Here is a 72,089-nt window from a genome sequence, read left to right on the forward strand (position 1 = left end):
GAGACCATGCTGGTCAACATGGTGAAACCCCGTCTCTACTAAAAATACAAAACATTAGCTGGGCATGGTGGCACGTGCCTGTAATCCCAGCTACTCAGGAGGCTGAGGCAGGAGAACTGCCTGAACCCAGGAGACGGAGGTTGCGGTGAGCTGAGATCACGCCATTGCACTCCAGCCTGGGTAACAGAGCAAAACTCTGCCTCAAAGAAAAAAAAAAAAAAAAAAAAGAGTAAAGCAACAACTTCACAGTAGTAAAAACATTTAACAAATTAAACTTAGCAGTTTATTTGAGCAAAGGAGAGATTTATGAATTGGGCACCACCTATAACCAGTAAATGTTCAGCGAGATCCACCAAGCAACCTGGGCAGGCAGTATTTATAGACAGAAAGTGGAAGTGACACACAAAAATAGCCTGGGTGGTTACACCTTGGTGTTTTCCTTTTGCAGTGTGTGATTGGCTGAAAGCTCAGCTGCTATATTTGGCCAAGATTTTCTTACTTTTATAAAAATATACTCTCAAGTTAGCTTACAGTTTGCTACATGAGGAGTGAATTTTGATCAAATTTAGTTTAATTTACAAATGGAATGCTGACAAATCTTAACTGTAAAGCTATCAGTCAGTGAAATATGCCTAATGTAGTTGAATTTTTTTTTCAAAAGCTTTTTCACATGTACTCTGAATGACAGATAACCTTATGCATAACATACTTAATCTTTAAAGTTATTTAATCTGTCACAAGCTTTCTAAAATGTTGCAAATATAAGAGCACATCAAATCAGAGCGAATAATTGAAGGAATGCTTAACTACATGAACTTTACAGGCACATTTCCACTATTGCATACTTGATTAGATTCTATCCACAATTTTTTCTTAAATAAAAAGAAATGTGAACTTCTTTTCCCTCTGAAATTTGAAAATACAGAGATCTGTATCTATATTTATAGAAATCTATTCACAAAATCTTACCCTCTATGAAAATGGTAAGAAAGTAAATACTTTAAAAAATTATTTGATTTATTAGAAAGTAAATTTAGATTACATTTACAGCAAAATAAGTATAAAATTTTAGTTATGTAAAAACATACATTTATTTTGTAATAAATTTTGTTCTGGTCACCCTAAATACCCATGATAATAATTCCCACAAATATACTTTTCTTCATTTAATTTTGGACTACAATCTGTCATCTGAACCTGATTTTTTTAAATTTAAAAAGTATCTGGGAATCTACTTAAAATAATCTAGAAATTATTTTCAGACATACAAAACTATTTTAAATAGTTTATATATATTAATTTATTTTCCCTAATTTAGTGGATCTAAGCATACCTCTTTGTCTTATGTACTAAATATATTTCTACTTTATCATGTGTTTATTATAAATCTCATTTTTTAAATTTTCTCTTTAAAAAGCCACATCATTTTACATTTTATTTATATCGCTCTCATTGCTGTGTACAAACGTATAGATATAATGTGGTTGAAAGCATAAAAAATGTTAAAACAGAATATCATATGCTTATCAACTTATTAGGGAATTCAAGAACATGCTAAGTCCTATCATTACCGAATTGCTCTAGGTCTTTTCTAGTACCAAATTTCAGAAAACAATAAACTACATTTCTTCTTCAGTTTCAAGGTTCCCAAAAAGAACCAAAGTATATCTATTTTTCATCTCTCAACTATCACTCTCCATCTCTTTAAGGAAGAGAGGCAGAGGTGTCATAAGATTGCACAGAAAAGTATGATCAACATATAATGACCTTTCTTCTTGTCAGACTGTCTCACATGTGGTGGGTTACCTTTGATAACTTGCTATCTTTCACTCAGCAATAGGAAGCCAGTCTTGACAATTTTTCTAATTCACTCTGATTTTTATCATGACTTTGCTAATTCTACTGTTAAGAGTGTGGCCTTTAATTTCAAGGTTTAGAATTTTATGTTTATACACTCTTTTACATTAAAAAACATAACAAATAATACTATACAACTGTATGTCAAACTTAAAGGGTCTTGCATGGGTGAAGAGGCATCAAATTCAGAGGGATTGTCTATTAACACATTCCAGCTGAAAAGTCCTAGCCATATACATACCTCTCCTTAAGAAAGGTTACAGTGAAAAGGAAAGAAAACTACATTTCCCGTCATATTAATGGGTCCCAACTGAGAAGATTTATTTGAAGAGTTTGCTCATGGAGAAAGCTTAAAGACATTGGCTTTGTGGAGTTTATGGATGAAATTTAAAAACAGAATATGCTAAGGCCGATATGATTTTGTCTTCTAAGTCTTTCAGCTCAGAAGATTCTTTAATGGTTCATTTTAATGAGATTGAATACAGGAACAATTCTGGAGGACTATACTGCCCCTTCTGATTCAGAATCTTAATAGCATGAAAGAGTTAACACTTGCACTAAGTTTTACAAAATAAAACATTTACCTAATAATAGATACAATTAAGGTAATTTGCAAAAAGATAATTGGCCCAAAAACAGACTCTAACAATTTACAATAGACTATTTCAAGAAGAGATATAATCAACATGAAAGTAAAAGGCAGCAATATTAGAAGTAAAATTACTCTTCTCATATTTATAAATATTCAAAGGAAACATGACCTTTCCAGTAGATTTTAAAAGAGGTTATACTCAGTAGGTATATATTATTGCAAAGATGCAGGTATTCTGTATGTAGTTAGCTGTACGTCATTGAGATTCACAAAATAAAAAAAGTCCTCTCCTCTGAGTTCATACTTACCAATAACTTACTGATTAAAATTTAACCTTCTAAATTTCTTAGAGTGACAATAAAAATGCTTGTAATTAAACATGCATGTATCATGACATTTGCATTGATATTTACAAGGTAAAATTTAAATTATGGCATTTTAATCAGTCTTAGTGAGTGTGGGTAATATGAACTACTTCCTATAAGAATAACCCTCTGTGACTGAGGGTGGAGGCTCACACCTGTAATCCCAACACTTTGGGAGGCCAAGGAGGGCAGATCACTTGAGGTCAAAAGTTCGAGACCAACCTGGCCAACATGGTGAAACCCCATCTCTACTAAAAATTCAAAAGTTAGCCAGGCATGACACGCCTGTAAGCCCAGCTACTCAGGAGGCTGAGGCAGGAAAAATCACTCGAACCCAGAAGGCGGAGGTTTCAGTGAGTCGAGATCCTGCCACTGCCTGGCAACAGAGGGAGATTCTCTGTCTCAAACAAAAAGAATAATCTAGCCTGGAAACTGACAATTTAACTGGTGGACTGTAGTGGCTTCATTTAAAAAATGTCTCTGTAGTTTTCTTAGATCATTTAGCCAGCCTTCTTCACGTAAAAACAATCCTAATCACAACCCCATTAATCTTTAATACCTACATCTTATAGGAAATGAACTATCTGAAAATGGTCCTAAAACCTAGAATACTTTATTGAAACGTAAGTGAAATATCTTCCAAATACTTTGTTTTTACAGAAGATTGTTACAAACTGACTTATTTGCCTTATTTCCACATGATTGAAATAAATTTTATTACACCATGTACACATACATACATGTGTGCATGTGTATAAACAGACATACAAAATATATTGCAAGTGGCAGGAAAAGTTGACACTAAAGCATTGACATGAGTTAAGCCTCAGTCAAAGGATATAAGGTTATATGAGCTATTTTAAAGAGAGTTTTAATAGTGATGGAAGGCACTTCAATTTGAATGTAGTAGTGGTGGGAAGGGAACCCACTGTATGCGAAAGGCAAAAGAACGTGAGTATTGTATAGATTTCCTCCTTGACTCATCAGACCTTAGTTGTTAGTAACTAATTGCTTTTCTCTTAATTTGTATTAACAATTCAGTATGTGAAAGAACACATGATTCCTACATTGGATGTAATTTAAGGCCCATTCATATTGTAGCCTAGGTTGATTTGGGGCTTTCATTTGTTTTCTGTTCCATCACATTATTCAGGGAGATTATCTGTTGAGAGAATAGCTTGGATACTCATCAAAGAAAAATCTACTGAAATTTTAATTAAAATACTTATCACTGACCAATGATGATCAAAGAACAATTCCAGATAAGTCTTGGGAGTTCTTCCAACCTCATTCTCACATAAAAATAGTTATAAAATTGAACTTCTTCACAGGATATAACCTGATATCAGATCATGGCTGTGACTTGCATACCTTGCTTCATTCTGACCTGGATTCATAATCTTTTCTTACTATTTTTAAATTGTTTTTATTACCTAGCAAATAAGGGCAGACTTCCAGGGTTAGGTAATTTTTGGATTCACAGCTCTGGTTTTAACTCAGCTTTATCTCTCCTAGAGCTAAAACATCTGGGTTTATTTTTTTTTTTCTGTTTTTTTTCCTCAATATTATTTCCTTTCCCTCATCCATTTTTTAAAATTTCTATTTTATAAGTACCAACATTTTACAATCAACTTTAACACTGGCTAGTTTAAAATCCTAGCTCTTAAATGTCAGGGCTTGTAAAACTTGCTTGGAGAAGACCTAGCTCAATAAAATTATATCAGTGTTTAATAAGTCCCACATGCCAATGATAAAAATTCAAAGGGCAAGTTTTTCCCCACATTAACGTCAGTGCTTTGTTAGCAAGCAAGCAGAGAAGATTCCATTTTACCATTAATTTTCATGTACACATGGCCCTTGTTTGTTCTGGCAAAATATCATTACAGCTTAAATTATTGTCCCTTCAATTTTAGTAAGAACAGCAGAACAGACTTACCAATGTTTAATTATTCACCTTTGCAATGAGGGATTTTTGTTATGCCTGTAGATGGCAGGAGGTTTTCCGGATACGCGCTTCTTGGTAGATGTTAGCAAGGGGAAGGGCAGAGAGGAATACACACAGAAGTAATAAGTGTGGTTGTCAAAACATCTACTATGTATGAAGCAATGTCAATAAGAAAAGTGTTTTATAGTAATTTCAATGCATAACACACACCATTTTATTCATGTATTATTTTTAGAAATTTTTTTGAGAGCAGAAATGAATTTCTCAAAACAGCTCATCAAATTGGGAGAGTGCAATGCATTCTTATAATCTGATGGAAACTAATATCTTCCCATTATTTTACTTGAAAAATTATAGCACGTTAATAGTGGTAATATACTTTAGAAATCATACTAGCCTGGGGACATTTTGTAATAGAAAGGAAAATAACAACATCAGAAGCTTTGGCATTCTCTTCCGTTCATTGCTTCTCATTTTCCATGTTTCTGCTCTCAGTTCCTTTGACTGTGCTCTTTGGTAGCATGCAATCCCCAGCAATATATATTAATTTATTTAAAATAAATTAAAACAATCAAGTGCATACACTTGGCCATCAACTTCTTATTGCTCATTATAGTACAGAACTATATTGAGTGTCTTCTATTATTGGTTGTCTTTATTTTATTTTCCTACTTTCTGGTGCCTTTTCCTGCCCGTTAATCACTTTTCTTTCTCTTTTCCCTTTAGATGGTTTCTAATGTCCTATCTTTGAGGCTTTTCTTTTTCCCTTCCTTCCATTAGTGATACAATCTACTTCGCAACTTAACCAATTATCTCTAAGCTGATGAAGTACAAATCTGCCTGTGTCATTTCTCATCCAAGAAGAATATCACACTCAGATGTTTCTAGGAGGCTGAGGCTGATTTCGTGAAGGTGTCTTATCAGGGTTTGGGTTTGTCTTCCGAATGGAATGAAAATTTATTTTTAAGTGTTTCTTGTGAGCAATTTGTTGATAGACCAAGAGCATTTAACAATTTTCAGGCAGAGCATTTATCAGTAACAGCAGACATCATTTTTAGTGGTTATGGCCTATGTATGCAGAATTATGGCATTTTTAGAGTAGGAAGATAACGAAGAAATCACATAATGTGAATATCTCATTTAAAAAATATTTTATCTAAAACTAGTTAAATTTTTTTATCTTTATATGTGACATGTTTTATTTTGTTTTTCCAGTATTTCAAAATATTATCATTTTTTAAGTCAAATAACTTTCCAAGAATATGCAATATGTTCTTGTCAACAAGAATATGTTGGTATAATGATATTTTCCTGGCCATTTTGATCTTTATACCAATTCTCATTTTTCTTATTTTTTATTTCAGAATATTTTCCTGAAACAGTTTAAATACATATGTTTTCTCTAACATTACTGTGTTTGTTTTCTTATTCTGCAATACATGCATGTTGAATCTCCTTCTTGTGTCTCTCATCGTTAGTATTTTGTTTTTAATCTTTGTCTGGCATAATCAACTAGATTATACTACAGTAACTAACCTGAAAATTTCAGTATTTTAAGGAACTTGATTTCCTTATTAAGTTTTAGAATCTTCTATTTAATTTCTCTAGTGACTTGCCACTATCTTTCCTGAATGCTTCAATTCAGGATTTAACTTATTTAATATACAGGATGCCAAATTTCTAATGACTCTTGTTTTGTCCTTATTTTTTTTTACAATATCTTTGTATTCAATAGAGGATATATTCTTTCATTATTATTCATAAGAAATTGGGCTAGAATTTTCTGTACTAGCTAATCAAAGGAAGTTAACAAAAGTGTAAAGATGAGTCATGAGAGTCTACCAGACTTCACAACAGAAGCCACCCTTGGACTAATATTCTGGATAATTGAATGTAATGTTAAAGCATAGTATTTTTTGTGTTGCTAAACACCATCTACATGGATAAACTCATAAAATTCTCACAAAAAGATGCTATTAAGTAACTAGAGTCTAAATACTGTCACTAAGTAGAGTGTGCTTTTGGATGAAATACATAACTCTATATGTCTCTATTTCATCATTTAAATTAAGGGTATCAGTGGAACATAATTTCGAGGTTTGTTGTTGAGCCATGATAACAAATGTGAAGACACTAAAATGGCATGCTTGGTTAGCACTTAACAACGAATTGCTATTTTTCTTATGAGTCTGTATAAAACTTACTTTGTTTATTTAATTTTAATGAGTTGCTTAATATCAAGAAAAGGTATTGGTATACTACTTTTACTCTTATAATTTGAAAAACACCATTTTTCAGATTTCTAGGTAAGATACTATACTACCTCAAAGGGATGAACCTGAGCATGAGTTACTGACTGGCTTGTGAGTGACCCAGGGTGTTCTTGCCAAACTGTAGGACAATAAGCTAGCTAGGCTGTTGGCTTTTCTTTACCCTAAGGGATGTTCAGTAACTAGCCCTTTAGCAAGTAAAAGGGGCTTCACACGAATTTAATCAACATCTCCAGATAGTTCTCTGGCATTTCCCAATTCTTGTCCTAGTAGCTCTGTTTGCTGCCTGTGATTTTTTCCCTCCAATTAAAGTTTATTCTTATGTTTATGTCATAAAAAATAAATAATTATGCAGGGATCTTCCCCTCTGTTTTGAAATCAGACCCGTACTGGGTTCAGCTATATCCAGGTCTAAAATTTTGATGACTAGCAAGTGGTTGTAGGTAGAAATGCTCAACATTCAACTGGTAAGCACCAACTGCATCAAGTCATGTGTATGAGCTTCCCTTGAGCCCAATAAGCAACAATCATCCGAACATGTTTGTCCTTGACTGTAGAAAATTTCAATGTGTTCTTTATTCAGTATTACGTTGTCTTATTTCATTACTAGTATTTTCAGAAAATGTTAAATTATAAAGTTAGTTTGAAAGCAAGCTCAGAGTTAATTCACACACAGCCACACACACACAGCCCTTTTTAAAAGGTAGCATCTGATTCTGTTAACTACATGTTTAGGAAATTACGCCACTATTTGAAATTTTAGTGTTTGAATGAAGGAAGACTTGGAAATTGTACTTTCCATTAAGAAACTAGTACATTCTGTGTTCACAATGCAATATACAGAAAATCCTGCTTTCCAGAAGAAAATAAAAGCTGTAATATGATCCACTGCCTGTCTATAATTTAAAACAAAGGAAGTAAAAGTAGGTGTAAAACAAAACACTTTAGAACAATGTGTAAATAAAAATTACAAGATTTTCTTTATTTACACTTTATATTAAAATAAAATATCTATAGTGTCAGATAATGTTTATCTGAATATTAAATTTAATGTTTAAAATAATGTGTTAAAGCAAATAATACACTAAAAATGAATAAATTTATTTTAGCTTTAAATATGTTTATAGTCTTAAATCCTGTTCTCTGTGCAATTGCTTCCATTATTACTATGATTTTCACCTTGGGTGAACTATTTCAGAAAATATGCCATTGGCTTGGTTATGATATGAAGATGTGAACCAGTTTATGAAGTACAGAGATATGGACCCATTTATGGAGCACCAAAATGTGCTTTTATTTATTTCATGGTATAAATACATCATAGTGCATAAAAGTTTAGACGTGGTGATAGTCCAGAAATCCTTTATTCCTCACTTTCCTGATCTAGAGTTCCTTCATAATAATCTTATACCAGCAACCTCTTTATTGATCCTATTTTCAAAAGAATGACGGATATGTTAAGGAAATAAATAAAATATTAACCTCTACTTAAATAATGTATCCAACTATTTCTAATCATTTTTGAAAATTCCGATCATATATCTTTTGCTTAAAAATGCTTTAGGGACTCAACATTTCATGACAGATTAAGAAAGCATTCTCCTGGCATTCAAGTTACCATATAAAAATAGAGCATTTCTAATCTGAAGATAGGAAATTCAAGATGCTCCCGAATCCAAAGCTTTCTGAGTACCAACATGACATCCCAAGTTGAAAATTCCACACAGAACCTGATGTGACAGGTTGTAGTCAAAACACAGTCAAAATTTTATTTCATACACAAAATTATTAAACTGTTTTTAAAATCATCTTCAGGTTATATGTCTAATGAGATAGGAAACACAAATGAATTTTGTGTTTACAGTTTGGTCATATATATATATGTGTGTGTGTATGTGTGTATATAGTTTTTTTGTATATATATATATATATATATATATATATATATACACACACACACAAATATTACAAAATCTGAAAGAAGTCAAAATCTGAAACACTTCTGTTTTTAATCATTTCAGATAAGTATCCTTAACTTGTAGTATGTGCTTTTATTCTACTTTTACTTCTCATCCATAGATATTTTAGTCAGACCAAACTATATACTCATTCTAAACTCACCCTGTAATCTCAACCATCAAAGATTTGTCTGCATGGTTAAGCATCTCTAGAGACTATTTCACTCCCGTGTATGGTTTGCTGAATGCTGCCCATTGTTCATATCACTGTTGGAGCTAAAGTTTCTACATAAAGTTATTCTGAGCATCCTCAAACAGATATACTTTTCTTGGTCTGAACATAGTATTTTGCTTCTCTATCATGTTATATGTACACTATAAAAATTATAGAAGAAGTTAAATGCCTTGAAAACAAAGCTAGATTTTGCTTACTTTTAAAAATTACAAAATTTATAAAAATTAGAGCATTATAAAATATTGCAAAACATATTCAATAAATATATATTAATTAAATTGAATTTAATTTAACTTTAAGCAAAATAAAATATTAATAACTACTGAACTAATTATATATGTCATTATTGCTTTGAAAGGAAAATAAATCTTGGGGTCACAAAATCACTAATCTAAAGGAAAAAATTAAGTTGTGGACTGTTCAGGGCAATCCTGCCTCCCATTCTGTTCAAACTCATCCTTCTCCTCACTGAGATAAGTGCATACTTATTGCCTTCTTTGGAAAAGCTAATCAGAAACTCAAAAGAATGCAACGATTTTCTCTTATCTACTTTTGTTCTGGAAACTCTCTTTCCACTTTGAGTTGTCCCACTTTTGCTTTGAGTTGTCACCTTTCTAAACCAAACCAATGTTCATCTTACATATATTGATTGATGTCTCATGTTTCCCTAAAACGCAAAAAATCAAGCTGTGCTCAGACCACCTTGGTCACATATTGTCACCTCTTGAGGCTTTATCATGCCTGTTAAGGGCGGACATCCTTAACTTTGGCAGAATAAACTTCCTGAACTGAGACCTCTCTTAGATATTCAGCCTTCATATTTTGACAACCACAAGAGAATTCTGAGTGGAGGTGACCCTGGCCTTGACAAATATGTTATTGGTGCTTGGTACCAGCCTGAGCTCTCTTTGCAGCTCGTATCAACAGAATGATTTGCTGAGGCCTGAAAGCACCTCCTTCAGAGAATCCCTGATCTCCCAAAATTTGGTCAAGATCTAAAGTTTATTTTGCTGTACAACTTATTTTCTTGGAGTTTTACTTGCTTCCAACACAAGAAAGGCAAGTTTTCCTGCTTCCATGATGATGGAAGGCAGAAAATTACTTTCTGGAGGTTGAACTCATTCCAAACCAGGAAGGCAAGTTTGTTTTCCTTCCTTCTAGGATAATAGAGAGCAGTTTTTAGTTTTCAGCCTGAAACCCCTCCCCAGGTAAGTAACTAAACTGGGGTGTGTCTTGGCTAACAAAGATTAATGACAATCTAGTCTTAGTATCTTTTTACCTTGGGACACTTAGCGATTGTATGAGCGGTGTGATCATTTGTTTTGCTTAACTGTTTTTCTTGTTGTTGCTTGTTTGTTTCTGTTTGTTATTGTTTTCGTCTTTTTCTTATTTGATCTGAGCAACTCTATCCACTTCTATCCAACTTTTCTAAAGGAAAGTTCCAAATTATGGGGAACAGGTTCTCAGAAGTGGCTACATTTTGAAATTAAAAATAAAAAATAAAGATGATGTGATGCAGGGCAGAAAAGAACCAGAAAAGGGGGAAAAAAAAAAGATTTTATTTTTTGATTACTTAAGGGGCTTCACTTACCTAACAAGGCCAACTTTTGGTTGAAAGATCAATGGCTACCACCCCACACTGCAGTTCCATAGCAAAGGTTCTGACTTCTTTTTTTTTTTTTTTTTTTTTTTTTTTTTTTTTTTCACCACAGCAGCCTGGCTTTTGTTCCTAATTCAAGCCTTTTCTGGTTTGATATTTGGTACTTCTGAAATAGCAGCAATATATCCTAGCTGAAATACAGTAATGAGATTTTAAAAGACTTTTTTTTAAAGGCACTTAATGGTTAAAAGTCAGCTTAATTAAAATCTAACATCCAAGATGTGTATGCGTATATGTGCAAATGTGTGTGTTTGTATTTAAAGGGCCTTCATGTTTTTGTTTTTTTCTTTCCTAGAACCTGGCCTTTTTTTGAGAAAAATTTGTTTTTATTTTCTTCTCAGTTGACTGCATTCTGCTTTCTTCATTTAGCTCTGCTGTCTTTCTTTTCTCTTGCACCCTTTGCTGCATGAGGGACCTAAAACAGTTTATAATAGTCCGGGGTTCCTTAAAGTTATGGAGAAGGCACCAGACTCCCTTTTGGGAGAAAACTCCTTTTTTTTGGAACTCCAAGTGTATAAACAGACAAGTTTATTTCAGCTCTTACACTACTGCTTGCTTTTGTATTGTGTTACCTGATTTTATTTTTATTTTTTTGTCTAAAATAGTTATTACAACAGAGGTTACTTGAGATTTTAGAAGAGGAATTGAAAATTTAGATGGTTGAAAATGTCTTAGTTTAAAAAACAATCTTTTAATGTGTACTATAGAAGCATCACATTATCTAGCCTCATAATAATTCTCCCTTTTTGGAGACCCAGGATTCCATGTGGTCTCTGCCCAGAGCTCAGAGATGCAGTTAAAAGACTGGTAGTTCTATCTAAATAAAATTGATCCCCTTATACAATCCTGTGATAGATTTCTATAATTTTATCTTTGATTTAGCATACAACTTTAATCTCCCTCTTGCACCACCAAACTTTTTCTCTCTATACTGTGGGTTGTAAATTTCAGTCTGATTTATCTGACAAGTGTCAGGGTAGTAAAACAGCTTATCATAAATTTGAAATTTTAAAATAGGAAAAAAAAGTTTTATGAATCTGTAACATGTACTTCCATTGGTATGCCTAATACATCTATGTATTATGTGTTGTATACACAGTGTTTGACTATTAAAAATATACGAAAGAGCTCTAACTGGTTTAAAGAAAAATAGAAGCCCTAAAATAAAACACTTCATCAGAGAAAAGGAAAGATTAGTCAAAAGCATTTTCAAGTTTACATGACTTAAGTAAAATCTTGAATAAGTAAGTTAGCTTTAAAATTATTGAGAAAGTAACATTACAAATGTCTTAAGAATTTCCAGCATATATTTTGTTTGTATTTATTAATCAAAAGATTCATACTTATCCCTGCCAAATACTATAAAGTGTCAAAATGTGGCATAGTGGTTACAAAAGTGTAAACCCAACCCCAAACAGAATGATCTTTGCCTGTATAATTTTAAATAAATGAGACATTGAAACTGATTTAACGAAAATAGCAAAATCTTGAATTATTTATTAAAATAAACACAGCATCTAATCTTGTGGCCTTTAGACAGTCTAGTCCTGAGGCAAGAAGGAGGTATGTTTTTGGAAAGGACTGCCATCGACTTTGTTTCAAAGCTAAACTATAAACTAAGTTCCTCCCAGTTACTGTAGCAGGTACAAAATCTGAAATAACTAGAATATTTGTGTGACACATAGAATTACTTTAATGAAAATGGACTATTCTAAGACAAAACAATGAAATGAGGGCAAACTCCACACACTGGAGTTTTTTTCTTTTGCACCAAAAGAAAATGAGTCCAATTAGTGAATATACGCTATGGTTTAGCAGTGATCTGAGGTTACAGTATCCCGGGCTGCAGAATTCACATTGTGTGGTTGTTAAAGATACAAATATTGTCAGACACAAATCCGAAAACCTCATCCCTTGTGACAGAAGTTTTAGCAGCAGGGTGAAGCAGAGCCAGCTATGACAAGCAGGTAAGGCCAGCTATTTGGAGAGAAATAGGAGAAAGTTGAAAAGGTACATTTATGAAGACCTTTGACAGCAAGTATTAACGCTGTTCTTAGAAGTACCTAAAAATAATGAGAAAAAAGATATCAGCAGGCTATAAACCCTAAGAGATCAGATAATGCTTTTCTTCCTGTTTGTAACCCTAGACTGAACTTACCTGGTAGGAATGAAGTTTGAAATAAATATATTTATATAGCATATGTATTCATTTATCATAAAAATATACCAATAATTTTTAAATAGAAACATTTTACAAAATTATGCATTGTTAGTTCTCACAATTATTTGGATCATGATACATTTATTACAATACTTGAATATCTACGTATTTTAAGAGTATAACAAAGCTGTTTACAATTATTTGAATTACACATTCTACTAAAATGTTCCTTTAATACAGGGGTCAATGCATTTTTTTCAGTAAGGGCCAGAGAGCAAATAGTTTAGGCTTTACAGGGTAGTCTTCAAGGAAGCTATTCAACTTTGCTATAACAGCATGAAAGCAATCACATATAATAGAGAAATTAATGTTCGTAACTGTGTTCTAATAAACTTTATTTAAAAATGAACACACACACACACACACACACACACACACACACACACAATTACAGTAGGTGGAATTTTGTCTCCAGGCTGCAGTTTATAGATGCCTACTTTAACAGGTATGATATCTCTCAAATCTTGCTTTCAATTGACATATATCTTTTATATAAATAGCTCTGTACATTAATTTCTCTACTTACATGAGGTATCGAAAATAAACACATAGAAGCAAGTGATAAAGGGGTAGTCACTAGGCGTTGGAGGTGTGAGGAACTGGATGATTGTTTCTCAATTGGTTTAAAAATTTTTTGATGCAAGATGAATTAGTTCTAGCGATCTATGTATAACAAAGTACATTTCTAAAAACATAAAAGGCCAACATTTTATCTGTACATATCTAGCTTTAATTTTTTATATTTATTTAACGGGGTTTGCAATAACTCTTTTTGATGCACAGATTTAGATTTTCTGTTGCCTCATCCATAGCTTATACAATTGCTTCTTTGTTTTTGGTTTGTGATTTTGGTTATTTCATTCTGGAATCTTTTGCAGAAAGTACACTTACCTGTTTATTAGATGTATCTAGTATTTCTCGGTATCTATTATCTTCCTTCTTTTTATTTTAATCTTTTTGTAGTTTACCATGAATTCTGAATCTCTGTATAGACAATAGATTAATTTTTCACAGTATTATTAACATTATAATGTGTGTTTACTCATTAATTTCTAATCTTATAATCTTTGTTGAGTGTCTTATCTTTTTTGTCATTTTTATTTACTAGAAATAGTTTTGTATTAATGTTGAAGTCATTAAGACCACTTATTTCTTCCCAAGGTGAATATATTTTCTAAAATATTCTCTCTTCTTGTACAATATTTGTATAACAATTTAACTTCAATAAATTTTCAAGAAGATGCAATAAGAAAGGCCTTTCCAAAAAGAGAAAAGATAAGCATTTTCTTCCTAATAAATGCTTAGGAATTATTTCCTAAGTAATTGCTTCCCAACTCAAGCAATCCTCCCGCTTCAGCCTCCTGAGTATCTGGGACTAGCTGGGCCATAGATAAGCACCACCAAGCCTGGCTAATTTTAATTTCATTTAATTGTTTTTTTTTTTTGTTGTTGTTGTTTGTTTAGTAACATTTTCTTCCAAAAAAAATGTTTCAAAAGTTTCTGGTTGAGTTTGTAAAAGTAAGGGTATTTAATCCATCTTCTATGAATAAGAGCAGGTCTATATAGGAAAAAATCTTGAGCCAGAACAGTGTTTGTGGATTCCCTTTGGACTTCACAATGTATACATCCTGTGTGAGTCCTCCAATCAGACGTTAATTAGGTCAGATGCCAGATGTAAGTTTACACCAGCATCTAGAATCAACACAGCTACGAATCTTGTCAGTAAGCAAGACCTGTCGACACTGTGCTCACTCCATCACCTTTCTTTGCATGTCTATATATTTTCTTGTTACATCTGGGCAAATGTTTTTGCTTTCTTATTTTATACTATCTTTATGCATGTACAAATTGAAACCTTGACTGACTGAGGCAGTTTGGACAATACATCAGTGAATTCATAATGTTCAAAAGACGCAACTAGGGAGATAACTTGGTTTCAGAATCAGTACTTTCTTATATCAAGGAAAACATGTACATCCGCTTTTTGTTAAAAACTCATGTTGAGTTTATTATCACTTTCCATTACTTTTTGCCCTAGAATCCTTTTTAAATTGATTTTGCATGATATATTATTTATTATATTATAACTTGTTATCTAATTATAATTTCCACCTGATATATATTTTTGAGTACAATAAAATGAACCCAACACAATTTATTAAGTGACCAATATCTCACTACACTTTTAAAAGCCATCTTTATTAAAACAGGAAAAACATTATGTTAAACAAAAACTTTTTCTTCACAGTTCCTTTTTGAACTAAACATAAATAATATATTTTCATTCAATTTTGAGAAAAGTACAGGAGTTATTTTGGTGGAATCTCATGAATAATAGATGTCCCAAGTATAACATTATGAATTAGAGATGAATATCTATTCTGAATTTTTATGTGCATTTCTATTTGTCTATCATGCTATGAGTCCCAAAATTTTTAAGTTAGTCTAGCTTTACAAAGAATTTTAATATCTGGAATTGCAAGACCATTCCCCATATTAATGTACTATAGGACAGATGCTAATTATTTGAATGAGATTTATGTAACTTCATCAATTCAGGCCAAAATAATTTTGTATTTTGATGGTGAGTTTATTGTACTTATATATCAATTTGTGAGAATAAACATATTTGGAAGATTTATGCTTACCTTAAGGGGCATTCCCTATCTCCTCATGCAGTTAGTTTAACTTTTGACTATAATTAGAATTTTACATAATTTTAAAGACTCTGCACAGGTTTGGGGGATATTTATACATAGTTTTTTAAGATGAATAAAATTGAGTCATTGTGTTTTTTAATATTGATTTATTTTAAATCATATTTAGTGGCATAAGCAAACTTCTACCTATATGCTACACAAAATTGTATGTAACAAAAGTCACATTTAAATTAATTCTTTTTTAAAACAGATTTTAAGTTATTTTATTACTTTTTCACTAATACTGGGTGTATTAGTCTATTCTCATGTGACTAATAAAGGCATACCCAAGACTGGGTAATTTATGAAGAAAAGATGTTTAATTGACTGACAGTTCTGCACTGCTGGGGAGGTCTCAGGAAACTTAAAATCATGGCAGAACGCACCTCTTCACAGGGTGGCAGGATACAGAATGAATGTTGCGTGGAGGAAGCCCCTTATAAGACCATCAGACCTCCTGAGAACTCATTCACTATTACAAGAACTGTACCGGAAAACTGCCCTCATATTCAATTATCTCTACCTGGCCCCACCCTTGACACATGGGGATTATTAAAATTCAAAGTAAGATGTGGGAGAGGACACAAAGTTAAACCGTATCACTGAGAAATACATACTGTACCCTATCATTTAGGCAAGTTACATGTGTATTAAAATCATAACAGAAGACTGGGAAATTATATGTTACTCATTAACAAGCAACCATAAAAAAGAAGATAACTTTGAAACTTCCCTTGAAACTCTTCTCCACTGTAAATTGCACAAATTTCCAATATATTATAAACAAAAGTTTGAATATAGTTATTTTATATGATAAACATAAATATATGGTTTTATTCAGTATGAAAAAAGTTAGAAATGATATTAGTAGAAATATATGAATAAAATATTTACCAACTAAAAAGAGTATGCTAACAATTTGTCTTCAATAAACCAATTGCTAAGTAAGAAAATTATTTTCTTCAAACAGTATTATGAGATGAAAAAAATATTGGGTTCACTTCAAGGATATGACACGCTTCTAAATTTTTCTCTTAAAATTGTATGAACTTATTGAGAGAAAGCATCACATACCATTCAGCTTTGTTTTTCCAAAATAACACAAGACTAGGCATGTATCTGTTCAACAGTGTTTGACAGAATTGACGATGTGCTTCTTTTCATTTTCGTTTCTCCTATTATACAATATTTGGATGAGATAAGTCATCTTTCAGATTTCTTTGAGTGGTAAGACCATGTTTCTACACTGCAAAATTAATGTTTTATGGTGATAGTATTTTGAAATTTGTGAGAGTTGTAAAAGTTAACTTATTGACTGTTTTAAAGGAATATTATAACAAAAATGATTTGTCTCCTAATCTCTTCCAACTAAAAAACAAACTTATACTTAAAATTACACAACACTAAAATCATGAGAGCTAAATATTTACAACTATTTTATAGGAAAAATTATGACAGGACCTTTAAATATATCATCTAGTTTTATTATGCTCATTTTATAAATGAAAAACACAAAATTCAACAAAATTTTAAAAATAATAAAATTTGCTAATTGCTGCTCAGTAAGGGCTAGAAACTGAATTTGAACTTAGCCTTCGGTGATTCCATTCTTTATTCTGTGATCCCTCTGTAATGTATTCTCCTTGATTATGTCTAAAAAGGTATGATAAGACCACCTTCCAGAAACTTTATGAAATTTTCTAAAATAATGAGTTTTATGTAGGTAACTGTCCTTTACAGTTTGTGCTATACATAGCCTCATTGTTATTTATTGATTTTGCCTAGTAGTCCATAGCAGGAAGGAAAAGAGGCATAAAGGGTAAGCTTACCAAAAGAAGAACACTTCATACTTCATCACAATTATTTAAACTTTATACAATGGGATGTTAAATGTATTCTTTGGCCTCATTTGAAATTTGTTTTGTATCTTAAAAAGGCAGAGTAGCTTCAGCGATATAGAATTTATCTTATGCATTTCTGCTATGAGTGCCTATTTGTATAAACAGATTTTCTCCCTTCCCACCAGAATTTTGAAAGATTATTATTTGGGGTGTTCCCAAATTTTTCCTGTTAATATGAGAAATAAGTAGAGGATATACAGATGGTTATCTTCTGCAATGAATGTTCACATGTACATGATTGTATATGAGCATATATATTGAAATACGGTTTATTTTTCCCAATAAAAGCAACAGAATAATTCCAGAAACCTTGATGTTATCAACAATTTATTGTAAATAAGTGTATCAAATCCAGTTCATCACAAGAAGTCTGTTTATTAGAATTTAGGATGCTCTCATAGCTGTCAATGAACACATATCTACGGAAAAACAACTTTTATGTGTGAGTTGGGCACTGTAGAGAAAATTGCAAAATGGGTGCACAAAGATCAAGCCTGGCATTATCTTTCCTAATCAAACCCATTTTCCCAAACCTACCCGTACTTCTTTCTCAGCACCGTGAGTAATTACCTTACAAATACATCTGCTTTCAATGTAGTTAAAGTTCAGATGTTGGCTGTCCTCATGGATTAGTTCTCCTAAGTGTTATTCTCTCATTAACTTGATTGTTTTAAATTTCCTTTCGAGTTTCTCAAAATCGAAAATGCTTAAGTTCAATCATGTGCTACCGAAAAGAATTTCTGGAAAGTGATGCCCAGTCATGGACATGAACTCCATGTTAAGTAACAGTAAATTACATATGTGAGTACCTTTGCGGTTGATGAGTCTTTATCTGGAGATTTGAGAAAGCTTTTAAGTTAGGCCCAAACTTGATTATATTTGCTCAGTACCACCTCAATAAAGTCACAAATTATGTATATATACATATACATATATATAAGGTAGCAAATAAGTCCATGTGTTTCACTTAACATTGACATGCCTATTTGCCTCATCTTAACATATCTACAGCATCTTTGTCTGAACGTTCTGTACATATTGAGTCTAAGCATGTCAATGGCACAAGCTGGAGTCATAAAATAATTGTATCAATATCTTACCTTTTCCCAAAATCTGTGGTTCCAGTGTAGGATCAATTAATTGCCCGAAGGAATAATTGCTGAATTGTATGTATATATATACACACACACACACATATATATGTATATATATGATTCTCCATATAGATATGATTATTTATATTTAGATAGCAATTGCTGAATTAGATATATATAGGATTATTCATACACACACATATATACATATATATACATATATACATATATACATATATACATATATATACATATATACATATATACATATATATACATATATCTACATATATACGTATATACGTATATATACGTATATATACGTATATACATATATATATATACATATATACACATATATATACACATATATATATATATATACACATGGCAATTATTCCTTAGGAAAATTAATTGATCCTACACTGGAACCACAGATTTTGAGAAAAGATAAGATATTGATACATTATTTTATGTGTACATATATATGTAGTTTTTTTATATGTACATATGTATGTAGTTTTTTTTTTTTTCTTTTTTCAACACCTCTCTAAGCTTCCACTCTTCTTCTGCTGCCCTTTTTCTATACCAGAGAAGATAGGGGGAGGAAAATTCTGAGCAAGGAGAGAATGAGAGGGGAAACAGAAAGCTTAGATTCTGATGTGAGTGTCCTGTTATCATTCTTCTCGTCTCAGACCAGAGCCCCAAAGGGAGACAGTAGGCTTTCCAGAAAATACGGAATCCACGAAAGTCACATAGAGAGCAGAAGACAAGTTAATATTTACTATAGAAAAATTAAAATTACTGTTCCCTTCTTCAGGCCTTCCCCTTTTCTGCTGGTTGGAACTGTTTCTGATGGGTGAAACTCACACAGACAACTTTAGCTCTGAGACCACGGCACTAACGGTGAGAATGAGGGTAGAAGAGCATGGGAACAGAAGGGCCCTGGCTTCGGGGGACTTGAAGCTGTCTTCAAGCTGTCTTGAACCTGTCCTCTCAATCTGGACTAGATTTCATTTGTAAACGCAAGGCAGAAATGTTCTTTGATCTTGTTAAAGGCATATTATTTAGAGGTTCTATCCACACAGAATATGTAGGATATCTCATACACAAAAATTTCAAACAGTGGTAGAAGGAGAAACTAGAGAGAGCCTTCTGAAGGGTGTTTTTTCACCCTTCAGAGAAGCTGTATCAGAGAAGCTGTATCTGATATATTAATAGTTTCAATCAAAGGACCAGGAAAATGGCACTCAGAAAAGCCCAATACCTGCAACCCTGGAGGAACAGCAGACCAAACGCATCCTCACACACCCCCTACTGGTGACATTCGATAATAGCAGGGAGACTTTTTAAGTGGGGAAGTGGGGTGGAAACATTAATATTAAGGTCTTAGGTCTTATAATTCTCAAAGTAAGGACTAATAAGGTAGTTAAATTTGGACATTATTAAATGCCATGGGATGGTAATTTTTTTCTTTTTTGTAAAATGTAATACATCGGGAAATTAACTTCAAAACCCTGCATCTTGGCCTTGGTTCCTGCAAAGCAGAGCCTAAGGCAAAATTTTATTTTGGGCAGTAGAATCACTGAAAAGGAAGAGAGAGAAAAGGCAGAGTGAGAACTACAGGCTTTTACATAGCCTTTAAAGTCAACATGATTTTTGATTTAAATTATCAGCCTGAAAGGCATTCATTCACATCACAAGTGGAAGCAGAAAGGTGAAGCCTGGGAGACATTTTCTAGTAGGCAAAAAGATAAAAATGAAGCAAGGTATGTATTACATGCCATAATTTTTCAGTTTATTTGATCCCTATAAGGTGCTGCGGTTTGAATATTTGTCTCTTCTGTAGCAAAGATTGCAATTTGATCCCCAATATAGCGTTAATGAGAGATGGGGTTTTTAAGAGCTGATTGAGACATGAAGGCTCGGCCCTCGTGAACAGACGCATAAATTTCTGAGTTGTTAGAGTAATAGAATCCTTAATTAATGGGGCGCCACAGGAATGGGACTGGTGGCTTTACAGAAAGAGGAAGAGAAACCTGAGTTAGCTTGCTCAGCTGTGCCATCACATGGTGCCCTGCACTGACTTGAGACTCTGCCAAGCCCCCACCACCAAGTAGCTTCTCACTCCATGAGGCCCCGGAACGTTGGACTGACTTCTCAGCCTTCGTAACTGAAGGAAATAAGATAATTTGCTTTATATATTACTCAGTTCCAGGTATACTGTCACAAACAACATAAATGGACTAAAACATGAAGAGCAGAAGGAGAATATTTTGTTGATGTAGTATATAAATCAAATAGTAACAAGTCTTAATCTTATTAATGTTTAAAATTAACTCTGTCATCCAAAACAGATAACTTTAAGCAAAATTTTAAGTGCCAAAGTGTTCAAGGAACGTAATGCTAGGTTTATGTGTAAGCTGTTTCCTTACCAGAAACAACCAATTAAGGACGAAAGTTTTAATAGGGAATGTTGAGAAATATTACAGATTTCATGTATCAAGATTTTGTTAAACAATTTTATTTTGATATGAAAACCCAACTTTTAGAGAGATGAAGAACTTTTTTTGGAGAAGGATTCATGTTCCATTTCAGTTTATTAACCAAGACTCAATCCAGGCAGAGGTAGCCTCTAGAAAGAGTGTTTGAATTTGCCATCAACTTGCAAAAGTGTTTGCTTTAGATCCAAGATAAAATTGAGTAACAGAAATTTTAAAAATTAAAAAAAAATAAGGCATCCATTTCACATTCCACAGTTTGTAAACTCTGATTTGTACCCATTTAATGTAGAAACTACATCTGAGCTTGCTAAGATTTCAGGCCAAGGGGTATCTGTGTAATTGACCACTTAAAACTCCTGGAATTGCAGTGAGCTCATTTTGACAGATGGTTATGAAGCTGTTGGAAGTGGTTTGCTGAGATGAGTGTGGAATTCCAAAGCACTGCTTATTGCTGAATTCCAACGGATGGTGAAGAGCCCGCTTTGGAAAGGTAATTTCACAATGATTTTCAAACATTGGGTGGATTTCCAATAAAAAGAAAGGTAAGAGCTTATGAATCTAGCCAGTTATGCTGTGGCATTATATTATAATCCCTATTGGGACTAAGAATAATGCGAAAAGGTAAGCAAGAGAGAGAATTTTAAATGTCTTTATCAGACTTGAATAGCCTCAAACAAAACACAGCAGAAATAAGTGCCCTGAAAAACATAAAATGTCAGGAGAGGGATAGGGACTCCATCTAGTCCCAGACACAGTAAGCCTTGGGAAGGACTGTTAAGGTGTTAGCATCTCAGGGAGAAGATCTGAGGAAGTAGGTTTTATGTAAAATAAAAATGGTAGCCTGCTGTAAGTGAGAGATGAAAGGTTTGTTCATTCGTTTGGTTTTTGTTTTGTTTTCATGCATACTTCTCCCAAGAAAATGAGAAATTTCTATTTTAGCCAGGGCAAATGTCTCGGCTTATTTTAGAAAATGTTGCAGCAATGGCAGGCACCTAATTCCCAGAAGCTAAACTGCCAAATGAACAGTGTAAAGACAATAAACTCTGAGGCCATTTGGACTCAGAAACAACAAGGCTACTATGACTCTAGCTGAATTCTGGTGTCTTTTAAAACAAGTTTTTGGCAAAATTGAAAGTCTCTAATATTCCGGATACATTTATTAAATTTGTACTTGAATGTGGGTGAAAGTTTACCAAAATTCATACTAAATTAGAATTTTTGATTCTTGGGACACTGACTCAAGGACAATGACATTTAGAAATCCTGGAAAAACAATGTAGAGCTAGTCATGCCAGGCAGTGGCCCTCTTAGTGCCAGGCTTCATTCTCACTTAGATCATTTGCCATCCACGGAAACCCTAAAATATGGTGGGTGGATGCATTTGTTTCCTATTGTGGCTATAAGAAACTACTGCAAATTAAGTGGGTTATAATAGCACACAATTATTATCTTACAGTTCTGGAAGTTGGAAGTCTAAAGTGTGTTGGCAAAACTGTATTACTTTTGGAGGCTCTAGGGCAGAATCCATTTCCTGGCCCTGCACATCTAGAGGCCATCTGCCTTCCTTGGCTTCTCTCCTTTTACTCCATATTCAAAGACAGCAGCATAGCATTTTCATGAAAAAAAAAATGTATATGCATGAAAATACATATGCATATACATGAATATATATATACATATATATGTATATGTGTGTGTATATATATATATATATATATATATATATATATATATATATATATGGAGTGTGAGCCCTATCATTCATGTCTAAATGATGATCTATCATCTCTATCATCTACCTATCCTCTTTATCATCTTTATCTTTCTGTTTATCTGTCTAATCTATCACCTGTTATCTATCTATCTATCTGTCTATCTAATCCACCAATCGTGTCTATCGATCATCTGTCACCTCTGCTTTCATTGCCACATATCCTCTGACTCTGACACTCCAGCCTCTGCCTTATAAGGACTCTTATGATGGCACTGGGCCCACTTGGGTAATCCAGAATAATATTTCCATCTCAAGATGTTTAATCATATCTCCATGGCTCATTTTTCACTGAAGGTAACAGACTCACAGGTTCCTGAGGATTAGGATGTGGACATTTTTGAGGCCCGTTATTTTGTCCGTTTTTCTGTGAATCACAATGAGGATATGCAGTTGGCTTCCATTTCAGTGAGCCAAGCAGCCAAGCAGAGACAGTGAAACTGCTGTGGTCCCAGCACATGTCTTGAGAGCAGAAAACATAGCAGAGTAGTTAAAACCTTCAAGAGATGTTCTCAGGCATTTAAAAAGTCACTAACTTGTAATACACTTAATCAGGCTGGTGAAAACTCAGCACTAAGGAAAAGCAGATCGGAATCTGGATCATCAGTGATTTCTGTTTTAGTAGGTAGAATAATGCTTCCCATCCCAAAGATGACCATGTCCTAGTTTCAAAAACCTGTGAATATGTTAGCTTTCATGGCAAAGGGGAATTGGGATTCTAGAAAGAATCAAGGTTTCTAACAGCTGGCTGAAGATAGAGAGATAACATTCTGATTTTGGGGCCAAAAAAATCAGGTTTGCAAGTAGAAGGAATCAGAAGAAGAGAGTCTGTAAAGGTTATGTGATGTGAGAAAGATTTGACCCGTGGTTACTGTCTTTGAGGTTCAGGAAGGGGCTGCCAGCAAAGGAGTACAAGAGAACACTGAAAGCTGGAAAAGAAACATGCATAACAATTCTGCTACACAGGTATTGACACAATATGCCCCTTAACAAGCAACAAATGATGTGAATCAGAGTCCATCTAATGGGAGACTAAGAACAAAAGAAAGAATTCCAAGAAGAAACCCTGTATAGGGCATTTTTCTTATTTCTGAGAGAGCTATTTAGTTTTCGTGGAATCAGAAACTGCACTCAGGGTTTGCATGTGGACAAACCGGTCATTCCGGAGAAGACAGCACAATTGCTCTAGAGGCGCTACTGATAAAAACTGTCAACATCATTTCCTTATAAATTTTCCTAGAAATAAGGTTACCAACAAATACAGTAACATTTTACTTTGAAGTTTACCTCTATGTATTGAAAATTGCACATAAATATTTGCCAAGAATGACTCAAAAGGTCTAGAATGGACTATTTAGAATCATGAATATTTTTATTTAAAATCAAATAATATTTCAGTTTATTTGACAAAATACTATTTATGAGAGAGTTTGCCCCTTTATGTCAATTCAATTGAATCTTTCATTCTCTCTTTCCATATATATAGTATATGATATAAATCCCTATACACTAACTCAGTAAGTACTATGTTGAATCTTATAAAAGAAGAAATGTGTATCCATGCCTCCAAAGGGAATGAAAATACTATGACAATTTTTATCTTGCTTATTATGGGCCCTAACTTCTATAAAACTTTCCTTGTTTCCATTTCTTTGATTTTTTAAAATCATAATCATTTGATTTCTACTTTCTATATAGTAAAATTAAGGAAACTATATTTACATTTGTTAAGTGCATGATCAGTTTACCTAAAACTAGAGAAATTATTGAGAAGTCTACTGTTTCTAACTTGAATCAGCATGCTTATCTTCTAAAGTGTATATATGAGGTACATGTGTAGGCTTTGGTTAGATAATATGGCTATGTTAAATTATGTTCCAAGGATAAAAATAAGGCCTAGGTATGAGTTCTAGGGTAGCTTCTAATATAACTAAAGCCTAATTCTAACCAGTTTCTGGGTGTCAGGGAATGCCTTCTTCTTTCTCATCTTCATATTTAAAAGTTGTTGTGACTTGAAATATTTAGACTTATAATTAGCTCAGAACTTTGAATCTCTGACTCTATTGTATTTTAGTATCTAATATTCTAAAATAAAAGTGAGATGACAGTGAGGACTTGCATTAATTTGGGTCTGAATTATTAGATATATCATAAAACTAATAAAACTAATCATCAAAAATATGTTATTTTAAATAACTTTATTTTTTTCTGGCAGAAGCTTTAAGTATCCTGAGCAAATATGTCTACCTACTGTTCAGATCCTGGAAGAATTTGTCACCTAATTGTCATAGGGTCACCACCTGAGTTTGGCATTGGTTACCCAAGCTTAATGCTGTTATTACATATTAGGGTCATTTTTTTCCTGTAGTTTAACTATGCTTAACTGCTGAAATGGTTTGACTGTGTCCCCACCCAAATCTCATCTTGAATTATAGGGCCCATAAATCCTATGGGTTTGTGGGAAGGACCTGGTGAGAGGTAATTGATTCATTGGGATAGTTCTCTCCAAACTGTTCTTGGGGTAGTGAATAAGTCTCACAAGACCTGATGGTTTTATAAGGCATTTCTCTTTTTACTTGGATCGATTCTCTCTTGCCTGCCACTGTGTAAGACATGCCTTTATTCTTTTGCCATGATTGAGAGGCCTCCCCAGCCACATGAAATTGTGAGTCCATTAAACCTCTCTATATCTGTAAATTACTCAGTCTCAGGTATGTCTTTATAAGCAGCATAAAAATGGACTAATACAACTCCTGAAATTTGGTGTTATCTGTAGGCAGTTTGTTAGGCAGATGAGCAAACCTGCCCTATTTCCTCTTATTAAGTGTTTCATTTTTCCAGGTTTTTTGGCTATTGATGATAAAACACTCCCTGAAATGTAATGGATTTTGTCAAATTCATATTTTATGCATTATATTTAATGAAATAAAACTCATAAATAGCCTAGTAAATAAAGAAGTTACAAAACTTAGAAAGACCATTATTCATGGGTTAATAAATGATTGTTGCTTAGCATCTGAAGGATCAAGATTCCACAACGTATGTGAATTTTTCCAAATATTTCTATTCTAATCATGGAATACTATATATTCTCTCCATCAAGTCAAAATTCTCAGCAAGAAAAGGTAAAAAGTTCATTTGTTAAATGCAATTTGGCAAGGCACATGCTTCTTTTCTAGATCTAACCTCTAAAAATTTTGCTTTTGTAGCCTTTATATTCAACTGAGTTATCCTCAATTAATGAATGCTTCTCTCTTCATATGCACTATTGCAGATACACATATATGACTAATGTGTGTTGGTTTATCACTCTTCGTAAAAAAATCAATTTCCAGAATACAAAGTCTTGTGAGTTAAAATGAAGAAATCGTATGTGTCAAATACAAACATACACACACACACACACACACACACACACACACACAGAGAGAGAGAGAGAGATGGAAAAAGCATTAAAATGCTAGTGAATAAACTATAATAAAACAACTTCCAAAGTTGATGGTCAACTATACAATTTATGACGTAGATTTGAAAAGATTATTTACATTTTTCTTCAAAATGTTTATCAGATGTAAGATGTAATAACAAAATTACTCCTAGAATTACAGAGTTGTAAAGTTTTCATCAGAAAATTTTATATGTGAAGAGGCTTATCAAAATTTAATTTATGATGAAATTTTATATATAAATATCTATATAATTAAAACCTCCAGCATATAACAATTTTTAATCCAATATCTACTTTATTTATAATCTACTATATACTTAAGTGACATTATTGACAAGTAATTAGGTATAGAGCATAAGTGTGGGATTGGGTTAGAGAGCTTGATTTGATTCTTGTCTATATAACTCATTTCTTGTGAAAATTTGAGTGAATTTCTTTCCTATGACTCCCCGTGCATAGCAGTTCTAATGCAGTACTGAGGCTGCATTACTTGGAATTGCAAATTTACCTGCCCCAGCTTAAGTTTACCAAATTACATTCTCTGAGATCCTGCAATCCATGTTGTCTATCACCCGTGAGGGGATTCTAATGCAAGCTTAAGTTTTAGAATGACTTGTATAGTGGGCTTTTTTATGTCCTCCGCAAATCCCTTATTCACAATCTGCACCTTCAGCTCCTCAGTTTTCAGACTATCAGCTGCCAAAGATGCTTAGCTGTAGAATTCTCTCGGATTCACCCTTAGCTACAGCCTTGCTCGGAAGGTAGATCAAACTGCAGCTAGGAGCTGTAGAGAGCCAACAGATGATAATTTTGTCTGTCATTCTGTATCAGTGGCCTGACAGTCAGAGGGAAAGAGTATTATTTTTGAATTGGGGATTGAAATATGAATTAACACTTTTGACTGGAAACTTATAATTCCTAAATCAAGAATAGGGCTTGCCACTTAACATGAGTAGATACACTTAATACACTTAACATGGGTTATTTTGCTACACAGCTAGTGTTAATGGTGGAAGAAGAGCTGAACAGGGGAGCAGGAATATTCTTTCTCGGCATGTGATAGATGGTGATGTAAGCTAGAGGCTCTGTAGTCTCTGTACTGGCAGCTGTACAAGCTGACACTTTCATGAACTTTTTGAGATACTCTTCAGAGATTTTTATGCTGTCTCTTCCGCCATCACAATTCCTGTGATGTGATCAATGAATGTTTCACCCATTCCTGGCATTACCATAATCCCCTACTTACAGACTCCCACTATTGAAGTCTCTTACCTTTCTCTGTGGTTCTCTTAGACTCACTTTCAAATGGCCCTGAGCTGACTCTCCATCCCTTATGGGTCAACTATGTCCCCAAACCTTCAAGAGGGCAGATTAAACTCAAAGCAACTATTTCCCAAGAGAGGACATTCTGTGATGTTCTTCAAATCAAAGGCAAAGCATATGCTCCAAACTCTTAGTGATCTCATGAATGCAATTTCAATAGCCTTGAGACAACCTGGATAGCAAAAAACTTATATCATGTAGAAGCCAACTGCTCTCTCCAAAACTTTCCTTAATGTCGCTTTGCAAACCGTAATTATTTGCTCTGTCTGAGTCTGAGCTATCTGATTGATGATCAACAGCCTACATTTCTAAATTATAAAATACCAACTGTAACATCTCATAATGTGATTTTTATGGTAATGTATATATATATATATATATATATATATATATATATATATATATAAATATGTGTGAATATATATAGATTTCTAAATGTAATATTTTTGTGAAATTTTCATTTCATATTCTTATTTTTAATATATCTTCATGTTTACTGAGTGATGCACTAAAGACAGAAACTATTCTTTTACTATGCTATCCATTTTTTAAATATTATACTTTTTAAAATTCAAGACATAAATGTTCACAAGTCTTATTAGTTATGAGTTTGCATTATTCTTTTAAAAAAATCTCTGTATTCGTTAGAATCTCAATGAAACTTCATCACTCTTTGAGTCTTTAATATATCAGCAGAAAAGATATTTAAGCCTTTATCTGATCTGCCAGACATGATAGACAGCTGCTTTATAAATCTTACATAGATCAATAAGAAGGAATTATGAAGTTTTTTTCCTTGCAAGAAGCAAAATCAGAAGACATTTTCTTAAAGTGACATTATAATACTGAATATCTATAAAGGAAACGACATAGTGTTAAAATTACAATTTTAGCATTTAATGGAGACTGATTAATCACAAGCAGTTAGAAGCAGCTTCATAAACTTCAGTAATTTAGTGAACAGGCAAAATTGCATTTCTTCTGAAATATTTTTAGAACAAAAATGAGTTGAGACGTATTACAGAAAAATGATGAAGAACTTTCTAAGATGAAGAAATGGCCCATTTCTCAAATAATTTAACATTGTTTACTAATTGATTCATTAAAAATTCACTCATAAGATAGCTGTCATGTAATAATATTTTTTAAAAATGACAACATACTTGACAATATCCAAGTGCTGTGTTTGTAAATAAAATAAGTTGCTGTAATCATTTTTATTTTATATTTGATATCTTAGTAGTTATTATGTTGGTAATATCGGTAAAAAGTTTGACAAATGCCATGTATTAAAAAAATCATGTTTTAATGTGTTTTCTGTATATTATGTATTTAAAATAAATGTTGTTGACATGCTTCAAAACATTTTGAAATGTATTTATTTTTCTACTGCCGTTTTTGCCACACATATACATATATATATTTGCCACATATATAATATATATATATATATATATATATATATATATATATACCTGTTTTATTTGGTGAGCAGAGTACTTGTAATAGCAAGAAATACCTTCACAGAAAGTATTTACTCTTTAATTTTCCACTGTTCAATCCTTGCTGTTGTCTTCATCTATATAAGCATAGATTTACAAAATGCACATGATCCCTGAGGCACATTAGTTATGATCATAATTCTGATATCAGAATTGCCGAATTTTTCCATTTAAAACATGAGTTAATTATCTTTCTGTTTGAAGAACAGAGAAATGAACATGATAAAGACTGCTAAACAAACTAATGTGAATATGACATATAATAAAACCTGTAGCAAATGATATTAGAAACTTAACATACATTTTTTTTTTGAAATATACTTAGGTGACAGCCTAGTTTTAAGTGTAAGTATATTGCATTAAATGAGAGAAACCGTATTCCAGGGCTCAATGCTGCTGTATTCAAATAAAAAAAGAAAAAAATCAGAAAAAGGCAAATAAGTGAATACTGGTTTTTATTGTGATAAACACTGTAGTGGGATATATACTGGGATATACACTGCAGTAGACACATGTACTGGTGTGTGTGTGTGTGTGTGTGTGTGTGTGTGTGTGTGACAAAGAGAGGTGGGAGAATGGTTTGTGTATGAAAAATGTGAGAGTTTGTTAATCAGCATGGTCTGCCCGTATAAATGATATTGTAGCTGAGGCTAAACAGTTGATAATTAGTCAACTAAAAGAATACCCAGGAAAATGGGGCTTGACAGGGTAACAAGTTATAGTTTCAAGGCAGCGACACAAAGAAATCCCACAGAATGAAAAACAAAGAGCATCAAATAAAAAAAGAAAGAAACAAAGACTTGTGAAGTTAGCTTAGAGAAGTAGGCAGGGACCAGATAATGTATAACTGTTGAATGTCCAAAGGAGTTTGCAACCTAATTGCAGAGCAAAGCAAAGTCATTGTGTATATGTGGCTGAATATAACATAAATTAACCATTTTAATCATTTACAATTGTGTAATTCAGTGACATTAAGTATATTATTCACAGGTATGCAACCATTACCAACATCTTCAGAACTGTTTCATTTTCTGCAAGTGAAATTCTATACCCACTAAACACCATCTACCTATTCTTCCTCCTTCCAGACCATGGAAACTGTTACTGATAAACCAGGAGTCTGGCCTACATCCTGTTGCTTGCTGCACTGGAAAGTCATTCACTGTAACAATGAGTATCATCAGGGAAGACGACTTAATTTGGGTGTAACAGCCAGTGAGATGGGAGATAAGCATCAAATTCATCCCTCAATCCGCTAAAGTTAGGGCTTTATTCAGCATGAAAAAAATGTTACTATGTGTAGGATAACAAGAAGTAGAGAGGGGTAAGGAGAGGAATTGGTGAATGGGAAGCAGGTAGCTGGTCAGGCAATCATGATGCATAAGAGGTTTGGCATCTCATTGTCCAGAAGCAGTGATCTGGTAAGTTTTAGCTCCTTGAACTGCCTGCAAGGGCTGATCATTGGTTTCCTGAGGTAGGAATTCAGATAATACAAAGGTAACTTTCTCAAATTTTAACACTGACAGAGTTAATTTCTGTTTCTTTAGAAGAAACTATGAACATTAGTCATATGAGACAACTCAGCTGGTTTCAGTCCTTCCACTTTCTAATTACTAATTACTCAATCATGGGAATCTTGTCATTAATTTTGTGTGTGTGTGTGTGTGTGTGTGTGTTTTTTTTTTTTTTTTTTTTTTGGCTGTTTTATGCCAAGGAGGCGTGTTTTGGGCAACTCCATACCATGGATGACCACTTGACCACCCAAGAATTAAAGATTAATTTAATATCATAGTTTCTTTTCTGAAACACATTTTTTTTCTAGTCCCCCACTTTTCTCAAGGACAAATTGTAGCAGGACTAACCTAATTGTAAAATAGGCTTCAGTCTCACTATCCCAGGCCTAATTGCTTACACAGAGTATAGCAGGAACCATTGTCCATACAGGGTCTTCTAAATTGGCTTTGATGAAACTTCTCACAAGGAATTTCAGACTTGACTTCTAAAGACCTGTGGAGCCCAGGCAGGGATCCATCAGCACCTATAGATTATCTACATGAATTACGTGAACTTCTTTTTTCTTGAGGCCTTGAAACAACTTGAGGCTCCTAGGCCTGTCAGAAAGTGATAATGTCTACTTATCACAGGCCAAGATCTCCTCAAACAAACTGCATAGATAAGAAACCACTCCATTCCTCTGTAGGCATTTTCATTGGCTCTATAAAATAAATCTTAATTTTTCAAAGCAGTATTCACATACCTGAAAATATGCCATTTCAGCCAAAGTCCTGGAAAATAATCAGTTGTTCTATCTGTGTCTTGTTATAAAAGTAAACAGATTTTCACTGACAGAAGTCTTAGGACAGCCACAGTTAAAGAAACAGCTGACTAGGAAATTTGGTTATTCTTAGGCATACAGTTATTTAATAAAATTATAATCATTACAGCTAGCACATAGAAGACATGTTATAATTTTAGAAATCTCATACAATTTTGGAATATATATTAACATTTATGTAAACATAATTTAAATAAATTTTAACACGTTATGTTTGACAGTTTTTTAATATTAAATAAGCCTAATATATCTCTCTTGGACTTCAGGGGACCCAATATCCAAAAAAATTTAGGTTGAGAAAAAAATACTAAAATTAGAACTTGAAAGTTTGCTTTTGAAAAGTTTGTCAATGTTTTTCAAATATCACACTTGATATCACAAAATAGGATCACAGATTACTGTAAAATAGTCTTTCATTTGATCAAAATGATAATTTAAATATTTTTGTAAAATGAAAATCTTTCTGTCTAATAAAATACATTTTCTCAAACAATATGACTTAGTAAAGACAGTGTGGTCCAGGCATGGTGGCTCACACCTGTAATCCCAGCACCTTGGGAGGTTGAGATAGGCAGATCACAAGGTCAAGAGTTCGAGACCAGCCTGGCCAACATGGTGAAACCCTATCTCTACTAAAGATACAAAAATTAGCTGGGCTTGGTGGCTGGTGCCTGTAATCCCAGCTACTCGGGAGGCTGAGGCAGGAGAGTCACTGGAACCTGGAAGACAGACGTTACAGTGAGCCCAGATTGTGACATTGCACTCCAGTATGGGTGACAGGGTGAGACTCTATCAAAAAAACAAAAAACAAAAAACAAAAAACAATGTCAACTAAATCTGTCACTTTCCTCATCCTTTGATTTTGCAGTTTATTTAAAAGGTAAATAGAATTTCAAAATTATTTTTATTAATATACAAACATTTTTGTTTACAAAATTTTACCTTTGAAAATCATATTATTAATGTTAAGGTTAATATTAATAAAACTTCATAAACAAAGTTATTTAATTTTAATTAGTTTGACCATAAGTTCAAATTTTTGAAAAGCATTTATAATTTTGTATTAAGGAGCATATTAATGCTCCAAGAAAATCCTATTTTTTTCTGACACAGGGTCCCAGATGCTGGCCTTGCATTAGTGTGCTTTTGATACCAATGTTTATCTTACAGAAAAACTGAATTAATTTTATCCCTCAAAGTCAGACCTTAAAATCTCACATACCCACCTCTTCTAAAATAGTGCTTGGGCCTAGAGGAATTGAATAGTTTTAATTTCTGGCCCCCTGCTGCACAAAAGCAGTTCATTTTGATTATTGCCTTCTCCCAGATCTGCAGATGAGGCTTTGATTGATGTCAATGTCTAAGAATTAGCAATATTTGGTAACATTTTTAGACCCAGGAGCAAAACCCTGTGATTTAACAAGTCTCTCTCTACTTCCACAAATTTGATATAGATGAATTTGGGGGAAACTCCAGAATCCCCAATACAGTTCTAGAGAAAATCTCATTAATACCAACCCAATCTTTGTTGAAGATTTTGTTACTCACTTGGAAATATAAAAATAAGCACTGCTGCAGAGTCCTGACCTCAGCAATCCTGAGGTAACAAAAGATAATTAGGGTGGGTGGGTTCTATTTTCCCCCCTTAATGAGGTTGTGCTGAAAGGGTTTCCAGGTCAAACTCGGCCCTCTTTCCCCGCATCCAGGGAACATTGCTCCATGTGTGGTGAGAGGGGCCTCTCAATACATTCTTCATAGTCAATGGCATAAAGGCCTGGGCTCGTAGGAATACCTCCAGGCAATACGTCCTGAGCAACATTCCCACTGCTTGGTTGGGAGTGGACCATGGACAACCAATTTCCGTGTGCAGCTCCAAGTACCCTGCTTCGCGAATAGGGACCTCTATTGCTCCAGTTCATTTTCTTCACTTGTGTCATAACGATCTGTCTCTCAGCCTTCTCAGAGTTGAAGTACTCCTGAAGTCGCTTGCCAAAGGGTACCTGGGAGCTGATCTCAGCATCATGGTGATGGATAGCCCCTTTCCAACTGGTGTTATAACCAATTCCAAAAGTGTCCCGTTTATTAAAAAGAGGGAGCCTTGAAAAGTCTGCCCACCTCTGAAAAAGCTCCCATTTAATCTCTACCGATTCCAAATTATGTACGATATTCTGCATCATGTCTCTCTTCTGCGCTTCTTCAGAAGACTCTTTAATTTTTAATGTTCCCTTTGTGACGGATATTTCATCCAGTCTCTCCTCCGACGGACAGAGATGGAGATCCTGCGTGCGGGTTCCCAGGACTCCTGTGAATCGTCCTCCACAGCGGTGCCATCTGACTCCAGCTCCTGAAACAAGCTACTGCTGTGAACAGGTACAGGCTGGCAGGGCTGAGCATCCCGTCCTTCCCGACCAAACACCTGTTCCAACTCTTCAAACGTGTAACCGCTCTTTTCTTTCCCCGACGCCTTGTTCTTTCACCGATTGTAATAACTGCAAAGGGTCGGAGTAAGTGCATCTGGTATCGGGTTGTAAAAGCAGAGGAATCACACGTAACCTGTGACGGTGGCTCTTCCTCACTCTTCAGCACCAGCGAGGCCACGGCTGGGGCACAGCGTTCAGTCCCGGGCAGGGAACCAGCGTGATGCGCTCGCAGCGCTTGGGACAGGGCCGGCTCCTAGACCGGCTCGGCCAGGGCCGCGGACACGCGCTCCTACCCGGCTGGCCGGGGCGTCCTCACTGCGGACCACGGTGCCGCCCGCCTCCAGCTGCGGGTACCGCGTCTCCATCAGCCGCTCATGCCCACACTGCCATCAGCGCGCTCCTCTCTGCTGGCGTCCACGCCGGGCCCTGGCAGGCCACGGCCCCGCACTGCCGCCACCAGGGGAAAAGCAGAAGACAGCCTTGTCTGGCTTTCACGTGAAGTTAACGCTAGTCTCATAAAAACAGTCGATGACTTTATTTTTCTCTCCTAAAATGTTCTTGTATTCTTGGTGGTATTTTTTTTTTTCCATGTCTGAAAAAATCATTTGTAACTAGGCTTTTAATTTTCTAAGATTTTTGGAGATGTACTGTACTCTGTGTTATGTTTGGTTTTCTTTCCTTTTTTTCTTTTTTTTCTTTTTTTTTTTTCTTTTTTTTTTTTTTTGCTATTGGATCATTATTCTTTTCCAAGTTCAATAATAAGTTTCAATTATTGCTTTTAAGAATTTATTATATCTACGTTGTCACGGTTTTCGGCATAAAATTGTTTATAATAGCCATTATTGTGTTATTTAGGTTAGCAGAACTGCTGAAATGTTCCTTTCTAATTCCTGAGCCTGGTGATTTTTTTTTTCTGTTTACCTTTTAAAAATTAGTCTTGATAAGGGTTTATCAATTTTCCGATTTAGTTAAATTTTTCACTATACATAATCCTATCTTATTTGTTCTGGTCTCTTATTTGTTGTTTCTTATTTCCTACTCTTATTACATATGATTTGCTGGACTTGCTCTAGATTTTGAGATAAAAGTCTTAAAGTATTGATATTCAAATTTATTTATTAAATGCATTTTTGTTATGAATTACCTCTAACATCTGCTACGGCTTTATCTTCTTGTATTTTATGCATTGCGTGTGTGTGTTGGGTATATATTTGTGACCTAAACCCCAGAAACGGATTTTCTTACACTTCTGCTGACTAGAAGCCCAAGGTCAAGGTGCTGGCAGGGTTGCATTCCTCCGAGAGCCATATAAAGAGTGAACCTGTTCCTGGCCTGCCTCCTTGGCTTACACATGGCTGCCCTCTTGGTACCTCTACACATGGTGACATGGTGGTTGCTCTGTGAATTCCTGGCCCTTTTGTCTTTCTCTCTCTTCTTATAAGGACATCAGTCATACAGGGTTAGAGATTGGCCTTATTGGCCTCATTTTAACTGAATCACCTCTTTGAAGGCCTTATCTCCTTTTCCAGTAAAAGCCCTCTACTGAGACAAATTGCACATTCTCAGTCCCTTGCATAATCACAGGCTCAGATAGACCCCAAGGAAAAGGTACCTATTTAACTTATCTTTTAAGAGTATCTCTTCTCTGAGTCCTTAACGTTTCTCATTCTTGATCCTTATGAAACTATTCATTGTTTGAAAATATATATTTTTCGTTATATATTAAATTCTTCTGATAATTATTACTGAATAATGTTCTACTCTGAACTATCACATCTTAATTAATAAAGCAGTCTTCATTCATAAAAAACTGGAAGCAGCAGTCTTATATATGTAGTGTTTATAATGTAAAACAAAATAATAAATAAAAATAAAAATTCTATGTTTACACAAATATAGTACAAGAAAAAGTAACCTAAAATTCATATAATGTATTTTGAAGTCACTGATCAAACTATGAATTCTGTTACCTTTTTTCTATTTTTACTGTAGATAAAGCCCTATGGTATTAAATAAACTTAGAATATCACAGTTCCATGCAAAGTTTATATAATTGAAGAAAGCTATGAAAGATTCAGTCTACAAGGCAAACAACCTGAAGTAATAATTGTCATATCTATCTCAAGTCAACTGCAGATTCTATTTTATGGGTTTTACTGCATCTGAAATCTTACACAAAGTCCTAATTGAAAAGAATTTGACAGTCTTGGTTTTAGCTTCCTCTAGTAGACAATATGACACATCCTCAAACCATATTGTACAACTCGGTACAAATTGCAGTTTACTCAAGAGAGACTTAAAATGATGATGAATGACAGATTTTGTTAGAATAAGTTACATATGACTTTGAAAGTGATTTCTGCTCCACATTGAGATGCCATAAAATTGAGTCACGTCAGCTAAATCAAAGCTGGCAGGGACAAATTCGGAAATCAGGAGACATTCTTTGTCACAAGAGCCTACTTTGAAACTTAAATAAGAACAGATGGAAAATACACATTTTGAACACTGGCTTTACAAAAATTATTTTGACTCTTAAGAAAATAGAAGGTTCTGGATATACCATGTAAGGAAGAAATGGAGAAGGTATTGACTACAACAACTTTTTAAAAGTATTTGAAATTTGGTTCTTGTTTTTTAAAAGTTAATGAGAATTAATTGCATAACTTATTTGATTTAATTAAAATACATTAAGACTTATGACTAGGAATAAACTGACATTAATTCATATGGTCCATAACCACGAATTCCACACTGTTTTGTGGCAGGAACCATGCCTTTACTGTGTTTTGTGGCCCATGGCAGACACATGGTAGAAATTACTAATAAATTCAGACTTAATCAATACATATTAAGTAGAAAATTTAACAAAATAAGTTGTTAAAAAACAGCATAAATATGGAAAGAACTAAAAAGAAAATAATTTTAGGAATGAAGATTTTACTCTGAGTAACATAAAAACAGACAAAAACAAGTCATATCCTGTGTGAAAAAGATTCAAAGCCTTTAAAATTAAAAGACATAAAAAGAGAGAAAACATTGATTTAAGAAAGAAGGGCCTGGTGCGGTGACTCAGGCTCACACCTGTATTCCCAGCACTTTGGAAGGCTGAGGTGGAAGATCACCTGAGGTCAGGATTTTGAGACCAGTCTAGTCAACATAGCGAAACACTATCTCTAGTCTCTACTAAAAATATGAAAATTAGCCATGCATGGTGGTAAGTGACTGCAATCCTAGCTACTTGGGAGGCCTAGGCAGGAGAATCTCTTGAACCCAGGAGGAGGAGTTTGCAGTGAATTTAGATTGGCAGCTGAGCAAGACTCCTACTCAAAAAAAAAAAAAAAAAAAAAAAAAAAAAAAAAAAAAGGACAAATCTGAAATTACATTTTGAAAGGAAACATGGATTTATTGGAGAAAATTAATTATGAACAACTGATACTGATACAGATTCCAATATAGTTGACTTGGCATTTCTTTATTGCTGCTGCAGCAAATTGCTACAGACTTCATAACTAACACAATTTTTTACCTTTCACTTTTGGAGGTCAAAAGTCAAATGTTCCTTCTTGAAACTCTAGGCAAAAATCTGTATCTTCACTGACTTTTTTAGCCTCTGGAGTTTCTTCACATTCCCAGGCTTGCAGTCTCATATTATTTTCCTCCCTGTCCCCATCATTACAACTCTTTCTCTCACTCTGATCATTATTCTATCCTGTTAATAAGCACCCTTATGATTATATTGTAGCCACCCAGATAATCCAGGTTAACCTCTCCATCTTGAAATCATTAACATTATCACATCTGCAAAGTCCCATTTTCCAAGGAAGAATTTTCATAAATTCTGGAGATTAAGAGATGGATGTCTTTGGGAAAAATTATGATGCCTACCATGGATTATAAAGAAAGAAGAGACAATGCTTTGGACATCCAGACCAAACTCAAGCCACACACACAAAAAAGGAATTATGAAATATAATCAGATTATCATCAGACTTTCCAAGTGTAACACTCAGGCCAGAGAAAAAGATAAAAATATCTTTTTAACAGTTAATAAAATATATATGAGCTACAGATTTATTTTCTAATTAAACATATTTCAAATATAAAAGTCCCTGAAAAACTCTCATAGAGTATTTTAAGCATTCATAGAATGAGACTTTGAGAGGTTATATATGCTTCAAACAGTCAAAATGACTTGAGAGACACCAAAATATATAAAAACTAGTATATAACATTGAATATATATATATATATGTATGTTGTATGTATATATATATATGTATATATATATATATACACATGTAGAACTAAGAATACTTGATATAAGAGATATAAAATACATTTTGATGCCTATATATCTTATGATATACTTATAACTGTAAATAGAGAAAACACACAAAAATAAACAATTTAAATAAAATGATAAAAAAGAAGGATACCTACATAGGGTAGAAGAGATAAGCAGTCTTCAGTGCTGAATTGCAATTCAGTGTCAGAGGTCAATTAATGCTTTTCCATGTATTGCTCTGTTAATTGAAAATGGCTTGAAACAATAATCAAATCTGTATTAAGAAGTATTCCTAGTTACTAGATTGCCACAACGAAATGTCATTTCTCACTAAAACAAAGCAGGGCTTCTTGAAGCATAGTTGATCCACACCCAGGTCAGAAAGCGCTCAAGAACATCTTCTCATACTCATTGACAGAGCCATGTCCGAAGGACTCAGAAGCCAATTCGAAAAGGTTTCCACTAACTAAAGAAGGAATAATTTAGGGATAATTAAGGAAAAGCATGGTTACAGATTGAAACCCATCAGATACGTTTAAATATATAAAATTGCAAACAATAATAATAATAAAGTAATAACCTTTGGACAATGCTAGAGACCCAATTTATTCTTTAAAAAGTTAGTGCTATATTTGAATATGGTTTGTTTGGCCCCACAAATCTCATGTTGAAATTTTGATCCCCAGTGTTAAAGGTGGCACCTAGTAGAGGTGTTTGGATACAAGGAGATCCCTCATGAAAGGCTTGGTGCCATTTACCTGGGAGTGAGTGAGGTCTCACCCTTAGTTTCTATAATATCTGGTTGTTGAAAAGAGCTGACACCTCCTCTTATCTCTCTTCCTTCCTCTCTTGCCACTTGATTTCTGCACACCAGCTCCCCTTTTCCTTATTTTATGAGTAGAAGCAGCCTAAGTCCCTTGACAGAAGAAAACACTGGTGCAATGCTTCTTATATAGCCTGCAGACCTGTGAGCCAAATAAACCATTTTAAAAATAAATTACCCACCTCAGGTAATTCTTTACATCAACATAAGCAGATAAAGGCCATCAGTAATTAATAGAAAAGAAGAGATGGAATGCTTCTTTTGTAAGGATGAAACCACTGTAACCAAATGATAAATGTTTCTTTTTTCAGTCAAACAGCTGAAGAAGAAATAATAAAATTATAATATCATCATTTTTGCAATACCTATTGGACAGGATCTAGTCTTTGAACAATAAGAACTGCTAAAACCGTAAAAGGAAAGAATTATAATATATGCCTCCTGTTGAATAAATTGCCATCTGTAAATTAGACAAGCAAACAAAACTGATCTTTATGATTGAGTCTCTTAATTTAATTATAAATTTATAAAGAGTTATACTAGCCTATATCATGTAGATATATATGAAGGAAACTCTACAGAAAAAAAAATGCAGTGGCTTTTCAATGAGTTAATTGCAAAGAAACCTAGGCATAGTTTATTTAGACAATTAAAGGATATTTTCACATCCATGCAGTACTGCTAATAATAAAGTTGAAAATCATTTTCTGTGGGTCTACTTGTCAAGAAATACCAAATATCGAAATGATCACAATCCTTGATACAATCATAATGTTTGTTAATTTTTTAATTGATAAAGATGTGAAGAAATTGGAATCCTTATACACTGTTGGTGAGAAAGTAGAATAATGCACCAATATAAAAAAAAAACAGTAAGAAAGTTCTGCAAAAAATTAGATATAACTATCATATGCTCCAGGAATCTCACTTCTGGGTATTTGGCAACAGAAAATGAAGTAAGGGTCTTAAAAATATTTTAGCACTCCCATATTCACTGTAGAATTATTCACAGTCAAAATTTGAAACAACTTACATGTTCATTGATAGATTAATATATTGTTAAAAATGATATATACATATAATGAAAGATAATTCAGCCTTAAAAAAAAAAAAAAGGAAATCCTGCCATATGTGACAACAGGGATGAACTTTAAGGACACTGCACTAAGTGAAATAAGTCAGTCAGAGGAGGTTAGCTACTGCATCATTCAATTTGTTGCAGGCATACAAAATAGTCAAACTCATAGAAGAAGAAAAAAAATTGAGGTTGCAAGAGGATAGAGAAAGGAAAACAAGAAATTGTTGCTCAATAGCTACAGTATTTCTGTTATATAGTGTTAATGATTTCTATAGATCCATTCCATGACACAGCACCTACAATTAACAATACCATATTGGCCCCTTTAGAGGATATATCTCATTTAACTGTTCCTACCACGTATACATGCACACACACATATGCATACACATCGCAAATGAAAAAAATACAGACACAGACACAAAAGAATAAGGGAAGGACTGGGCATGGTGGCTCACATCTGTAATCCCAGCACTTTAGAAGACCCAGGCAGGAAGATTACTTGAGGCCAGGAGTTTGAGACCAGCTTGGCCAACATGGCAAAACTCCATCTCTACTAAAAATGCAAAAAAATTTGCTGGGCCTGGTGGCACGTGCCTGTAAGCCCAGCTGCTTGGTGGCTGAGGCAGGAGAATCTCTAGAACTTCTAAGGTGGAGATTGAAGTGAGCTGAGATCATTCCAAAGCACAACTCTCTGGCCAGCATAGCAAGATTCTATGTCAAAAAAAAAAAAAAAAAAAAAATTAGCTATGTTAAGTATCTTAATTGTGGTGGTGTTATCATGGGTATATGCAAAGTCTAAACTCATTAAACACTATATATTAAGTATGTGCTAATTTTACGTATAACTTATAACTCAATAAGGCTAAAAAAATCTACAAAAATCTATTTTTTTAAAATTTCTAACCATAAATTATGAATTATAGACTATTTATATATATATATATATATATATATATAGTATATTATGTATTTATAGAGCATAATGAGAAACAATATAGGTACATTGAACTTAAAAATGTATCACATGCTTTAAATTAAATTACTTATTCAGTAGCATCTTAAATACATTGAAAAATGAGTAATATCATTTTCAATGAAAAATTTCAAAACTTGCTATATGTGAGGTAGGATTTTCATTTGGAAAGTTTGCATGTGCCTAGAAGCATGTGTAATATATTTAAGAGATTAAATCACAACACACATCCTTGTTGACCATGAATGAAACACAGTGAGAGATTTTAGAAGATTTCTTCCTTGCCATTTCTCTTTATTCTAAACTCCTTACTATGGAACTTTCTACATACATAGTTTTGTCTTCACATCTCTCTTTTGTTCCTTTTTTTTTTCTCTCTTTAGCACTTGTCATTACGTTATTGATGTTTAATTTGCCTGTTTTTCTTGCTTATAGTGTCATTTAAATTTCTATGAGGGCAAAAAAATTTCTCTATTTGGGTCATTGATGAATCTCTAAGATTTAAAATAGTGTGTGTAACATAGTAAAATCATAACACATGTTTATTAAATTGATAGATACATGATTCAGTCTACATTATTTTATAATTCAAAGAATATAATTGTTAAATGTTTATATAAATCTCAGAGTAATGGAAAATTTATAGACATTACAAATATCCTTAAACTTATGTCAAAAATAACTTTGATGATCATAGAAATAACCATGTTTTGTTCTTCTTTCAATTTTTATAGACCTTGACATCTTTTATATTCCAACATTAGTAATACTACTTTTAAAATGTTAAATTGAGGTCTGTACTCATGCATTGGCCTTTCATAACCCAGTTTTATTTTTTAAATAAACTCCACTCTAGCCAGCTAGTTTTCAAATGTTACCCTCATATGAAAAAATTACTATTGACATGCACCTTGTATTTATTTTCAACTGGAGCTGAATTGTATCAAAGAAAATCTCATGTTTCCCATTTATGGCAGAAATGTAACAGACTAAATACCACTTGTCTGAAATGTTCCCTGGTTCTGTTGTCCCACTAAATAGATTTACATTGAAATCACAACACTTTTTAACAGAGAAAATAAGAACTGTGCATATTCTATTATTTGACAAGGACATGACATTATGTATTCAATGTAAGTTTGTGAACTGCATATTCTAAAATGGGTTTATTTTATAATGATTAAGTTTTCCTTTCAAATACATCTTTGCTGCTTGAATTAAGTAATTGCTAATGTAGGAAATCACAGTTATTTCAATAAAGAAAACTCAGCTATTGTGCAAGTATATAGAAGCATACTCCATTAACCTTTCTGTCCTTGAAATCAGACTGATGCATTGTGCAACTTCAATTAGCTTGTCAAATAAATGCACTGCCACTACAATTCTTTTCTTTAGTTCAGCTTTAGGAAATAAGGTATGCCAAAAACAGAATAAGCATGACGATTTTCTTCTCTGGGAAAAATATCAGGCAATGCATATTGAAATACTATTTAAAACTGATGATATTTCTTTATCAAATGTAACATGAATGATAATAGACATGGTTCCTGATTTGACATTTCATTCAGTTTTTCTTTTACTAATGAAGATCATGAAGCCCATTTAAAATGGAATGAGGATGGTATTTTCAAGATGTTGGCTATATACAAAGCAAAAACGTGACTAGATTTTTGTTTCTTGTAGCTAAATAACTTAAATTATTGACAATGCACAAATAGAATAACAAACATGTAAAAAATGGAATCATATATATATCATTATACAGATATAGCTATAGAAATCATATATTCAAAGATGTATCCATAGACATATTCATATCTATCTATATAGATATAGATAGATAAATTAGATAGATAAAAATTACAGATATATCTATATAGATAGATATAAATTATTCAAATGGTGGAGACATTTAATTGGCCATCATTAAAAATGTTACCTTATTGTCTGGATATAAATGTATTTCTCTTCATTGTCAATTTACATAAAAGACAAATAATGGCAAAAATTTTCATCTTCTTTTATTACAGACTTGAAACTTGTGTAACTACTCTTTACTTTCAAAAATATATTTGACAAAAATAAAAGTACTCCTCAGGAAAAATAATCACAATTATTTTAACAAATATACCTCAAAATGTATTTTTACAACAAATCAAATATAATCACTTAATTTTTTATTGCAATACCCATATATTATGGTAAACAAAACAAATTTACCAATTAAAAATGTGTGTGAATGAGCACTAATATTTAGAATATAATCAAAACTTGAATGTTATAAATATAAAGAATATACAAGGTCAGATTTGAAAACAGTCATCAACTCTATTTTTTTTCTTTCAGTATAAATGCACAGTTTTAAATTCAAAGAATTGTCTCTTTAATGGAATGAAGCCATTTATTTTCTAATGTGTATTAATATGTTAATAATTTAAGTTAGTTTTCCATCTTTATTCTTCCCGACATCACAGTCTACCTCATCTCTTTAGATATGATACAATATTTACATATAGTTTTCAACTTTTGGTCTTATCTGATACTAATTCTTTTCCTATTTTGGTTGACAAACAAATATCAATGATGAAATTGAATTCAATCTGTAATACATTTTAGGAAAAATATTTTGGTTATAGCAACATGTAGAATTTTTATAAGTATATATTAATTTATCTGTGATAAGGTTATATCTATATTTTGATGTTTTAATATATATTCACAATTTACTCACACTTATTTGGCTTATAAACATGAAATAAATAAATTAAAAGGGATCCTTGTGTGATTAGATACTTACTTGTCAAAAGATGTATCTATTGTGTTCTATTTTATTATAGAAATTATATATTTAACAAAGATTTCTAAATGATCTTCAGAAGATCTGGGGACTGAGAGCAATTTTAAAATTTTTTAAAAATTTTAAATTTGAGAGCACTTTCTTTGGTTTCATTTCTGCAAATATTTTGAATTGAAAAAGCAAATAATATGGTAATCAAACTGATTCATGGCTGCACAAGTAGGGTACTAGCCTGAGTTATCCAGAAAGTAGTGTCTTAGGCAGTGATTCATAAGATGCAGTTTTATCAGGGAACACAGTCTCTGAGTGGGTAGTAAGAGATGAGGGGAATGGAGTGAGAAAATTGGGTCATTGTTGTTCTTGAATCCTGACCCTTGCTACTGATTACATGATCCCTCTAAACTAACAGTTCCAAAACATTTTTGGCTATAGAGACTGGCTTATTGGAAGATATTTTGTTCCACAGTGGGGTGGGAAGATGGTTTCAGGATAACACTCTTCTATCTCATCATGGGGCATTAGATTCTCATAAAAAGTCCACAGCACAGATCCCTCACATGTACCATTCACAGTAGGGTTTGCACTCTTATGAGAATATAGTGCTGCTGTGATCTGACTGGAAATGAAGCTCAGAGGGTGATACTGGCTCACCCACCACTGGCCACAGGCAGTAATGTTCCATCACCCAGGGATTCAGGACTCCTGACGTGAATGATCCAAGAAACCAACTCAACTACATGTCTAACTTGCCCATGGATGAGAAGTGAGCAAAGACTTTATATTTTAACATTCATTAGCCAAAGTTTTTTTTTTTTTTTTTTTTTTTTTTTTTTTTTTTAAGTGTGTGGCCTTTATTCATGCCCCCATGACCAAATGCAGTCAGAGACAAGGCCCTTGCTGAAAACAACTCCAGTGGTCTGGGACTCTTGGATCCCCTACCGCAGACACTTTCCTGTTGAGCCAGAAGTGTATAAAGTGCTGATATGTGAGCATCCTCTGGGGAAGATTAAAGGGGCACGAGCCCCAGGGACCCTGAGGAAGGGCAGGGCAAGGCCTGGCTCCCAGAGCACTGCTGCACCACCATCTTGGGGCTGGGAAACTTCAATGCAGTACTGGGCAGGAGGGAACTGAGAAGGGAGCCATCAGCATGGAGCCTTCAGGAGGCTGGGGTTGCAAGATGATAATTCCTGTGAAGGGAGGGGGCATGTAGGAGAGGCCTTGGGGGTCTCAGAGAATGGGACAGCCCCTCCCGGCACTTGTTCTTGCAGACCTGGAGGCCAGCCCCAGTGGCCATCTCAAAGACCTCCCGCGCTCCCTCCTTGGTCTTGGCTGAGCACTCAAGGCAGCCAAAGGCACTGATCCGGTTCGCCATGTCTCGGCCTTCCTCAGACCGTTCGAACGCGCTCCTGCTTTGTCTTGGCCAGCTCTCTCCTGCTGTGCTCATCTTGCCTCCGGTCCCTCTTATTCCCCACTAGGATGATGGGCCCGGTGGGGCAGAAGTGCTTCACCTCTGGGATCCACTTCTCAGGAATGTTTTCCAGGCTGTTGGGGATGTCGATGGAGAAGCACATGAGGATGACATCAGTGTCGGGGTGGGAGAGAGGCCGCAGTCAGTCGTAGTCTTCCCACTGTGTCCCACAGAGCCAGCTCCACCTGTTTGCTGTCCTTTTCAACGTCCACAATGCAGTTCTCAAAGACAGTAGGGACGTAGACCTCTGGAAACGGACCCTTGCTGAAGACAATGAGAAGGCAGGTCTTCCCACAGGCACCATCCCCAACAATCACCAGCTGCTTTCGGTTTGCAGCCATGGTAGCGCTGCAGCCTGCTGAAGTTCCCAGGCTGCAGAACATTTTTTTTTTTTTTAATCGTATGTTCTCACTCATAAGTGGAAGCTCAGCTATAAAGATGCAAAGGCATAAGAATGACACCGTGGGCTTTGGGGACTCACGGGAAAAGACTGGGAAGGGAGTGAGGGATAGCAGACTACGAATTGTGTTCAGTGTATACAACTCAGGTGATGGTGCTCCAGTATCTCACAAATCACCACTAAATAACACTCATGCAACAAAATAGCACCTGTTCCCCTGGAATCTATGGAAATAACATCTTTTAAAGTCTTATACTGAAAGCCAAATGTTACTTAGAAAATATAATCAAGTGAAAACATCAAGCTTTCCTGCACATTATATTGATGAATGAAAGCTGTGACTAATCTCCTGAGGATGAATACTTAAAACCACCAGAAAGGAGACTGTTCCTTTTCTTCAGTTCTCTGCGTTGAAGGTACTAGAGTCTCTGCTGTGGCTGTCAAATAAAATGTAGACAAGTCATCGTGTTTGAAAAATAAACAAGGTTTATATCTTCTAGGATCTGGAGAAACCAGATCTTTACCTTGGAGTTGGCCTAAACGGAACTAACAGCAGCAACTCTCTGTAAGATGGACCCTGGAGAAACATAACTCACATTGGTTTAGAAGCCTCGGCCTGGTCAGTCTGTGGTTTCTCTCCTCCTTCCACCTCCATTGTGCAATATACAATGAGATTCGGAGCCAAGGATTTGAGGCCTTAGGCTTCCATGATTACCACCTCCAACGGAAAGACAGCAAAACATCTGACTTGGAGAGCTGGTCCTCACTCTCCTCCCCTGTGCTGATGATAGAAGCCTTGTGGCTGCCTTTGAATTTCTGGAGCTTGAACTCCCTGCCTTTGGATACCAGCATGCTCTCCAAGTTGACCATGAGTAGGTTGACAGACGGCTTCAGTTCCTCAACGTACATGTTTTCCATTTCTTTGGATACAAACTTGGGAAATTTGCATTCCCTGGCTGTTTGGTCTGCCATTTGGAGAGGTTCCATCCGACTCCTGACTGATCTGGGCGGCTCGCTTATCTGCATTGCCCAGCTGGCAGGCATTGTACAGGAGCTGATATTTAAACTTCTTGATCTCAAGAATGTTCTGGAACATCTCATAAAGTTGCTCCTTGCTCATAATCAGCTCAGAGGCTGTGCTGGCCATTATCCGGGCCTGCTGCTTCTGAGAGTCCTCTTCCCCATGTTAGATGGCGTCAAACGTAGTCATCCAGGAGCTCAGCACTGTCCCCTTGCTGAGGCCGTCCAACTTGGGCAGGCTGTGCACCCTCTTCTCAATGTGTTTCTTGAAGACCTCCCTGGAGTCATTGGCGGAACAGCCTCCACTCTGCACCATGGGTGCCACACGATCACTCTTCAGGATCACCTCATAGTAACTCTGCAGTGTTCATGAAGGCTTCGTCAGCCTCCATATTCCAAAGTTGGATCTGAATGCACTGAGTGGGATTCTATTTTGGTAATGAATGGTAAACATCGCGAGAAAAGGAAAAACTGCTAGGGACATACAAGGCTGGGGCAGAGAGAATCTATGAGGTTTTGCTCCCATGAAGCAAAGTAAAGCCAATGTGCTGTGATAGCCAGGGCAAGAGACAGATGATGTCAACAGACCTGCAGCAGTGAAGGAATGTCTGATTTGGTAGCTAGCTTTGCAATCTCATAACATTCAATCATTGTCTTGAAATGATTGTAGATTTTCATTAATAGACACAAAACAAAAATTACTATATTTAAAATTATGGATAGCTCTTTTTGTTTCTATAACACTTAGACTATTTTTGAAAATGTCAAGGGGAATAAATTATACATACTTTGGCTATACTTTGATTATCAAATTAGAAGCGACACCAAAGAAAAAATGCTTTCCTGTTGGTCAAATTTAAAGTTTATTTTCAATCCCTGTTTTCTGTTTGTATTGCAGAATTGAGAAGATTCCCAGTAAAGTTTTTAAGTACATATCAGAATAAAATTAAAGTTGACGGTATATGAAAATGTCAGATAATGTTAACTGGGTATGGAGAGGTGCTGTTTAAAAGAAGAAAGGAAGAGAAGTGACTTAAATGTTGATGTATGGAAAAACTATAAAATAACATTTGCCTATGTTCATTCAGAGGTTCATAATAAGAAAAAGGCAGTTCTTATATAAATGCTAATAGTATCAAAATGTAGTTTTGTGCTAATGCAACAGCTTCGTTTCAAGTAGCAGATCAGGTTGCTTTATGCATTGTAAAGAAGTCAAGCATTATATGAGAGATCTTAGTAAAATAGATTTGGAAACTTCCAGGTCTTTCTCCAACATGTTGGAGGAATTTTTTCTTTCCAAACAAAGTTTAAACTGAAAGAAAGTCTATGTATTCTGAAACAGAGCACGTATAAATGTTGACAATGCAAGTGCCTTTTCCACTTCAGTAAAGAATATTTTCCTCAATATTTTGTGACTCTGTATTCTTTAATTTTCTTTTTACCAGCAAGTACTCTTCACACAATATAAGAAAAAAAGCTTTGTCTATTATAAATACCATCCATCCCATTTCATAATAACAAGGCTTAGCAAAATTTGCAGGTATGTAGAAGCTTAAAGATTTATTGAAATATAGAACAGAATAACAAGTTGTTTTCAATTTCTTTACATAGAAGTAGCAAGGGTTTCTGGAGGACACACCCAGAAAGAAGCATTTTATTAAAAATGTATTCCCGTTCAAAAAAAAAAAAACCTAGAAATATTGCTAATGTAATGAAGTTGAGCAGATATTTTTAAGAATATCATTAGGCAAAATTTTGACTTAGTGATTTACAGTTATTACATTGTATGTTGCTAAAAATGCCTTTGTGAAATGTTGGCTCTAAAAATATAACTTGAACAATTATATCATTTTTTAAATTTTAAGGGAAATGCTTCTTTAGACTTACCAGAATATTGTTTTTTGAAGCAGAAACCATGAGATGCTACAAAGTCTACTGAATTGGCAAATTAAATGCTTCGTGAAGAGAGCATTACACTAAGATTATTAATTTGTAATTTTGCTCTTGCTCTCGTAAACAGCATAACAAATGTAAATGGTAGAAAAGAATTTCATTTCCACAAGAAATAAGAAATGAGCAATATAAATTCAAAAATAAAATTCTTGAAATAGCCTGGTGGAACATAGCCTAATTCATTTTTCATGTTGTAAAACAATCTTAACACTTTTGTTAATGTTCCAAGCACTTTTTTTGCCATCAGGGTAAGAGTAAAAGTGTATTGGATGCCAACGATATTGTCATTTCTCACATTGGATATCATGTCAAATTTCAATATTTAAAGGTTTTTAGAAAAACAGTATCTTTAATAAAAAGTTTTATTGTGAAAAGTTAAGAGAGTTGGGAGTGGTTTCCTCTTTTTTAGTGTTTTCTATAATGTTCTGGTACATAATGAAGGAAAATAATACAGATTTAAATATATATTTAGTATTTACATTTGATCATGAAAATGACAAAAGTAGAATGTCAAAAATACATTTCATGAAAAACTTGCTTGTGGCCGGGCGTGGTGGCTCAAGTCTGTAATCCCAGCACTTTGGGAGGCCGAGGCAGGTGGATCACGAGGTCAAGAGATCGAGACCATCCTGGTCCACATGGTGAAACCCTGTCTCTACTAAAAACACAAAAAATTAGCTGGGCATGGTGGCATGTGCCTGTAATCCCAGCTACTCAGGAGGCTGAGGCAGGAGAATTGCCTGAACCAGGAGGCGGAGGTTGCAGTGAGCTGAGATTACTCCATTGCACTCCAACCTGGGTAACAAGAGCAAAACTCTGCCTCAAAAAAACAAAACAAAACAAAACAAAACAAAAAACAAAAACAAAACAAAAAAAAACTTGCTTGTATGAGTTTGTATGAAGTTCATAGGGAGATCAAGATTTGATTTTCTAAAGAATGAAGCTAGGAAAACAATTATATATATTTATATCTATCTATCTATCTATCTATCTATCTATCTATCTGTCATCTATCTACCCATCTATTTCTTCATTCATCAAATTCCCTATCTGATTATAAACTTTATAAACTCTGTCTCTTCACGAAAGTTTGGGAACATACACGGGCTCAGTACTTCTGACTGTGAAACTATCAATGTAAATGATTAATTATTGGAGTAAAGTGAACATGGGTTTTCTCAAAGTTAGATTTCAGTATTGTTTTTCCAAATTTGGAAAAGTGTATAATCCGTAATTGTTATTTTACTTACTGTTAAGTCATGATGGCAACCTTAGCTATAGCAATAACTGTAATGGTTAGTCTTAGAGCAGTGGAGAACCGTCCCAGTTTCTGTCCATAACATCAGAAAGGAAGACATTCCAAACTATGTACGTGACTCTCAGTTGTATTTATAACTTTCTATTCATTTTGAACATTCACTATTTTAAAAATTAGGTTAAAACCATAGATTTACCAAAACATAATGGTGATAAATATAAAATAACCAATAAATATTTAATTATATATCTTTATTTTAAATATTAAATATTATCTCTCAATTTATTTCTATATATTTTTCTCACCATATTCTGATCTTTCATTTGTGCTTATTTCTCCAATTATAACCTATGTTTCAGAACATTTTTATTGATAAAATAAAATACTAAAAGTCACTTTTCAAAGCATCAGTAACATGTTGTAGGCAAATGAAGAGGAATACCCAATTCTGCATTCTAATATTCACCATAAATATTATGTTACATAACTCTGTAAAAGAGTCAGGAACAGAATGGAATAAATTTCATTCATAAAATGTGTTCATTAAACACTAATTATATTATCAAAAACAAGTCAACGATGTGTATATTACACTATTCATGATGACACATATTTTTAGGCAAAGCATTAAATATGATGTTAATTCTAACATTTTCTTGTTTTGTTTTGTTGTCATTAAATAAATAAAGTATATCCATTGCTTAGATTATTATGTCTTTTCAATTGAATGCAAGATAGATATTATACTAAATGTTCCTTATGTACTTACAAAAATTTTGATATGTAATTTTTTATTATTTGAAAAATATTCTGAACAACATATACTTTCTCATGTATGCAAAGCATATTCCTACCTCTGGGCTTTTCTACCGGCTGTTAGTTAAGCATGAAACAACACTTACCCAGATTTTTTAGAGCTCATTCCTAAACTATAATCAAGTCTTTTGAAACTTTGCCTTCTTATCCCAAACTGAAACAGATAGAAACATAAGTCTTTTAAGGCTCAACCTTCCCTGATATTCCTATTTGAAATCATAACTCCCATTACTTTCTGTCTCTTTATCTGGTTTATTTTGATTATGTATATAAAATCCTATCGATGCATTACATATTTATTTATTCATTGTTTATTTCCACAGTATCACTCAGGGATCTTAATAGCAGTGGATGGAAGTGATTCTGCTAATGAAGCAAAAACCTTCATTTTGTTTTTTTAAAAAAAGAAAAATAAAATCCATTCGCAGAATTGTTTGTAAAGTTGGAGAACTAGCTTCAGAACTCAACAACATGATGGAAAAACAAAAAAACAAAAAAAAACAAAAAACTGCCCATCAGGGAAACATCATGATTGCCACTGCCTCACTGAGCCCTAGAGGCAACTGCTGCTTCTAATGATAGTGCCAGCTTCGTTGATGCCTTTCTGAGCCCAAAACTCAAACCACAGCTGCTCCTGAAATTAAAATGCCTGCGGAATTCGCCAAAAATTAATTCCCATCTCCTTAGAGTTTCCTTCATCTGTTTGCTCACTTCCAAATCAAAGTCTCACATTAATAAGTTTGAATGGTAGGGGTTTGGCTCAATAAAGTTTGAATGCATTTTACAGATTGTGATTGTCTTGGATATTGTATCTGTGAGCTTAAGCTGCCATAACAAAATGCCACAGACTGGGTAGCTTAAGTAGTATACATTTATTTCCTCACACTTTCATAATTAGGAAGTCCCAGATCAGAGTGCTGGCATGGGTGATTTTTGATGATGGCCCAATACTTACCTTGCAGAGAACTGGATTCTTCTTGTGTTTTCACAAGATACAGGGATGGAAGACTGAAGGGGAAAAAGGGGGCTGGAGACAACAATCTCTTTGGTGTCTCTTCCTATAAGGGCATTAATTCTATCATGAGGCCCTCAATGTCATGACCTCACTGAGCTGTACTTACTCCCCAAAGGCCTTATTTAAATTATTTAAGAAAGAAGTTAGTCTGAGGATTTTATATTTATAATTTATTTTATTGAATTTTACAAAAAAATATAATCTTTAAAGATGATCTCATTGCAGAGATATCCCAAAGCAGGACAAAATTTATGTTATATTAATTATACTTCCAACACAATAATATAAGTGTGGTTTCAAGTGTAGGTAAGTTAATTTAAATCAGTCATGATCATTTGAAGTTTTGAGAAAGCAGATCATGATTTATTCCAGTTGGACAGTTGAGATGTCAGACATATGAAAAAATTGCATATAGCTCCCCATTTTCTGAAAAAGAAGACTCCTGTATTTTGTGAGTAATTGATTCAAGTCTCCAAATCATTTTTCTATGTAGATTCAGAATTTTATATAAGTATATACTAATAATATATTAGTAAATAGATAAAACATTTCTTGTAATAACATATTACATTAAAATGCCAATAAAAATTGTTGGTATTATGAAATCCACCTGAAAAGATTGAATCATTCTATGATTTAAGTGTGCAATTTTTGATACAGTGAGTAGGTAGGACAGATGTTGGAAGATAACAAAACAGATGCTAAATGATTCTTTTTTTACAAGACATTTATAAAAGAGAAACAAAATTAAATGTCAAAATGATAGAACTACTCTCAGTTCAGAGATATAAACCTCCCCAAACTCATTAAACTGGAAACAACAGCCAGAACAGGTGTTTATATAAGTGGGAGCGTAAAACTTATATGATATATGGGAAAATGCATTTTAAAGATACATATGCCAAATTTTCTCTTCATATTTAAAATAATTTACAGTGGTATTTTGATAGAGGCTACTTTATTATCTCTATCTATGGGTGAATTTAAAGAAATACAATTTCAACATCACAAATGTAAAACTATAGAAAAAAATGTGCCTATGCATAAAGTAAAATAGAAAAATAGCCGTCAGAAACAAAGATAAAGCACATTATCATTTTAAAAATAACACTACTTTCTTCAAATTATCAAAAATAGATATATTTAATTGTGACATTTAGAAACAAGCTCAGAGGAAATTATAGACACAGGCGCAGATGTGATTTTGTGCAGCTGATATTAAAATAATACATAATTACAATCACAAATAGAATAAATGTCTGTGTCTAGTTCTGTAGGTATTTCTTTCTGTTTCTGGGGATGCTTAGATTTTAGAAATAAAGTGTATAGTTCCATTGTGCTTATAATGAAGGACAAAGAGAGAAAAGTGAATTCTTCTTTTGGCCAAGGAATGCAGAAGGCTGTCTGATAACCATTTGACTCACAGTCACTGATATATTGTAGCTTCTGAACTGAGGTGACTTTCAATCAGGTATTAGACAATAAAACAACAGGTGAGTATATTTTAAGATGCTTAAAATATGGTACTTAATTGCAATCTAATTTGGTTAACATACATTTTTCTAATTGTTTCATAGGTCAATTATTTCTGTCCATGAAAATTAACGATAGGAAAAGACGTAAAAATTTATTGCATTACTCCTATACATATATTTATCTTCATTTAAATTTAACTATATATAGATATATATTATAATTTTTAATTTCAAGAGTACATGTGCAGGCTTGTTACATAGGTAAACTTGTGTCATGGTGGCTTGTTGTACAGATAATTTTATGATGCAGCTATTAAGCCTGGTGCCCATTAGTTATTTTTCCTGATTTTTTCACTGTTTTTATTTCATAAGATTTTCCAAAAGAAGCAATTTTTTATTGATCATTTTAAATTTAAATATCTATGTAAATGGGAAAATAAATTATCCTAGGTATTAAGATTAAAAAATGTATACCTATGAGGAATATGAAACATTCTCAAAAGATTAACATTTTTGTGTCAATAAGACTAGGATACCATAAAAGAAGGACTCTTCTACATCACTCAGGTTATCTTTTTTTCTCAGAAATCACTTTTATTCTCTTGAAAATGATGAAAGCAGCCAAAAAAAAAAAAAAAAGACTTATACGTGTGTCTTTGTATGTTCTTGATCACCTCTAAAGTTGTCATATATCAATGCAATTAGGGCCTACGCAATTAGCATTCTATAGGTAAAAAACCAATTTTTACATATGGAAGTATTAGCAATAAATAAAGTAACATGTTAAACGCTAAAACAGAAAAACAAAATGAAAACAACTGTCAGCAAAAATGTGCTCAGCAAATCTATCCTTCAGAAAGGAAGAATAAACAAAGTCTTTCCCAACGAGCAAAATCAGAAAGAATTAATCACACTAGACCTGCCCTACAAAAAATGCTTAAGGAAATTCTTCAAGCAGAAATGAAAGTACAGGAATTGCTGTCTATCATAAGCACATATGAATTAACAAATGCATAGTCAAATATATAATATTTAAATACCATAATGGTTATATGTAAATTATACATTTCTCTAGTAAGAAAGTTAAAATAATAAAAGCAATGACAACAAAAGTAAAAATAGACAAACGGGATCTAATTAAATTTAAGAGCTTGTACACAGCAAAAGAAACAATCATTACAGTGAACCAGCAACAAACAGAATGGGAAAAAATTTAGGTAAGCTTCCCCTCTGATAAAGGGCTAATATCCAGAATCTACAAGGAACTAAAATTTACAAGAAAAAAAACAAACACCCCATCAAAAACTGGGTGAAGAAACTTTTCAAAAGAAAATATGTGTCCAGCCAGCAAACATATGATGAAATGTTCATAATCACTGGTCATTAGAGACATGTAAATAAAAACCACATTGAGATACCACTTCATGCCAGTTAGAATGACAATCATTAAAAAATCTGGAGACAACAGATGCTGGAGAGGATGTGGATAAATAGGAATGCTTTTACACTGTTGGTGGGAGTGTAAATTAGTTCAACCATTGTGGAAGACATTGTGGTGATTCATCAAGGATCTAGAAATAGAAATATCATTTGACCCAGAAATCTCATTACTGGGTATGTACCCAAAGGATTATAAACCATTCTATTATAAAGACACATGCACATGCATGTTCATTGCAGCACTGTTTATAATAGCAAAGACTTGGAACCAAACCAAATGCCTATCAATGATAGACTGGATAAAGAAAATGTGGCACATATCCACCATGAAATACTATGCAGTCATAAAAAAGGATGAGTTCATGTCCTTTGCAGGGACATGGATGTAGTTGGAGACCATCATTCTCAGCAAAGTGACACAGGAACAGAAAACCAAACACTGCATGTTCTCACTCATAACTGTGTGTTGAACAATGAGAACACATGAACACAGGGAGGGGAACATAACATAGTGGGGCCGGTTGGGAGATGGTGGGTGGTAGGGGAAGGAAAGAAGGGGTTCATGAGATTGGGGAGGGATAACAGGAGAAATACCTAATGTAAGTGACAGGGGAATGGATGCAGCAAACCACCATGGCATGTGTACACTTATGTAGCAATCCTGCATGATCAGCACATGTACCCCATAACTTAAAGCGTTAAAAAAAAAAAAAAAGAAATAGAAATAAAAATAATAAAACAAAATATTGCTTTTGGTATCAAATGTTTAAAAAATCAATTGTTTATCTTTGGATTTGTATTTTAAAAAATAAATTCAAACAGTCAAAAATAACTAAAGCAATTCTAAGTTATTAAGAAAGACAAAATACAAAGTATTGTAAATTATACAATCAAAAATACAAATTGCAGGGCACATTGAAGTCTAGAGATTTTGGATGTGCGAGTATAGTTATCAGTTAACATATTTAATTTTAATTATAAGATATTTAATGTAATCCAAATGGTAACCACAAAGCAGAAAATATAGCAGATATACAATTATAAAGTGAAAGGAATAAATGTTTAGCACTCCAGAAAATAATAAAATCATAAAGGTGTACCAGAGAAGAAGAAAAGAACAAAGGAGCTTAAGAAAACCAGGAAATGAATAACAAAATGGGAGTTGTAAGTTCTTATTTCTCAATAATAACCTTGAATGTAAATGGAGTACATTTCTCATCAAAGGACATAGAGTATGTTACCAGACAAGATCTAAATATACATTGCCTATAATGACTCAAGATTTAAAGAGTAACATAGGAATAAATGGGGTTTAAAAAGATATTCTATGTAAATGTTAGCCAAGAGTTTAGGAGCATCTATATTTATATTTGATAAAATATACTCCAGGTAAAATAATGCCACAAGAGACCAAGAAGCTGATTAGATAACGATAAAGAGGTCAATTCAATGAGGGAATATAACAGTTATGAACATATATGTTTTCAAGTGGTTTTCTACCTTACTCATGAAACATCCAAATAGTTATCATGAATACAGATTCAACCCAATTCAAACCAATTTGATTTGATCCCACGTATGTTTATTCTGCTGACACATAGTGTATGCTGCTCTATAATTTGCTTGTCTGATTTACATGAAGATAGTACTTACTGAATAAAACACTGACAATTTAATTGTGGGGAACTAGAATAACATGATTTAAGAGCTTCCAATTATCACGCGATAAAAAAAGAAGAGCAAACTCATTCTTTAGGGAAATCTTGTTTCTATGTGTTGATTTTTATTTCCTACCACTAACTCTAATTATAGTTGCCTTTCATTCACTCAATCTAGTCATTTATTTACAACTCTTCTGATTGCTAATTATGTTTCAAAAATTGTACTTGATGTTGTTGACACAGTGTGATAAAAGAGACTGTCCAAGACTCCATAATATTTATTGTCCAGTAGTCATTCAATAATATGTACTGGTGATTTAGAAATAATTAATTTGAAGAAGTTTTAAATTTTCTTTAAAACAATACATGAAATGTATTGATTTATGTATTAAATGTATTTATGTATTTATGTATTACATGATGAGATATATAACAATGGCAATCAATCATTTTTACTTATAAGAAGAAATTGGCATTATTTTCAAACAGTACGTAAGGTAGGAGATTTGAATGATGAGATAAAAATCCCAGAGCACCGAGACAAAGATCTCATCATTTCATTGCTAAACTAGATGCAAAATCATTGATGTTGATGTAGCAAAAATAAAAACTAAAAAGCAAAGCTCTGTTTTTTTCTTAGCCTTCTCCCTTTGCTAAATCCCTAGGCATAAGTAGTAGGTTTCCAAACAGTTTAAAAGCTGTCATGAGGTGAAGATGTTTGTGGGATGATAGAAACACACATTATTTCCCACAAGTGAGTGACCGTTGCCTAGAGGCGTATCCTTCAGTCTTTGGGCCTCAGAAAATACCCTGAGAAAGAAGGCAGGAATTTGCAAAGAAGGACTCATGCCACTCAAGCCAATCTGATGGATGGGAAGAAAATTGAGGGTTAATTTTTAAGAAGGAAGGATCAATAGTATTGAGGAAATGTGTTCTCTTTCTGGGTCCAAAAGCGGGCGTAGTTTTAAGGGCAAGAACTTCCCAGTGTCATGCCCCCTCCCACCTCTCTCCATCTGGGAAATTTAATGGTTTCTATTTAATTTTCGAGGGTGTGGGAAGAACCAAAGGTCAATCACTCCAGAAGAATTTTAAAGGAACTGTTTTCATTGATGGGGCTGGCAGTGGGGGAGGCTGGGAGAGGGTGAGAATTCCTTCCAGGTTACAAAAGTCCCTGTCTCCCTCCTCCGGGCAGATGTCCTCTCTGGGGTCCCCTTCCACGCTCTTCGTGGAAACTTTCTCTCTTCCTCTCCTTTTTCTTTTTCTCTACCTAAATAAATCACTTTCTGCAAACATTGTTCTGGAGTCCGGTATTTACCAGCGCACTGGGCTGTCCGTGGTCTCCTCTCTCATTCTTGACAGAGCGAGGGACCAAGAGCCTGGAGAAATGTCTTCTCAGGGGAGCTGAGCGCTCCCCTGCACCCATGAACCCCTGAAGCCCAACAGTATTATGTGCTATGCATTTGCAACTTTATTTTTTGAAAATATTTTTGAATGCTAGTATTGAAAAAAGGAACAAAAAGATTAGGATAATCATGTCCATATTTTAGATATCCTTGGGAGTACTGGCAGAGGAGATTATTACAATGAAGGCAATAGTCTGCTAACTATGGGATACACACTTGTCAGGTTCAATGAAATAAAGATTATATCAATTATGAAAGTTCAAAAATATTTTTAAATAAAATAATAAGAGAAAGAAAAATTGGAGAAACAGAAATGAATCTTTAACAGTTCCTTTCTTTTTGGAAGTTCCTAATTCCAAATTATATTCAGATACATTAAAATTCTGAATAATCAAATGAAATAATAATTTAATTTTTCAGAGGATAAGAATAAAAAAATCTCATAAACCTATCTGAATATGACAATATGCATAACCCAGCTACTGTGCTTATGTTCTAAAATACTATCCAGTCTTAAATATTTTATGTCTCCCATTTTCTAATGACCCCTGTAACTGTAAAACATGCCATTAACTTTAGATGTCCTATAAGTTTTGAAAAATTCATTTAGCTTTTACTGCTGCATAACACTAATATAATTTCCTTTGCAAATATCATTCATATTGAGGGCATTTAAACTACTCTTCTATTTTAATTAACTAATAATTAATTTTAATACATTCTCCATATTAATCCTTCATATTAATTCTCAATTTTAAACATACAAATCACTTAAAATCTGTATACATCAACTTAAGTTTGGTAAAATTATTTGTTTGCTAGGTTTAAGTAGCATAATTTTATTCTGGTTATAAATTAATTTTATGAGTCAAGTTAAAAATTTAGCTTCGTGCAAAAGAATAAAAATCTCTTATACTATAATCACCCTTCATTTATTGCTATACCCAGACTTCTGTTAAGTTCTTTCTTTGAGAATCAAATAAAGTTGCTCTGTCTCTTTTGTGGTTTCTCCTATTCAGTTCCAAGACCAAAAGCATCATCTATACAATGCATCTTGGTGTACAGCCAGCTTAATTAACTTCTGTTATGACAGTGAGAGCTTACCTCTTGGCCCCATGCAGAAAACAGAAAAAACTGAGTATTAGAACCAATTATTTCAGTTAGTGCATATTTTAAAGAATTATTTTTCCTGTTATAAAGTGCCAATTTTGCATATTTTGTGCTTTTGCAATAACAAATAAATGTCGCGATATTAACATTTTAGTCTTTCTCTATTTTCACAGCCTTCAGCATGAAGCGTACAAGGAGGCAGATTACTTACGTATGTCACAAATTTGCTATATTACTGTATCATCTATTATATCACTAGTAAGACATCGTTGAATTAAACTTAAATGATATAAATGAGTGGTTATATCACAAATGATTTGTTAGTCCTGTATCCGTCAATATTTAATGATGCATATAGATGTAAGGAATCACTGTGTGTTTCTTATAGAACATATAGTATTAAAAACAATTTAATAATTTCGTGTTTTTAAAATGTGTATTTTTATATCAGGTATTAAATGCCTATATGATTTGTCTTCTTTCTTAACCTTGCTTATACTATTCGAAGTAATTTTACTAAGTGTTAGAGAAAAAAAAACAAAAGTTTTCAGTCAAAGGTAAGCACAGACATCATGAATGATATACTGCAGGGTCAGAATGGAAGAAAATGAAATCAACATTATGTAAAACAAAACAAATATTTACAAACACAAGTTTCTCAGGATACTAGAATCCTAGTAAAAATATTTTTATTGGTTCTAATATCTACTTTTTATTTATTTTATGTTTTACATTCTTTTTAAAAATTAACTTTTGTGAGTACATAGTTGATGTACATATTTATGGAGTATATGATGTATTTTTATCCAGGCATATGTAAATGGAGATCCATCAACCCAAACTTTTCTTTTTGTTACAACATTCAACTATACTCCTTTAGTTATTTTAAAATGTATAATATTGTTGACTACAGTCACCCTGTTGTGCTATGAAATTATATTTACATTTTATGGAGCTCATTATCATTTGTCTTCATTATTCGATCATTGTGCATATATTTTCTAAGAATATATTATTTTTCCCTTTGGAATAACATAAAAATTTAATGTACTTCATGTTGAAAACTTGGCAGGACGATAAATAGATGATGATAGATACACAAATAGATAGATAAATGATAAAAAGCAAAATAGAAAGTAAAAGCTGGGTCATCTTAATATTTCTTATGATCAGCACAATATTTGAATCAAATCATTAAAAATGATGAGAAACTGAACTGTGCGTTGTTAGGGGAAGCTCACTTCAAGCAGGTGGAGGAGGCCGGAGGAAGCCCAAAGCCCAGAAGGTGGCAGTGTGTTTGACATGTCTGACCAAGAGCACGCAGGGCAACAAGTGCTGCAGTAGTGTGAGGGAAACGGTGAATTTTAAGAGGTTAAATGAAGGTCTAGCTGCTGTAGCCTATTGACAGTCATTGTGAACTTTATGGCTCGAATTTTGAAAACAATGAAAAGTCCTTAGTTTGAAGCTGAGAAGTGACATGATGAGATATGGTAGACATTGTGATGTGCAGGTCATCTTACACTTTGATGAGATCTGGTTGTCTCAGCTACTAGGATAGTGTTGGCAGGCAGGCAGCCAGCCTTTACCTTCCAGATGATTCAGAGTTTGCCACAGCTGCAGAGAGTTTGCCAAATTATCATGCCTTTTTCAGAGTGCATCCCACCAGAGCGGCCCTCTAAGCGCATCTTGGAAAAATTTGTGATAGTCCTAAAAGGTTTTTACAGCTCCAGAGCACCCAGTGAGATTGGCAGTGTCTGCAATTGGATCTTCTTTAACTTAAACTTCTCCTTCTGCCTGTGTTGCTTCTTTCTTCTTCCATCCACAGCTGTCAAAGGAAAAGATACACCTTGGTAAATATACTACATATTAAACCCCATCTGAGAATCTGCTTATTGAGGAGACCAACTTGTGTGTGTGTGACATAGGTTTTAGCAAGTTAAATATGGTGGTTTTGTTGAGAAAAAAAAGAGAGAGCGAGATGGAAAGAAGTAGAAAGAGTATTTAGCATACTACTGAAATCATACAGAGATTTTGATGTCCTGGACCTAGTTGATAGCAGATGAGGTTAAAGATAAAAAAAAGTAGACATCTTCCAGATATTATCAATTTAATATCAAATATAGGATGTGAGAGGAAGGTAACAGTCAATTACGTCTCTAAAATTTTGAAGACTAAGAAAAAAAAAACAACAGCTGCTATTGAATGAGATAAAATAATTGTATTAGAAGTAGATTTTGGGAAAAGTTCCTAAGTGCAGTTTTGTCATTCTATCTGTAGATGTTTATTATACTTTAGACTGCAAACGCACAAGAAGCTTGGATATGCCAATCTGGAGTGAAGTGTGAAACAAAGTAGCAAACATAAAAAGCCATGTTTACTTATTTCTGCTTGCCAGCCTAATTTCACAAAACCTCTGGCTCTATGATGACAAATAGCTCTCCAGAAAAATGCTTTGAAGATAGAATAGAGAACATGGTCCCCTATGTCTCTTGCCTGAGCCACTGCATCCCTTCAAAGGTAACTGACCTTAGCCCTTTCCTTTTCTTACACATGAGATAATGTCTGACAGGGTTAGCTATTACGCTTCTGTAATCTGGAACTAAATGTACTCCTACACCCAAACCACAATGTGATTCTACTTTGATGTAACTTGTGAGCAAGTGTGACGTGATTTTGCAAATACTGAACCTCCACCACATGTATATAAGAAGTGGGCTGAAATACTGTGGTGGAACAGTCTGGTAGAACATCTCTAAAGGGCTGCTCCTGAGACGGAGGCGTCAGTCTCTAGTCCATGATACGATTACTGAATAAAATTAACCTTAATTCTGTAAAAGCTTGATTTATTTTTGTTAGTCAATGTGAGTATAGTCACAGGCAAGAGGTATATGTTTGGAAATAATGTAGGTTTAGATTATATTTAAAAACAATGAAGCTGGTTGGGAACACAAAATAGTATATGTGGAAAGATAAAGGATTCAAGGACTCAGCGTAAAGAGGTGTAAAGAAGTGAAAGAAATGAGATGAAACTAAGAAAGAGACACTGAAAATGGATTTCTGGTCAAGGAGAACAGTGGTATTCATGACTTAAGTGAAGAAAATACATGAATGAGGAGAGACTAATAATATGTGTTAAATTCCTTGATGAGATTAAAATGAAGAGGACTAAGACTTGACCACTGGATATTAAAAAGCAAGGGTCCTTGGTGATATTGACAAGAACAGTGTTGATGAAGTGATGTATTGGTCAAAAGCCTAAACACAGGTGGCTCTGAAGAGAACTGAAGAAAAGCTATTGTGAACAGCAAGTAAAGGAAACTCTTTTGAAAGAGCTTTCTGTCTGTAAAGGATGTAAATAAATGGATTAGGTATTAGTGGGAAAATTAAGTCCAGTGAAAGTGATTTTAAGATGGCAGAAATAACGTGTTTGCCTGCTGCTGAGAAAGAACAGCAGAGAGTAGGTAGTTGAAGCTGTAGCCATAAAGAAATGAATCTGGAGCAGTGACCTTCAGGATATGAGGATGTCTAGGATCTAACCTCTGAGAAGAGGAATACAGATTGCCAAGCCGAAGTAGCAGAAAAGAAAGTATAGTACATGTGTACAGCTATGGGTAGAAGGGTAAATGGGCTAATATGAGCTTATAAGAATTCCCTTCTTATCAAATATATTTCATTTTCAGGTAAGAAACAAAGTTGTTTGGCAGGACTGAAGACAGATGAGGAGATGCCAGATTAAAAACAGAGAAGGTCGTAAGTACAGTTGTTGTGAGATAATCACTTTTACATTCCAAGAACTCTTAATCTGTATCTAGTTGTGGCTTAATGTTGTATTCTACAAATTAATTTGTATCAATAAAATCATAGATTTATATATACTGTTCTATATAATTATTTGATAAGAAAATTGATGGTTTGTTTATTACCACATTGTTAGAGATGATAAAAATATCTTTTACTTTCTCAGCAGCTTTCTTTTTAATCTGATTTTATGCTGGAGGCAAAGCCTTGCATTGATTTCCCCAAGCAAATTGCTTATACAAAACTCTGGTAGCAACTCTTCTGGCAGTCCTTAGATCAATGATAACCAATAAACAATGTCTATGTCTTTTTGAATTATTTGTTTGCAAGCTAGAGAAATAAATTAAGCTACCTTTAGCAAAATAAGGTAATTTATTGTAAAGATATGGGACAACCCACAGAATCAAAGAAGTCTACAGAAAACAATTCTTGAAAACGACTGAAGCAAGAGAACTCCTATAGTAGTTTTTATAAATCAATGGGCAGTCTTCTTAGACAAGAAAGACAGAATGGATTAACCTAAACAATGGCTCAACATATCTATATCTTTTACGGGGCTGTAAAAACAGTGAAACACTTGCTCATTCTTCTGCCATTTAAAGCTGCTGTTCTGTAACACCTCATTAGCTCAAGGGTTGTGAAAATTCAAAACAATAGAAGATTGTTTTGAGTTTAAAGCTGAAATTAAGCCATATGTTTTTTGTTTCATCCATAGGACACATTGTAATGAAGCCAGTTATGGTGAATCATTAATTAGGAAAATCAGTGGAATTTATGATTAAAAATGTTTGATCTTTATACACTATATCTCTTATATTACTTACCACTCAATGGTAAACTGCTACTCTGCTAAGTAGCTTGCAATTCACTTACTCTTTTAAAACAGTTGATCAGAAATAGGTAATATCTTTCTCTCATTTTTCAACCCACCTTCTGCTCATTACATTGGTTACACTAGGTTTAGTGTAGTGTTTCAAATACTAATGGGCAGGTAAAAATTCTTAAACAAAATGTCAAAAACTGGGCCTCTGCCAACAGAATCTCAATATTTATTCTTTTTCAAATATTTATGGCATGGAGTTGAATATACTACTGTACTTGATGCATATCATTTTCTCATTTCAATATAAAGAGCATTTTGTATTTGCTGATACATTTAATTGTATAATTTAGAATTTATAGTACAAAACTGTAGCTAGACTGTAACTTCTCCAACTTTAAGATTATATCATTTCAACCTCTAAATCTCTTAATAATTAACCATATTAGTATACACCAAGACCGTCTAGTCTGTAAGTTTAGCATAATAAACTTAAACATGCCATAATGTTCTAGGTTTCCTCATTACCCAATTCCATGCCAGTTATTAAGTTTGTTGGAAATAAAAATAATGCAATCACAGCAGAAAGAAATAGAATGAGAGCACAATCAAGAACAAGACAATAGAATGAGAAAGGCAGGAGAAACAATGAACAGAGATAATTGAACTATTTTACTTAATTAAAGTGGGGGAAATGACAATGATGAGCAGCATTTCTCTTATGCATCAAGATGGGGAGGGGAGCACTACACACTGGGGTCCTTTGGGGGGAAATGGGGGAGGGACGGAGGGGTGTGGAGGTGGGGAGAGATAGCATGGGGAGAAATGACAGATATAGCTGAGGGGAAGGAAGGCAGCAAATCACACTGCCATGTGTGTACCTATGCAACAATCTTGCATGTTCTTCACATGTACCCCAAAACCTAAAATGCAATAAAAAAAAAGAAAATCTGAATTTTCTGGCAACATGTCTATGAATAGCTAGTAAAACTTAGAATTCTATCAGTCTCCTTTTAATCATTTATGATTTATAAGAATTTATTTTATACCATTGTTTTTTAACTTCCAGATTTTTGTGGCCACACCATTTATTTCCAGGGATTTAATAATATTTTAAAATAACATCCATCAAAAATTCTAAATTTTCTACATGTATGCTTTAGGTAACTCAGTTTTCTTCCTTTTCATATACTCTTTAGCTTTCGCCTCTCCTCTTAGTATTTTGCTACCTCTCTCCTCTCTCTCTTTCTCTCATTACTTTAAAGAGGTTCTGATATGGTAGAAGAGAGACATCTTTTCAATTCATTCCTCATCTAAGATATGAAACATGTCTTTAGATGACAATAGACTGTTGCAGCAAAATAATCTGCAGAGAAGATGAAGAATCACATTTCCTACTGTCACTGTTTATGATGATGGCCTTGCCAAAGTAGTTTTCTGGAGCTTGTATCTAAGGCAAACTACACACAGGCAAGGCCATTTTTATTTTAACTTCATAGTGAAGGACGGGTAGAACTTCAATCTTCAAGTTTTCTTGGAAATTTATTTCTTTTAAAGTTCCATTCACTCCTCTATGATTAATGGTTGGAAAGGTAAACTCACTCTTTGATTTAAAAATAAGGGCCTCAGGGTCAATAACGTAATTTCTCCCACTGGACATCTTATAAGTACAAAATGGTCAAATAGTTTCTTGCTGAAAATAAATTGTGTGTGTAACATACAGCCTGATTTTCCCCCCAGTGTATGTAGAACTTCTGTTTCTATAGTTTTGTTTGTTTTAATGAAGTGAGATTGCTGCATTTGGATGGCCATAGAGTTTGACTCAGTTACTCACTGGTTAAATGTAAGATTCTGTTTATTTGTCGAAATCATTATAAATCTGTGTGACATACTGTGGCCCACATGCAGTAGATACAAAGTAGTAAAGTGAACAAAACTCATAGGGGGTAGAATTTTTACACAATAGGAATCTACATATTTTTCTAATGGGAAAAACAAAGCTACTAATGTATCTCAACCTCATCTTTGTAAAATATTTTCAGGTTTTTTTTTTTTTAATACAACACAGTAGATTAAAAACATTTAATTACACTGTGACCTCATGGCAGCCAATAATCCTACAATCGATATTAAATCAAATAGTCCCTGTCACTTTTCTGAACCTTACTATACTTGTAAGATTATTAGGTGTTTTTTTTTTTCTACTTAAATTCCTAGAAACAGGCTCTTTACTCATCTTTTCCAAGCCTAGAAAAGCTCATTTTGTCACTGCATTTTGTTTTCATTTATTAATAGCAGAGTCTCAAAGTGTGGAAGGGTAGATTAGCAACCCAGGAGGAGTAAACTCCTCCCTAACGTGTGCCTTGGGAATAACCTGTTGGTAAAGCAGCAGATGACCCTTTCAAAAAAGGTGCAGAAGAACCTCTTGAACTTGCTGTCACCAGGTATGTCAGCATTGCTCCTTCCAGACCTTAGTGACCCTACTTCAGACTTGTTATAAGGCATCTAAGAGGTTTTTTTCACATAAAATAATCAATTCATGCGCAATTACAGGTGACTCCAAGTACTGGGAAATATCAAACAGCAACGAGTATTAGAAAGCAGTTTTCACTCAGTAGAGATCAGTTATGCAATTTAGATGTAGTGAAGCCTCATGGGTCATGGGATGGAGACAAAATCTCTGTTTTCATGTAACTAAAAGTATCTTCCTCTTAACCCCACATAAATACTTGGCTCCTTCTTTCTGTCATTAACCTGGGATTTATTGTTTTCTTATGATCAAATTTTTTTTCTTGCAAACATTTGATATACATATTTATGATATTATTGCCATTAACATTTTAGATCAGCATCATAATCCCTAGTCTATTACATTTACTTTTTAAACTATATTCTCAACTCCACCCCTATTTCTATCTAGTCTAACTTTCATATCACTGTATCAGAGCTAGCTTTTTAGCATAATTTATGGTAATTTTATAAAATATAGCATGGAATTTAAGATAATTTTAGTAAGAAATTAAAATTTATATTTATGTCTCAAAGGCCAACCTTGTTTCATTAAATAGTGATTCTCTAATTTTTAACAAAGTTTCTGACATAAATCTGGTGGTCAAAAGTATTCACTGAATTGAATATTTAATTAAAAACATTAGAATCTCATTGAAGACATAACTATCATTTATAATTGTACATTGGTTGAAAGAGTAAACAGTGCTTGGCACATTGTAGGTTTTCAAATGGTTATTTGAATGAGCAACCTGGAGTACCTTAAAGACTCAGTCTAAAATGTAAAATAATGGCAATATTTTAAAAGTGTCTCTGCTCTAATGGGGATTCCTATTTTCAGGGCATCAAATTCTTAACATCTAGAGTAGAAGTTCAGCAGGTGTACAAACATCAGCATTAATAATGCATTTAAAATCTTAGAGATGAATGATGATGGGTATTGTGACTATTGCTTTCATGTCTACAGACTCACACACAAATATTAGGAAAATTGTGGTAATTAAATTATTCTTGCCTCTGGCTGTTTTAGAAATGCAATTGTTAAAACTTTCTGCCTAGTAAAACAGGAGGCAGCTTCTGAAAAAAATGTATTATTTATCCAGTGAAATAGCCAGCAGGAAGGACTGTTCTGTCTCTTTGTCTGAAACTGTCATGTTATGATAAGATAACCAGAATTGCTGCAGCAATCTTGCTACAGCATGAGAGGGAAACTAATCCAAGGATTAGACAATTAAGATATATGGAGAACTTAGACACTTAAAAATATTGCTAACCTGATAATTAAACCAACCTGAAATTTACCCCAGTCTTGAATTTCCTGAGGAAAACACTGTATTTTCTGAATATAATTGAGTCATATTTTCATTATTTACAGTCCACAGTAGACTAAGGGATTGACAATTGTTTGTGTTACTTTCCGTGATGATTTTGTGTTTGCTTTATTTACTTAGTGCTATCCAAATTCAGTGCCACAAGTAGTTAAATTACCTAACACAAATATACAGAATAAAATTGAATTTAAAATTAGGGTAAGTAAAAGTTAGGATAAATAAGAGTATTATAGCAAGTTGAGGGCAAAATGAATACACTGACGAGAATATCATTGGCTATTCCATAGTCAACAGTGGTAAGCTGTTAGTTTGGTTCTAAGATTCCTGTCAGCCTACATGAGGAAGAAATCCTATTAATTCAAAATGTGTATTCAATCAAGTAAAAAGAAAGCAGGCCTGGCACAGTGGCTAACATCTGGAGCCTGTAATCCCAGCACTTTGGTAAGCCAAGGTAGGAGGATCACTTGAGCTCAAGGAGTTTGAGACCAGTCTGTGCAACACAGTGAGATCTCCTCTCTACAAAACTACTTAAAAATTATCCTGGCATAGTGGTGTGTGCCTACAGTCTCAGCTCCTTGTGAGGCTGAGGCAAGAAGATTGCTTGAGCCCAGGAGATCAAGACTGCAGTGAGGAATGATCACACCACCACTGCACTCCAGCCTGGACTACAGAGTGAGACCCTGTCTCAAAATAATAATAATAATAATTAATAATAAAAAGAAAGCAGTTGTACAGAAAAGAAACATCATCAGTTTTATTTGTGTGTGTGTGTGTGTGTGTGTGTGTGTGTGCATTTGTTTTTGTTTGTTTTTGGCATGAAGTATAGCTATAAGTCTTTATATGACAACTGTAAGAAGTACTGATAATTCAATGTCATTTCCAAATCAACCTGAGGAGGTAGCTCTCTTTCAACATGAGAGAACAAGAGGCAATGTATTTTTATGTACATCTGCCTGTGATAAAAATATCAGCTAACAATGCCTAAAAAAGCCAATTCAAACTTTTAACATTGAAAAAATATCTTTGGTAGATGTTGCCACCTCAAAAGTTAAAGAAGGCAACGTTTGACCTAAGTCTCCTCACCAACATCACCAAAGATCCAGCCTCTTCCAAGCACATTTTCTCTTATTTCTCTGAGACCCAGCCTTCTGGGAGGTCATGAGTTTCCCTCAGGCAGAATGAGGTTTGCTTCTTGGAGTCACATAGGAGGGCTGGGGTCCCTCCTCACAAAATTGTTCTTCAGATGGAGAGAGACCTTCACTCTCAGAACAACTAAGCAAGCACAATTCCTGAGCTTGGTTTTCAGTGGCTTAGAATCTGTGAGACTCTTTCCTGAAACAGATGACTGTAATTAAGCTGACTGGATGAAGCCAAGTTACTAAGTCTATATAGAGGTAAAGGTGTGGTCTGTCCCATCAAAATTTATGGAGTGTTTTCCAAAATATTGTCAAAATTAATATTAAAGAACACGGTAGAACAAAAAGTCAGAGGAAAGGAGATCTTCCTCCCTGTCTCCCTGTCCCAGTTCCCTTGTCTACCTTCTTCCTCTCTTTCTGTCACCTCCTCTCCCTCTCCCTTCTATCACCCGATGTCTCTCTTCTGGAACTGGGACACCTTTATTTTCCTGCCTTTGGACATCAAAACTGTAGGACTTTTGGCTTTTAGACTGTGAAACTTACACCTGCAGTGCTCTGGGTTTTCAGGCCTTCGGCCTCCAATTGAGAGTGACACCTTTGCCCTCCCTGGTTCTGAGGCTTTGGGACCTGGAATGAGCCACGCTATTGTAATACCACAGGACCTCAAGCTTCCAGAAGCCCTATGCGGGAAATTATCAGTTTCCATTATCACGTGAGCCCATTCCCCTAATAAATTATTTCTGATCTATGTATCTATCTATCTGTGTATATCCAACCGCTGCTGTCTCTCTAGATAACTGCGACAAACACAACTGTCTTGTAAATTAAAAGATTTTTAAAAGTATATCAACAAGTGATTAATTCATACTGGAGAAAAAACATAGCACAGGATATTTTTACTAAATCAATTTGATATGAGATGAAGATTTAGTACCGTGTATAAGAAAGCATCAGTAGTTTTATATTCTGCTCTTCACTTTTAATGCTGCTGTTGTAAATTTAATTCTGCTGCTATTAAATAACTTTTGTTTCATGGAGATTATTATTGAGGTCATGCCATGGCTCCAGTAAACAAACAAAGAAAAGTCAGTAGAAATGCAGCTTCAACTATCTGGTCTCTACACTCTAACCTCTACTCTAGGCCCATTCTGGATAGACATGATCAAGTATAGCAGGAATTATGTATCTACTGAGACAAAATCAGGACATCTCTAAAGAATAAGCAAATATTGACCAAGTTTAAAAACCTGCCAAATGGAACATGTTTGATAGAATTGGATATCTATGACAATTCTAATGAGACGTTCAGATCTAGGCTCACGGTCAGCACACTTTAAGGAGGGGAACCATTAGAGAAAAAAGTGTTTACATCAAGTTATTTTTCCTTAATTAAGATGGACACAGCTGTATTAATACAGTGGGGAAAGATATATATATTTTAAGCATATATTACTTGATGTTCTGTCTTTGGAAAATTATCTCTAAATTCTACAACAATGTTTTAGTGTTTTAGTAATTATTAATGTTTTAATCCTATTGACTTTCAACTATCTACCATTAATTTTCAGATCAGTGATGTTAAAGACAGTTAATTTCACCAACGTTTAATAATTTTTCTCTTGGTGAAATATATGCTACTTTTGCCTGCCACTTTCCTTTCATCTGAGCTATGCTAGAAGCATCATATGAAGCAGTGTAGATTGTGTGTAGACTCTGAAACCAAACAGCCAGGCTAGGAGTCCTGAGTCTGTCACCTGGCAATGTTGTAACTTTTGGTCAAGTAGTTAAACTCTCTGTATTCCAATATTCTCAAATCTAAAGTGAGATATGAATGCTAAATTTGAAAGCAACTTAGCCCATTCTCATTCAAAAATGTAATGTTTGGCTCCCTATGGAGCAAAACTTTGTATACATTCTTTAAAGTTGCCAGATTCCTAGACAAACTCAGGTGCTAACTAATTATTAATGGCAAGTATCACAATTTGATTAAACACGCTTAGTATAAGGTAGCCTCTTGGGATGAGTACATTGATGGCTATGTCAGGTAAAACAGCAAAATCATTAAAGATGTAGAGAAAAAAACAGTAGGAAATAAGAGTATGCAATGATGGTATAAAGAGAAGAATAATGTACTGGAAAGAATACGAGATTGTAATTTTAAAAAATACTATTATTTCTTGGTTTTCAACATTCTACCTTGAATAGTTTGGAAAAGTCACTTAATCAGTCCAAACTTCTTAGCTATAAAATGGATCTCAAAGTAAAACTATTCCTTTAGTTGTTATGAAAAACAAACAAAATAAGAACTACTTATAACAAAATATAATGCCCTTTGTATTCATAAATATCATTTTATTTATGAACTGGTACAAGGCATTCTACACCAACATTATCAATACACGTTATAGTCTCTCCACATACCAAAGTGTTGGCCCTTTGTGGATGAAACACATTTGCTCTTATAATGAAAAAGTGTTTGATAATAGGCACATCCGTTTACCAAACAGTCCCAAAAGATTTGTACATTTTTCCATCTGATCAACCCAAAATTTCCACTAAACAAATCATGCTGATTCTATCATAAACACTCACATTAGTTCTTGAACACTAATAGACTTTTAAAAACCTTTATACATCATTAAACTTGAAAAAGATTAGTTAATAATTTTAAGAAAAATTCATCAGATGCCTCTCATCTTCGTAAGATAATTGATTAAAGAATACAATTTAAACATTATCAGCTGTGATTCATGGTCGTGAGAAACTGCAAATATGTATATTTACTTTTATAGTTAACATATCTTTTTGGAGCCTTTTAAAAACTTTGTTCTGGTTCTCAATATTTTCATGTCATTCTATCAAGCCTTACTTGCTCTAGACAAGTGAGTAAATAGTTTCACTCTAGGTAAGCATCGTTAGGTGAATGAGTACTGTTTAAAACATACTATTTTGGATTATGCTAGGTAATAATTTGGAAAAATCTTAAATGTGTATCCTTGTAAATTGAAATTATTTAAATATATAAACATATGATTAGTATGTTTAAATTCTGTTATTTATTTGAATAATCATAATAATATTTATTTAAAGTGATATTTATCAATTGCTTGTTTTTAGATAAGATTCTGTTTACTCCCAAAGTCACACGGCCACTAAGTTGGACAGATAGAACTTGAAACATAGTTCTAAATTCAACAACTCTGTGTTATTACAATCTCTGCCATTCTTATTGAGAACAAGTTATCTATAAACAGAACTTTAACATTTTATATGGTTAATTGAAAAAATAATTTCAGGCTTGTAGACTTCTATGACTTTTCTTGAATATACTCTCGATCATAGTATAATAAATACATATGCATGTTTGCTTTCTAGAAAAACTAGTCAAGCATGTAATCTCAGTAACAAACATGTT

The 72,089-nt window shown here is 33.9% G+C and overlaps 2 pseudogenes; both read right to left on the reverse strand.

The window, feature by feature from the left end:
* Positions 1–33,040: 33,040 nt before the first annotated feature.
* On the reverse strand, positions 33,041–34,465 carry LOC101037831 (myb/SANT-like DNA-binding domain-containing protein 2 pseudogene; annotated as a pseudogene).
* A 10,824-nt stretch (positions 34,466–45,289) lies between these two features.
* LOC101028209 (rho-related GTP-binding protein RhoC pseudogene) lies at positions 45,290–45,871 on the reverse strand (annotated as a pseudogene).
* Positions 45,872–72,089: the final 26,218 nt, after the last annotated feature.

Source organism: Saimiri boliviensis, chromosome 18 (assembly GCF_048565385.1).
Source record: "Saimiri boliviensis isolate mSaiBol1 chromosome 18, mSaiBol1.pri, whole genome shotgun sequence".
Taxonomy (NCBI): Eukaryota; Metazoa; Chordata; class Mammalia; order Primates; family Cebidae; genus Saimiri; species Saimiri boliviensis.